Genomic DNA, 71369 nt, shown 5'->3' with positions numbered 1-71369 from the left:
TATAATACTTTAGCAACTATTGAATAAAAAGAAGCAAGGAAAAAGGTGAAGTGAATAGGTCAAATCCCCCAGATATTCATTGTAGTTGATAAACAAGTAAATAGAAAAAAACCACCCTGTGCTTCACTCCCAACAAGGAAGAATATATCGGATATAACGAAAATAATAAAATATGAGGTCATCATTACACTTGTGATGGGTTAGCACCAAAAATTTAGTCCTCTTTACCCATTATAAAGTCTCAGCGGAAAGGTGCATATGTGCCGTGTGGTGTGTTCTTATTGCGTATTAAACTACATAGAGGTCCTAAAGTTAAAACGGTTTTACAAGTATTTGGAATAAGTGGTCATCATACGTATAAAGAGAACTGAGAAAACTTTGTTGCGGAGCAGCTCTTTAAGCCATACCCTTCTCGCTACTATGCAACTTGTTAACAAATTTATAACCTAATTTGTAGTTAACGGCAATATGTAATGTTCTAGTAGGTTCTGCATATTAACTCTAAAATTATTTTTTAAATCATTTTCTTGTCTAATTTTGCCAAAATTTAAATTTTTCCGCATAACTTCTTGCCTCTTCATTCTTTGACTCTCCGAAGATAACATATGACGATCCTTCTGGCACATAACTAGAATTTTAAGCAAACCAGCACAAAAAATAAAGGTCTTTATAAATATAATTAATTTAGTAAAAACGAAAGCTAACAAGAGTAACTTAAAAATTATAAAACTGTAGAAAGAATAAACAAGCGTCCGTTTATACATATATATATAATATATTAAATAGAGACTAAACCTTTATCATAGTGTGTAAAGCACCAATAAATAAGTTCAAGTAGCCAGAATTAATAACTGAAATGGGGTACTCTAAGGTGTAGAATTGATTCCTCCTCGCCTTCTAATGATGGGCGTCTACTGTTTGGCACAGGGGAAATCTAACAGTGAGTATAAATAAACAAATAAAACACAGTTCAAACACAAATACGCAAAAACTCAAAAAGGAAAATATAAAAAGAAAAATATAAAAAAGAACCATAGAACATAAGCACAAAACATAGAATACAAAAATAAATAGTACACACATTAAGTGTATAATTCACAAATCATTAAAGAAATACACAAAACAAACTCCCTAAATTCCCACAGGAAAAATAGTAAGTGGTTTACCAATACCTGAGAAACAGCCAATAAAATACAAGAAAAGAGTAATTAATTTCCTACAGCATACAAATTAATTTGACGCATTTTATTAATTGGAAGAGAACTAGCAAAAATGGAAGCGCTTTTTTTGACCTTTTGTAAAGGTATGGATTATTCAACGGAAAACCCGTCAATAAAGTATACCTTGCTTTATATTACTATTTTCATATATTATTATATACACTACTACATCACCTTACTTAATATTACATACACTTTACATCTATATTTTAACTTGTATTTAAATACTTTTATAGTATACATTTTTTACTAATTAGCACCTTTAAAAATTAACACTTTAATAATTACTAAAAGAGTTTTTCAAAATTCGATGCATTAATGATTTCCTTATGCTTAAGGACGTTTGGGGGCAGTGGAAAGAGTGTGCGAAACGCGCGAGCGGTAATAATACCACTGTAAAAACAGATTTGCCAATCTATAACCAAACGCACGTTTCTAACTATGGATATTGTTGGTTTATTTATGCGTTATCTATGCGCGTATTTACTAAATTAATTCTGCGCGTCGTAGTAAATATTATATTTGAAGATTGCGTAAACATACCATGTTGAAACTAATAACATTTATGAACATGTTTCTATGTGCTTGCGCGCAACGAGCGTGTAAAACCATAAAATAACGTCTTATTTAAAAAAATCAAAATCCTCAAATGTAGAGCAAAGTAGTTCGACAAAAAGTTCTACTACTTTCTTTTTTAAAATATAAATAAGGCGCTATAGTTTAAATATAAGAACTACGCAAAGAGGAGGGTTAGAATAAAAGATGTAAAAGAATTTAAATAGTGCAATAGTCACTTTTAATGTGTAATTATAGCAAATACTAACTTTTAAAATATGAACACTCTTTTTCTTTCTTCTTAATTTTTTTTTGTTTTTTTGTGTTCTTTTGTTTATTTTATCTTTTAGACTCTATTTTTTTTAGATTCCGATGCATTAGTAGTATCCTCATTCTCAAGGTGAGTTCCCACTTTAGGGGGTAGTGGTAAAGGAAACAGTGGGTGAAACGCGTGCGATTTAATAATACTACTATTATTCTAAAGTATTTTAATTTTGGGTCCTATTTTTTAAAAACTGTTACTTACTAAACATAATATGAGCATCTTTCAATATTTCCTAGAATAGCATATAGTTGTAAAACTTCTTTATTATCGCAGGAGGCCTTATAATTGATTCGTTAAGCTACAAGACAAGAAAGCAGTAGTAAAAAACTGATGGAAAACTCTGAACACTAAATTAACTAGAGTTTAACCACTTAGTTTCACAAGTTGCCTTCACCTTACTCTAGTAATAAGAATTAAATCAATACGTTTATCTAACAAACAGAAGTTATAATATACTGTCTGTGATAAAACTTATATGGAAGAGTCATTATCGCTGAGGGTTCAAAGCAAACTCAACGTTTAAATTAAATGATTTTTTTCTCTAAGTAAAAACTGCTGTCACTTACAGTTTAAAGAAAAAATAAAATAAAAAAATAAGTAGGCCGGGACCTCGTAGAGTGGTCAAAAATATACAAAAATTATCATACATTAACGGCCAGTACCATTTTAAATCTCATTAGTCTTTCGTAACTTGCGCCATATGATACTTACCATATATAGAAGAAGCCTGAAGAACTGCTAAGAAATAGTAAAGTTGAACTATGCAAACTTATGATCTGCGTTAATCTCGAGAGTTATGGAGTCGGACAATGATTTTTACAAGATAAACCCGTTAGTAAGTTTTTAATTAGCGGAAATAACTTTTATAAGCCTCAGAAAACGCCTTTGTAATGTATAAAAAAAGTTATTTTTTCTGCTAAAAATAACTAATTAGGACTGTGAAACAGACCCCCATTGTATTCCATGGGTTAAAACTTTTAAAGAACCAGGTTAGATTTATTTTATAAGTACTTTATAATGTTAAAGTTTTTAATTTTATATATTAAATTAAACAAAAGGTTTATTGCTCCTGTATACCTATTTGGTCGTAGTCTTCCTTTTACTCTCCTTCTTCACGAGTAATAATATTATATATATTATTATATATTACTAATTATTATAATTAATAAGTGTGGAGAAAAACTAAAGAAATATTATCTAAACCTTACTATGTTGAATCTGGTGAAAAGGGATCTGAGTCCCAAACCACACATCCTTCATTTACATCTGGGGTCAAATTTGAAGAATTTTATGAAATTAATCTGGACGTTAATAGTGAAAACAACAATGTTAAGGTTTTATTCAAGCTATATAATATATTTTTTTGTTAAAAGTTTTATTTTTATATCTTTTATAAACTATGGAACTTCTCAAGAGAGCTTTCATTTTTTAAAGTTTTTACTTGAGAGTTATATATTTAAACCTTGAAAAAGATCTTAATTTATTACATTCTTTTGTTATTAATTATCATTACTATTTATTAGAACTTTAATAATTATTATATATATATAAATCCACTGCGCAGGGCGTATTACCTAAACGCTTTCAAAAGTGCTTCAAAGGCTATAAAAGTAATCTTTTTGGAGACTTTTGCTACAAACTAGCAGTCAGCATTTCGATATTGTGGATAGCTTTACTTATACTTATTCTTCTGGACTTTTATCATAACTGTAGTCTTACGAGCATCGACGACTTGTGTTTTTACGGCGACTTTTTTATCTTTGGAAGTTTTAAAAAAAATTCAGCCGTTTTCTTTGGAGTTTGGTTTTTTTCCACGGCATGGTTTGCCTTGTGGCTGACTTTTCAAAATGAGGTGTTCTACTCATTGATTTTACTCTCTTATTTGCAAGAAACTATTTCTACCGTCAGATTAGAAACTGGTTCAGGACGCCTTGTAGCCTTGACTGCGCTGAGTACGTGTGGGGTTTGGGTTCGCGAGGAGGAAGAACTGCTGAGTGTAAGCTCTCTCAAGGCTGTTAAGCTCTTCAGGATGCTCTCAAAGTTGCTAACCTCGAAAAGAACTCCGGGGCGGGCCACGACGGTGAAGGTATTACTTTCCTCCCTTTCCCTTGTGATCTGCATAGCGTTTGTTCAGGTTTCCCGCAGCGTGACGGTTGCTGGAGCGTCGGTGCAATCCTTTATTCACGAAGGTTCGAGATATATTCTTCGGGGCGACAAGTTCGAAGCGCCTCTCGTCCCCATTGGCACAACATACTCCGACTTCCACCGGCACAAGTTGGGGCTGTCTTCGGCGGCTGCTCTTGAAAGATACCAATACTACGGACCCAACGCCATTTATTATAGCCCGGATTCCGTGCCAGCTCTTATTAAAAACGAGTTTTTCACGTGGTTTTATCTCTACCAGTGGGTCATGTACACCGTGTGGTATGCGCCTGGCGGGCTTCTACCAGGAGCGCTTTACTGGTTATCCTTTTTGAAGGTTATGGTTTAGCTACCTCTTTGTAGCTGCGGCCGAGCTGTGCGTGGTTCTTTCGAGTGCAGTTGCTAGTATCGTGGTAACCCGGTCGAACCAGCAGAGCTTTTTAAAAGTTACGGACTTCCATTCCGAAGTGCAGGTACGCTGCTCTGTTCTTGAAAGACACGTGTGTGTGAACTTTGCCTGTTGTGAGGTTCTGCAAGATGGCAAGTGGGCCAGCGTCTCAAGCACCAAGCTCGTACCAGGCGACATAGTGTTGGTCAGCACAGGGCTAAAGTTGCCTTGCGACCTCGTGCTTCTGGCGGGGTCAGCCATCTGCAATGAAAGCTCTCTGACTGGTGAAAGTATGCCCCTTCAAAAAGTGCAGGTAGGGTCTCTGCAGCGCCCACCTGTTTTTTTTTTGGACTAAGAGAATTCTAGTGTCCTAATGAAGATGTCGTTTATGAAAGTGTGAAGTATGGAAATCGTTACTCTCTCTTTGCTGGGACTTCCGTTCTTCAGGTCTCTCCCTCTTCTCAAACTTATGTTTAATTTGCTGAAGCCGCCACGTTCCAGTCCTCTTCTGACACTGAGAAGCCGGCGTTGGGCCTTGTCGTTAGCACGGGAATCCACACTTCCCAAGGTAAGAATGCCAGCCCCATGCTCAACACGACCTGGTGACTCTGTCTGTCTGTCCTGCAGGTGGCCTTGTGTCCACTATCTTTCAGCCTCGGAGACTTTCCTTGAAATACGATGAGGAATTCGGCTTGGTTGCCTGCATTCTCTTCTGTTACGGCTGTTTTGTATTTGTATTGGCTGTTATATTTCAGAACTGGTCCGGACTGGGGGTACGTGCGTGCTACTATATATCCAAAAAAAGACGTCATCTTTATCTTTACGACCCTACAGGGAAATTGGGTGACGAAGTGGGCTTTCGGCCTCTTTACAATAAGCCAAGTGCTCACCCCTCTTCTCCCCGTCGCCCTGAAGGTCGGGCAGATTCGGTCGTCGCAGCGCCTCAAGAAGGCCGGGGTTCTTACTCTCGACCCCTCACGTATAGCCATATGGTGTGTTTCCTCCCCTCGAAAGTTGTAGTGTTTTGGGTGACTTTTATTTTAAGCGGAAAAATAAAATGCTTCTGCTTCGATAAAACGGGAACTCTCACAATGGAAAACTTGACTTTTCTGGGGGTCCAATCGAGAGAGTTTTATGAAGGCAAAACTAATGGTGGGTCCGAGCTTTTCCTCCCCGACTCGAATAGTATGGGGCTGTAATGTTAACTTTGATAATGTGCTTCTAGACTGTGCTATTATCAGAGCTCAATCGAAAAGTAATCGAGGCGCTTGCTTCATGCCACTCCGTAGCGCAGATGGGAACCGCCTATGTTGGGAACGAGCTTGAGCTGCAAATGTTCAAGTCCACTGGATGGGTCCTCACTCTTCAAGATAAAGTTTCCGTCGTCAGGGATCCTTCCGGGAAGGGCGCACTGCTCGTCCTAAGGAAGTTTGACTTTGATTACGGTAAACACCTTGTTTTCACATTGTTTCCCTGCTTATCCGATTCCAAAGAACTGCAACGCATGAGTGTGATTGTTAAAAATGAGAGTAATGAGCTGTTTGTCTTCTGCAAGGGCTCATTTGAGAAAATCGAAAAGCTCTGTAGACAAGAAACCCTTCCTATGGCATATAGAGAGACTTCAGAACGCTTTGCTATGAACGGCGCTTACGTATTGTCTCTGGCCTTTAAACGTTTGGCCAATGAGAAAGATGTCGTGGATTTAACTCGCGGGCAGGTCGAGCGTGATCTGGAGTTTTTAGGTAGATCCTCTGAACAGCAGCTCATTGAAGCCTTCTATATTCTTTGTTATTGCTAAGGGGTCATGGTTTTTCGAAACGAGTTGAAAACTGACACCATCAAAGCCATGCGCGATTTAGAGAAGGGAGGCATCACGCCCATAATGATTACAGGAGACCACCCAAATTGCGCACAGTACATAGCCAAAGCATGCAACATCGTTAAGATTGGGCAGCTCGTGATTCTGGGACAGCTAGAGGGGGCAGAAGTTGTCTGGCGTTGCTTTGGTACTGAGTTTGAGGCGCATAAGCACATGACCACCGGAGAGGTCCTGCAGAAGTGTTTGGGGACCCGCAAATCGTTTTCAAGCGAGACCGATTTTGTGCTTGCCTTGTCCGGTAGCGCTACGCTTAACGCTCTCTTAGAGGGCGGCTATTTGGAGTTGCTGGTCTTCCACATTAGGATCTACGCTCGCATGCCTCCCGGTTCTTCTTGCGTCTTAATTTTATCAATTAGTGCGAATAATATGCTTTGCATAGACTCTAAAGTGTGCATAGTGAAGGCCTACCGCGCTGCAGGCCTGGTAGTCGGGATGTGTGGAGACGGCGGTAACGACTGCGGGGCCTTGCGAGCAGCTCACGCGGGAATAGCCTTTGGTGACGCGGAGGCGTCGTTGGTTTCCCCTTTCACCTCTACGTAATTGTTTTCAGGCTCGCTTGTTACTTAACGAAAATAACGTTTTCAGGACCAAAACCATCTCTTCTGTGGTTGCACTAGTAAAAGAAGGCCGAGCTGCCCTGCACACGTCGTTTGGCGTGTATAAATTTCTGGTTTGCTACGGACAGTTATTTTCGATGACGAAGCTCTTCTGCTTCTTTTACGGAGTGCTCTTGAGCCTTATGGGCTGCATATTTGCCGACGCCGTGGCCGTTTTGACTTTGGGGTACACGATGACGTTGGGTAGACCCAAAAGTACACTGAAAGGCAGGAGACCCACCTCCAGTTTGCTAAGCCTGCAAACACTGGTTTCAGTGATTGGCGTCATAGCTATCAATTTCCTTATACTGTTGGCCGTACTTTGGTTTGTGACCCACTCGAAGAACTTTGTGCCTTGGCCTTCCTCTCTGGCTACATCTCAATACTGGTGGTTTTTAAGCGATAACTGTAAGTCCACTTTTATACTAGTTGTATACTTTATCAAAATCTATCTGGCAGGGGAAGCAACTGCGCTTTATCTCGCCTTTTACTTAAATCTCATCACTTCGGCTTTGATTTTTAGTTTTGGAGGACAGTTTAGAACTTTTGTGCTGAAAAACAAGGGTCTTGTAGCGAATTGGCTTGCTCTGTTTATCCTCACCGTGTTACTGGCGCTGCTTCCCCCCAATGCCTTTACCGATGTGTGGCACATGGCATCGCGCCCATACAACCGCCCCAACACCTCCCATCCCATTTGGCGTAGATTTCAAAGGGAGGGCGGCACCCCTCCCCCTCCTATGAGCTTCCTACTTCGATTGGGACTCTTACTTATTATCGGGATTGGATTGGCATGTCTTTGTCTCTGGCAGGCGCTCTTTGCGGGTTCTATTCCGTACTGTCTTTTTTATCACCCGCTTAATTTCATTATAATACTTTGCAGAAGGCCCAATTGCAAAACTTGTTTCCAAAAGCAGCAAAAAAAAGGACTGAACTAACCCCAAAAGATTGTAAAGTGTTTTGTTAAAATTAATATTAAAGCATTTTGGAAAGGTAGAAATCCTGAATTCCTTCTTTGCGAAACTCTTTTAACAATTGTCGTTATAAACTTAAAGTAAATAAAAATAAGAAAATTGATTTTTAGTTCACGCAGAGTTTTCTTTATTGTTTAAGCATCCATCACTTATCTAAAAGCAACCTTATTTATAAAAGATGTTGGTTAAGTTCTTACTTAGTTATCTGTACAACTCAATACGAAAAAGGAGTGCTCCTACAAGGGTTAACATAACGAACCATTCCGTCAGTATAGACGGTAGCCAGAAGTCAAGGCTATGAAGCAACGGTTTGAGTCGCAAAGACTGCGGGCGAGCCCAGCGTGTCTGTGGGTAATCCATGCTGGAACTGCTCATGCTATTATAAACCTGCTATTAACATAATACTCGCGTAGTTATTAGTTTTTAGTCTAGTAAGGCGGTGGCATTTTATTGCTTTACTTTTGCTTTTGTTTAAGAGCTAAAACCGCTTTTTTAAACAGTTCCTCGTTTTTTAAAAAATAAGGGCAGTTTCTTTTATGATGGTTTACTATACCACAAGCCTAAAAAAGTAATAAAGTGTAATAAAAAACTGTTGGGAGTGGGGATGTAGTCTAAAACAAATACCTGAAAAAAGTTTAGTACAATTGTCTCCCCGATAAATTTAAATCCTTTCTTCCTTAAAGCTTTAACTGCAAAAGTTATGCTTTTGGTAGGATGTACTCCATCTGCATACAATCTTTGTACTGTTTTAGTGGTAAAATCTCTTCTCATATGCGTTTTCGGATAAAGTCCTGTAATTATTCGCTCTTTAGTACTTAATTTCAAGCCGATATTCCATATAAAGTTGGCAAAGCCTTCTATATTCAAAAGAGGTCTAAATCTCTTTAATTATTGCATTTACGAGCAACAAGAGAAGTTATTAATATATATATAGTTATGGTATACAATTTAGTAACCCGTTTGCTCGATTAGAAGTGTACACTTAGCATTGTTAATAACGGCCCTTATCTTCCTCTCGTTTCTAATAATTGTTGTATCAACCATAAGTCTTTTTAAGTCTTCCTCTGTGTACTTTGAAATTTCGCAAAAATTCCAGCCACGAAAAGCTTTCTTAAATGAGTCTTTTTTATTTAAAATTGTACTCCAAGATAAACCTACACTTAAATCAAAGAGCCATAACTTCAAAAAAAAATAAAATTAATATAATTTGACCAGCTTGAAATATTTCAAGATGGAGCTGTGCAAACAGTGCGCGAGAATTAGTTTCAGGCTTACCCCAGGTATTGTCATGATACAATTTGGAGGCTTCAGTCTTGAAGTCCCAACAACTAGCAGTCTTCTCCGAAGAAAAAAGAGACATTGATTTTAAGCTACAACATATACTTTTTAATAGATATTATAATACATACATGACTTCTTAACATTAGTAGAATTGAAGGATGATACCATTACCAACCTAAACCACTAACACGCTTTAATTAGTGCAGTAGAGGCCAGGTGGAAGCCCTTACAAATTGTCGTATAATTGGAATTGGGGCTCAACACATGCTTATACCTTGTTTGTACGCCATCATCCTGTGGGAGAGCTTGACAATTCGGTTTTCTTTCTGATTTATATGAGCACCAAGAAATATCGTTTGTAAATCAAATTAAAGTGTAAAATAATTATCAACGCACGTTTAAATGGTCTAAATAACCCTTTCTTACATTTTTTATATTCTATTAAATTTTTACTCCTCACTCCCTAAACTTATTTTATTTCATAGTAGCCAACCCGGAGGCTAGTAATAACACCGTAGTGGGGTAACGCAAAACTTCTCCATCATACTGAACACTGCAGACGACTAAAATAGTTCAGCTGCAAAATTTAAACGCATTTACACAGTTTTTACCCCTGTTGACTTCCGAGCTAGATCGCCCTCTCCCAGCCCTAAACTTGACAGGTTGCACTTTGCAATCTTACGAGCCCAAACAACTAAACGTTGGGGCAAGCGATTTATTTTAGTTGAAGGCTGCTAAACAACTTCAATTAACTTTTCACACGGTTTTTTGAGGAGATTTAACAATGTACGTTTATTATTGTTATAAATCAGAATAAACATAATATTTCCGCCATTTGTTATTATTTATGTGAATTTGTATCTTTACATTGTAAAAAGGTTGACAACTAATTGTTGGAACAAAATTGTATAAAACTCATTTATTTTTTTTGAACGGAGTGGACTTTGCAACAAATGACAACAACTATAACCTAAACGATATATAATTTTGTTTCTAATAACCGTGAACTTTGGTCATAAAAAAAATGATCTGAGGTGCAGGTGTGCGTAAAATAATAGTCAGACAGCATTGCCAAAGCAATACCGTTCGTCAGGTTGCTGAATCTTTGAATATTGCAAAACCAATTGTTTTCTACGCTCCAAACTGTCTGAAAACGGAGATGTTGTTATGGGTAAAAAAGTCTAGGCCGCCCTAAGTTAGTTTCATCCAAAAGTCAACGATCTCACAAAATTGGGTGAAAAAGGGCGACGACATACAATACGAGATATCATGGCACAGCGGAACAAAGTCAATATTAAAACTATCTCGCGTATGTTGTAGACAATGGATAGGTATCTGGACTAAAATTTTAAAAGGTATGGCATAGATACCGTGTACATCTTTAATGGAGATGTATTTTTTATTACAGGAAGACTAAAAAAAACACTTTTAGCCATAAACAAGGAAAATATATATGAATGGGCGAAATCTAAACTATTATGGACTGTAGACGACTGGGCAAAAAATTATTTTCAATGGCAAAATAAAATTTGATGTTCGAGTGGGGAAATTCTGAGACGAGTTAACTTATCAAAAAAATGAAGCTTCTCATGCAGACTGCACATAGGCACATTTTTATCAGACTTTTTGTGGACAGCTTCAATGCTTGAATCTTTTAAAGGGGTCTTCAACCACTACTAACATATGGTAATTCTAGTCACTTGCCTTTTTTGATAATCTGTTTTAATTAGCTTCTCGCATTATCTCTAATAACTAGTTTCTTTTTTTTATCTATTATTTTTTGTTCCCCTTAAGCAATCAACATATTATTTTTCTGTTTGACTCAAAAATAATTGGTTCCAATATCAGTACGCTTCTAAAACCTGGTTTCTTTTATAAATGATATATTCTCCAGACATATTGTCTGTCTTTTGCTCACTGCTTACGAGTTGAGGCAATTAAATCTTTTCAAATGTTAGAAATTCCAAACAAATTTTTTTAACAAGTTAACAAAAGCTGGCAAGATTATTCTTCTGGAATCCTTATTATAATGCCTTTCCGCCCTTTTAACCTCGTCTACAAACGATAATCGACGACTTCTTTCTTCTCTAGTAACTTAACGATTGCACACAAGAATTTTTGGTAATTTTTCCTTCTCAGCAAAACATCCACGCCCCTCATCTGGGTCATAAAAAACTACATTTAATAGAAGCTAACCTATTTAATTTGAATAATCTTACCGGTACCCAGCTTGTAGCCCGGTGCAAGCCTACAAAACCCTGAAACTTTTTTTTGGTTCTAATTTTAAGTGCAACTAATTTAGGTAACAAGTTTACACTAATAAGGCACACGAAATCTAAATATTTTGCAACTCCGACCTCTTAATAGCCTTACAGCTTTTATTTTCTTCCATCTCTTTTCAACTAGGCAGACGCGCAGCATATTTTTAGGCTTGTAGGTATCTTTTTATAACCCGTTAATAAATTCATTGTCTTTCAATGCGCTTCTAAAAAATACAGTAAATCCCTCCCCCTCTTATAAAGCAACAAATCCCTATATCTACACGAGCTTGTCCCACACTAGTGGTTCTCAATTTTATAGGTTTCACCAGCCCTTCAGTGTGGGTCTTTTGCTTTCATGCCGGTTTTAGTGCGTTCAGATATATGATTTTCTTCAACGACTTCGCTAAGCTTCGAAAACAGGTCAAGATGTCTATCAGTAGTCATCGATCTAACACCAATCGTCCACTTTGTTTGTATCCTTCTGCTTGACACTCATTTCCGATTATGGCGCACAAATATCTTTCGTCAACTTTGCTTTAGTTCTTCCTTTTCCTTGCTCTCTTTTAATAGATGAGTTATGTCTGAACAAAATTTAGTCAATGTAAAAATTATAGGGAAGATAATTGCTACGCGTAGTATAATACTCTAGTGCCAATAAAAGGTTGCGAAAGTTAACGAAGAACGAGTTATTACCCTAATCATGTTGCTCGCCTTATGTACACAACTGAGAACGAAGCCACCCACTTAAAAAGATTTAAATAGAATGCTGAGCCTTTGAGGAGTTACAAATATTCAATAACTCGGGGACATATAATGAAACATTGTACAATCCAGAGTTTTCCGTGGACGTACAAATAAAGAAAGATCAAAAAAAATTAGTTGAAGCATGGTGGATAAGCCTCTAGTTACCTTTCGCCACTGACGTTGAAAAGTGGTTCCAATGTGATGTAGGAGTGTGGAGTACAAGCTTATTATAGCCATTAAAATAACGTCATAAACGAAGCAGTTTTATTAGAATATTATTGTTAGAGCAGATATTTTGCATGATGGTTGATGTGGTCCTCAATAAAAGTTGTAACAAAATACTGCCACGCACAAAATAAAATAAGTTAATCATTCGTGCATAACAAAGCATGAACTCACGTAGCTGTGATCGTAACCCTCTTGCAGTCTGAGGAGAACTTGACAACCCGCTGACTCGGCCGCTGAAATAATAGAAAGGCACGAAGTTATTGGCTTAAAAGGAAAAAAACTGTGAAGTTGGCACAGAGCTTTTTTTAATGTTTAAATCAAGGTTCCTACAAGACAAACTTTAAAACATCTAAGTGTGGGGAAATTCTCTCTAGTAACTACCACGATTATTTTAGTGTCCTAATAACCTCTTCTCTTAAACTTTAATAAATTCATAAATAACTTCCCTTATCACCAATTTTAGAGCTCAAAGAAAAACTAAAATTAAATCTTTTAAAAGCTGAAAAACCCTCAACAAATGCGTGCGGTTGGAGCTCGTTATTATCCTTGTAAAATTCATCTTCCGTCCCTTATTTATATCCTATGAATAGAAAAAAAAAGACTCACTTGCGTTTAGCGACAGGTTGCTACCTTGGTCTATTAAAACCGGAGAGGACAGAGGCTGCGACGACTTCTTAACTAGCTCACAAGCGTCCCAGTCCTGTAGAAGAAAAGTTTAGATTTACCTCAATTTTAGCTTTCCATTATAGAACCTTATAATAACATTTTAAAACATTTCTTCTATTAATAGTAATAAAAGTCTTCTTAAACTTTTAAGAAAAAGTTACTTTTCCGGCATCCAGAGAGCCCAAGTACCCCTTAAAAGCTTTTTTTCCAAAGGAGCTGTTGACCGGGTGACAGAGAGGGGCGAGAGCGGAAACCGTCTGCAATTATACCGTTTAAATAAAAGAACAGGAGGCATGGGAGAGGGTTTGCCATACCTTGAAAAGAGTAGGACATTTCAACCCACAGATAAGCGCTCCATGGCCGCCCATGCTATAATTATAAAATATAATACAACACGTAGATAGAAACAACTGTTCAATAATATACAGTAACGGTTAACAGAAAATTCCATTACAACTTAAACGTTCTCTTTTGTCACCTACTCATATATTAAGTAAACCTATGTCCAAAGATCCCCATCTTGTTGTCGTCGATATTAAAATTTTGTTTTATTATTTCTGGTAGTTCTGTGGTGATGTAGTCAAACATTTGATAGTTTTCTCTCCAGGGGTGCTCAGTAGCATTCAAATAAAAACTTGCCCCTGAATTGAGAAGGACTATAGAAAAACCAACAACAAACTACCTAAAAACTTACCAGTTCCAAAATCCCAGTGTTCATTTTCACCTTGAATGTTTAGTCCTCCTAAAAAAGTTTATTGAATAAATGATTTAAGAAACTAGAACGTGTAGATACTTACGAGGGCTTGTATCTGGGCAAACAAGGGCTATTCCTTTGTGCGAAGCATGCTTAAGAGCGCCAGCTTTGGTCATAAAGTTTTGATCGGAACAAGTGAGTCCTTAGAATAATGCATACCAGTATTTTTTAAATGAAATACTACACGATAATGAATTAAGGTGACAGGTTGCAACTGTAAAAAAATTATATTCTAACTTAATTAAGAGAAGGAGGAGCAAATATACTTACTAAACTTTTTACTTTCTAAAGTAAAACGTATAACATCTCTTCGCTACAGAAGTAACTTACCAGAAAGAAAATAAAGCACTGGCAAGGGTTTTGAATCATGGGGAAGGTAAACCATAAAAGTCATATTGCATTTTAAAGTTTCGCTGGAAGTATAAACGGAAAATTTGGAAAAAAGGAAAAATAATATTAATTTAATATAGAAAATAAACTGCAAGTTTTTAGAAAAAAAAGAAACCTATAATGAGAATAGCGCGCTACATAGCCTTCAAAGCATTTAGAAGAACTTTTTTTAACAATTTGGCGCATTTAAACTTAATTAATAATTAAAATAATATTTTTTATAAATAATCGATGAATTAACGATAGCTTACAGTAAATATAGTAAGAAAAGGGAAAAGGATAAAAGTAGATACACATCTTAAACTTACAAAGCGCGATCTAATATTTAAAGAAAATTTTCCTTTTACGGCTGTCACATACCTCTTACTAACTGTATTCTATCACACCTCACAAGTGAGTGTATATAATTAAAAAAAATTATAGACTTTAAAGCTCAACTAAAAATAATATATCCTTTGGGAAAGGATTTTACAAGTTTATACTATATCTAAAAGTTTAAATTTAACTATTAATTGCTGAATAAGTTAAAGTTTTAAAAGAATTATTACATAACATTTATGAATTATGGTATATATATTTATTTTTAGAGGCATTAACTTTTTTACCAAAATATACTGCTCTTGGGAAGAGTAAACTACAAGCACGTCCTTCTGTACATATAAAATTCATTGATATAGATGACTTTGGTGTTTAGATTATCAGATAATTGTGCATCTTACATTTAAAAAAAAAGTATAGGATTATTTGAGGCAAAGATACTTCGATATTCATAACTAATTTAAGAGTTTACTCGAAACCTCAAAAAAAAATCCAACAAATAATCGCATAGAGACTCTTAAAGGCGCATCAATGCTTTGCAAGTGTGTTGGATTAACTAGGTTGGATGTTATACTCACAATTATTGCCAAGGTTTGAGTGTACATGCCAAAAATCTTATATTTTTTTTTATACTTCCTCCCAGTGTCTAATTACACAAAGTTTTGCCCATAAGTCTAAAGCATTAACTTGCAAAATCAAGATCCTGTGAATTTATAATCTCACCAACATAGCTGGCCGATTTAACAAAAAAAAAATCTTAAAACAAAGTCTAAATAAATGTTCCCCCAAAGTTCCTTCCTTAAAACATATTTAGGGCGCTGGGCACTTATGACTGGTTATTAAGGGATCCACAGAATATTTCTCTAGATATATCATTTCCTCTGGGTCAGCGGGCCCCCGTCACCACATTCCGAAAAATAATAAATTTCTTTTCTACAATGAACTTTCGTATGTATATCGGCCGCCATATCTAAGTTCTACAACCCTGCCTTCCCGTAGTGCGTTTGACTAACAGCTTCTTAATGTAGAGAATTTTGAAATTATGTATAGAGATCTTTCTGCCATTCGAACCCACGGCTATGAAGCTTTACTGCTAATTATCCACATTTACGCTCACCTCCCAAAGGGCGAATTTAACACCCTTAAGAATCTTTGCGTTCATCTAACGTAACGTAAACCTCATACTAAGGTGGTATACTCGACTTTTGCAGGGGACACTGCTATAAACGCTCTACCACTACGGTTCCCAAACTATGGGGCAGTCATTTACGCAGACGAGCATCCCTGTACGATCTTTCAAGTCACACTCAGAAGCATAGCTCGCATCCGAGAAGGTAGTAATTTTTAGTCTTTTCTACCCTTTGGCTATTAACATTAAGGTTTTGTTAACGCTTAGGCACCTTAGGATTTGTTTAGCTTTAGTCGTTGCAAAAGAACAACATATGGGAAAGTGTCGGCATTACCAGCGGTTGAACGGAGCACACAGAACTGTAACGTCATTCAATGCTATGTCAAGTGCGAAGTAGATCATATGACTTTACAAGGTAAGATTTTCTGCGAAGCACCAGTGAAGTGAGCTAACTATGGCGAGGGCCATTCTGCAAATTACAGCGGAAACAGCCTCGTAAACTTTTTAAAACAACTTTAGTACATCAACGAACCACAGGCAGAAAAAATATTTCAAACACTCGCGTTCTCTTTTTCAGCCTTATTGATCCAGACTTTGCCTCGGCAACAACCCCTTAAACAGGAAAGATAGCTACAACGATATCTACAACTACAGTGTTTTTTTTTCTACTTTGCAAGAGATCAACGAAATTTGACGCCAGCGGCTGCTTATGAAGCCACACTTTAATAAGCGTTATTACAACCGAAATAGTTGTTAGGTTCAGCTCATAGGGCCACCTGCAACTTTTGAAGTGGAATGTTAGCGGTATATACACCTTGGATATTGGACTGCTAAAAAAGTGCAGCAGCACAATAATGTGGACACGCGCTGCTAAGGGAGACATTTGAAAAAGGGCACACCACTGATGCCCTAAACTACGTCATAACGTATCGTCTTGAAAGCCTTGACAAGTGAGACGGGGGCGTGGTAAGGTGAAACTTACCGCACCATACTATCGCTCTTCCTCACCTGAAGGGTGTAGAGACTGAATAAACACGTCACTACTCGGCTGAACGAAGTTGACGGATGTAATTTCTCTCTAAACCCCTTTACAACCTACAGATTACAATTGATTTGAATGCGTCCCCTGCTATTCGACCAGGCCTCTATTCTCTTCTATGACTTCATTTGCAAGCAGGCTACTTAGCATACTCGAGAACACGAATAGGAGGGTACTCGAACCAACCCAGCCTATGCGTCGACGCACATGGAAAAATAGCGCCCGATGTAGCCTTTCTAAGGGGCATCCTTCTGGTGACATCAAAGTGAGGCTCTAGGCGCACTTTCATCAGATAAATTGCCGGTCCTACTCGAATTGTGCGATACAAGAACCATAGGAAAGCCCTGGAGACGACCGTTCACGTTTTGGCTTAAGTTTACAGATCTCCTCTGCTCTCTTTCCTCCTACAACTTTCGCTTTACTAGTTGATGCCGTCAAACTATAATGTGCGCAACAACAGCTACTCATGCTCTCCGGCAATCAACCGCAAAGTTGTGTATCTCGAAACCAAAGAAACCTAATTTGTCACTGCTGCCGCTACGCAAAGTTCCACCAAACCGTCTTGCTATTCACAACAGTTTATTGTAGAGAATATTGCATGATGTATGCGACCTAACCCAGAGAGGGGACTAGCTTTCTGGCGTTTTGTCAAGCGAATTAAAAATCCGCTGCCACACGCCATCTCCCTTAATGAAAACGGTTGCATCGATAAGGAGAAACTTTTTGCCATTCATTGCGTTCCCCGGCTGGAATTACTGAAGGATGAGAGTTAGTGACCCTGCAAAACCTTTTAACTGACCATTATACTGCGCATTGCACGGTAAAGTAGAGTTTCCTCCCACAGATATTTTGGTGGACCAAAATCATACAGCATAATCTTCACCATGTTAAATACGATCTGATTGTTCCTTTCGGCGGAGTTTCATGCACTGTGGGATATGAGGCAGTCTGAAGAGTCGCAGTTCAGTTATGTGGCTTCTACACCTTTGAAAAAGCGGCCGCCAAAATTTTGACACCCCAAACATAAGTGAATATATTAAAGTCGGTAGAAATGCTTACTACATATGAGTGAATTTTCAAAAGAACCGAAAAAATCAGATTTTGACGTGTTCTATAAAAACTGCTTTATAGGCAAGACCCAAAACACTTTTAACCTAAGCTTGGCATTAACACCAAAAATTACTGTGCTTAAGGATTAATTAAAAAGAAGTACACTTTATTACCCATCCTATAAGTTGTACGGATCCAAACCCTGGAGTAGGCCTAACTGGAACAAGTCAAAAAAAGTAATATCTGAACGATTGCATAAATAACATTTTATTTAGGGCCGTAGTCGATAATCCTGTTGGATGAGCTACATTTTGAAAGTCACAGACTCGCAGTTCTTAGGAGACAGCGCGAACTAGACAAATGTTATAAAGAAATGTTGTGACCCAAAAGGAATTTATAGAGCGCAAAGTACATTCGTTGGCGGCTTAACATCCTTTTATAACAAGAGAAACAGTGAAAAGTAAGGAGACATGCTAAAGTAATTAATATACTAAGAAATGGACTCTATTATATAAGTTTTGATAAAAATTGAAAAGGCAAGCAAGTGACCACTCAAGATCTCTTGGAGTGGTAGACAATAAAGTACTTGTTAATGAGCTATTTAGCAATAATAGTACACAAAAAGCAAAATGAAGGATATCTTATGAAGAAGGAAGGATTTGGCCCAGTCGACCAGCTGCTCCGAAGTTTTGACCGAAGAGCGTTTTACAAAAAACAAAAATAAGCTTATACAGTATGCGTCTTAATATATATGCAAATATAAAAAAAGCTGCCATTTCTTTTTGTAATTGGGAAAAGAAGTAAAGGCAATGCTTCATAATGTCGCTTTAAAACTTCCTAACCCTTCAAGACATCTTTTGTAAATGATTATAGATTTTACTAAAAAAACAGAAAGAGCTCTTTTGTTAACCGTTGGAGACATGTACTTAGCTTAAATATCTTTTTTTTGTAATAAAAGAAAAATTGCTTTATATTTATTATAACTGTGCAGTTTACATAATAAACCCAAAAGACGCGTGGTTCCGAGGGCCACGCGACGCGCATATAATATATATATTTAAATAAATTGCTTAGAAGAAAACTTTGAATTATTGGTAAGTATAAGAAATCTGCATTCATTTCTACGAGCCTTTGCGCATCTTTAATAACTTTAAAAGTGATGCAAAAAATGGGCATGTGTGTGCACTAATTCTTAGCTAATTAAATAAGAAAGTTATCATACCCGACTCTGCTATTTTTTTTCGGCCTCTGACGGTTGCATAATTAACCTCGCCCCCCTTCTCCTTTACAATATTTTAATAGACCTTTTAACAGTGCTCCGGTTTTTTAAAATTACTCTATATGGAAGGGATTGAATTAAATATAGAGGAGGGTCCCCATAATATTTACTCATATTTAACCCAAAAAGCTTTTCATTTTTATTAGCTATAAACTTAGACTTATCCTTAATTTTAGTTATCTCCCGAATTGCTGCAGTAGTGGGATGTGGTCCTTATTACGGCGTTGAAAACTGCGTAGTTTATCAGAACCTTTATACCCTGAATAGTACTTATTTTTATCGTTAGAGTAAACGTCTCCTTTTGTGATATATTCTTACATTCTAAACTATAAAAATTATTAATTTTTATGAAGAAAAAGCTTACAACTTATTAAATTCGTTAGCAAATAAATTATAAATCCTATTATTCAAGTACTTGAGCTAATATTGTCTACTTTTTTCACACTTGCTTAAAGAGAAATTCTCCCCTAGTCTTGTCTACTAAATTAAATTTTAAGTAACTAATATTCATTAAGTAAAATTTATATAAATAATATGGTTAATTTGCTTTTAATATTTTAATGTTATTAAAATTTAAAAGTTTTGGACAAACTAAAACATGTCGAGGAAAGCATAAGCGAAGAAAGCACAGAGCGTTTGGCAGCCGGAATAATTAAATTTCTTGTTTTAATAAAAAGCTTAATCTCGTGGAGAAAAGATGATAATGTAGAATCCCAAGGACTTAACTTAAAGGTCTTTTTTTGGTTTTTAAATATAATTGCTCTCATAACCTAAGTTTAGGAGCTAAAAAATTTTTTAGCTTCCGTGGAGGATGCCGAGCAAAATGCAACTTTGACAACCGAAAAACTTAATTTATGGGATGTTATTATGCAATTAAACCACGAGGCTTGTTTACAAACTGAAAAATGTTTATGGGATCGCAGTGAGGTAACTGAAGCTAAACGTGAAAGCGCAATTCCCTTTAAAGAATTATACTTTTCTCAACTGACTAATGCTTTTGCTCAAAGCTTAGACGTCATAAGAACGGTAGTTAAATTTATATTAGTTTTGCGATCTTAGTTGTATAGTTTTTTCAGGAGAAGAGCTTTGACGACTCGAGGATCACCTCTTTAATAGATGCACTTGAGTCTGGCGCCGATATATGGTGCGACTCTGCCGAACACCAGTTGTTATGGTAAAACAGAAACCTTTAATGAGAAAACCGCTTCACTGATTTCAAGTAGTGTTAGCTTTGGTGGAGCCATCAAAGTCATTAATAAACTCCAATATTTCTTGTACTAACCCGACACACTCTTTGTCGTTCTCTTCCACATCTTTATCTAACTTTTCTGGTACTAAAAACAAAAGAATTTTTCTCCCCAATGCCTCACTAACATGTTTAAATTTTTTAATTTGACTTAAGATACCTAGATCGCTGGTAAGCAAATTAAAGCACAAACCGTGCCACAAAGTAATTGCTTCTTTAATAAACTGTTTTTTAACCGTATTATTATAAACATCATCGTTCCACAAAAATTGATATGTAATATAATCTTTCAGAGAATAAGTTATTAAAAAAAGAGTCTTACACTGACAACCGCACTGCCCGTTCTCACCCTCTTTGCTGTTTTTCGAGGTCATAAAACATTTTTTGGTAAGTGCTACAGACACAACCCGGATGGCGGCAAGATGTAAAAGAGTCGCAGCAAGGTTTAGCTTGGAATCTGCGTGCACTTTGACTGTAAGAAGGCTCAATATTTGTTCGAAGAAGCAACCCGATGCAAGCTGATGGCTAAAAACCTCTTGAACAAAACTCCGGCTGGCTGCCAGTTGTGTCAAAAATCTTAGGAAGGGCAGCTTCGAGTGAATGCCATGGTATAAAGCCGAATTTACGTCCTTCAACAAGCTACTGCCCCTTTCCAGAGTGGTAAGCTTTTTCAACCCTTTAACGGAAAGTATGCTAGGAAGTATATCCATTAAATACTTAGTAAAGTACACTTTTAGTGCGTAGTACTTATTTTCCCAGTTAAAAACCTCTGGACTCTCTAACGAGGGGCGCAGTTGATAGTGGGTGTGGGCGACTAGGGACTCAAAGATTTCAAAAATTTTCTTTTCTACAAGTTTAATACCTAAAAATACTTTTGGCACTTCTTCATATGACATTTCAATATTTTCTAAAACTTTAATAATATCGAATAGAATGATTAGCATAGGTTTATCCGGCACAGTGTCGTCACTGTTAAAGCCATTATTGCAGTTCTCGTAATATTTATAAAAAGCGCACCATTCTTCCAACACCTTTTCTCTAACTAGGGTAAGATTGTCAATTAAATCTTTAAATTTATATAATTCTCTCTCAAGAAAGCGTAAGTTATATAAAAGTTCTTCCCTCACCTTATCCTTTACAGCGTGTTTTTCTAACATATTTTGGTTAGGCGTAATAGTAGCATTGCGTGCAAAAAAATATTGTAAAAATTCTAGGCAGCTTTTTAAATTATGAGTAATTATAAGAAGTAAATAAAAATAACCTTCCAAGTCGTTATTAAGTAAAAATTCAATGCTTTTACATATAAGTTCAGAATAATTCAAGTTTGCGTTAAAAATTAAAAAATTTGAGGGTACATTCGTGTTGTTAGCGAGCATATTCAACTTCCAAGTTGCACACAAATCATCGGTAGCATAATCTTGGGGAAGGATATTTAGATGGTCAGCGTACAGTAATGGTTCCCGAAATAAAACTTCCATAAATAGATAAAGACTGCTGTTGCTAATATCCGAACAACACCTATAAATACTTTTTGATAAAAAATCTTTTTCTTGAGGTGTTCCGTAACTCCTTTTTTGCTTAAGACAATAGTCGTCTGTCACCCCCGAATTCTCAAAGCTGAATATACACTTTCCGTACTTACCGGGATCGTTATAAGCCGTACGCTCTTGCCTGTAAACGTTTATGTAAGGGTCTACTTCTTTCAAAAAGCCTAAATCCCATCCATTACCAGGTAAAACGCAGGGAAGAGGGTCGAAGAATAACTGTTGGCGAGTTTTTACTAGTTTATTTAATATTTTTGAACGGTTGGCTAGTTCCTCCATCTCCTTGGTTGTAAAAATAAGTTGAGTTTGTAGCTTTTCAATGTGTTCTTTGTGCTCTCTACAAGCCTTCTTTACAGCTACTAATTGCTCTTGATCTTTATCTTTTAACAAACTTGTCAAACGGGTATTCTCGGCCAACAGGTGCTCTATTTTATTGCGTAAAATTTTTGTTTCTCCAGCCTTAGTATAATTTTCCGTTTTCAACTTTTCTAAATCTGCTTGTAACTGATTTATAAGTTCATAATGGAATGATAGATCCTTTGAATTATCAATTTTTACTTTTTCACAGTTTAAAAAAAGCTGACTCGTTAAAGTCGATTGCTGTCCTTCAACACTCATGGATGAAAAGGTTTTATTGCAACTTGAAGTTAGTTGCTGCGAATTTAAAAATAATTTCCTCCATTCCTGCTGCCTGATCTTCTGTTTAAGCTTTTTATCCTTCAAACAATTATTTTTATTGTCTTGAGTAGCAGCGTTAACTGAAGTAGGAAACTGAGATGTAAGGTGATTCTGTGGGGTAGAATCGAGTATATCTCCACTTTTCATAAAAACGTTTATATACTAATTTTTTTCTAAGAGCATTAATTAGATTTAAGGTAGATGTGTAGCAATTTTAAATTCCTACGAAAGGTTTTTACTTTTTGCAGGCCGGGTGAAAGGCTAAAAATGAATTGTAAATTGTCCGCGCTATAATTAGATGTAATGCAAGATCGTGAAAGCATGTGCAACTGATTCAACAATTAAATACTGTTATAGAAAGTAATTATCAATCGCTAATGCTAATCAATGTAAAACTTATAATACAATATTTATGTTTAACTTATAAATAGTTAACAGAAGATATTTGAGTATGTGTAAACCTAGTTTCAAGGTTTATAATTTTATTTTTACTACTTTTTTGCAAAGTTTTAATTAGTGTAGCACCCTAATGTTACCTGGAGAACTATATTTTCCTACTATAATACTATTCTTCTACAGATTTTAAAAGAATATAAAAAGGCATTTATGAGGCTTGTTATAAAATTATTTAGAATTAAAAAAATATATACCTATTAAAGAAATTTTTACTATTGTTTTAATATGAGAAATTTAATTTTATTTAAAACGTCGTTGCCTCGTGCTCCATCGAGTTAGTAACTTCGAATACACGAGCCCTCAAACAGGTTTTAGGTCGTCCAGGAGCACAAGTGAAATTACTATCTTAACATGTGTCCTTCATGTTCAATACAAAGCCCCACAACCTTAGCTTTCAACGATCATGCTAAGAGTGCATCGGGAGGACAGTGGCATTGTGCGCCGTCCCACAACTTGTATGTTCTTCCTAATAAACGATTAACGTGTCATAGAGGGCGATGGCAACAATTTTAAAAATTGTGGTCCACAGCACAATCTGTAGTTCGGGATGAAGTGTATCATTGCACACAAAACACGGCGCGTTTGTTAACGGGCGCAGTAGTTTATTTTGTCGCACGTGAATCGAGAAGGTAAATTGCCGAGAGGCCGTAAGCCCAAACAGGAGATGCATATGTCATAATCGGCCGAATGCACAGCACATGAAGCCTTCGCTTATTGCGCAACGAAAGTTTACTTTTGCTGCACCATAGAGGATATGGCATCTGGGTTGCTGTCTTGACCTTCGCCGCCACGTAGTTTAAGTGTGGACGCCACGAAAGCTTAGGATATATAATAACCCCAGGTATTTTACCGAGATACCACGGAATTTTCATACCGTTAAAAGTTAACGGAGTCGGCAGCGCATGGCGTTTCTTCGTTATTAGAAGTGCCTTGCTCTCGGATGCGTTAATGAAGAGCTCCCACTGACGACTCCAGTTAGCAAGCGCTTTGAGACAAAATTGTAAGTCCTGACATAGTAAAACGGGTGACTTTTACAATGTATAAATCACCGTATCATCGGCGTAGATGGCTAACTTGTGAGGGTGGGCAGGCAGAGAAATGTCGCTCGTTTTGAGTACGAATAGCACTGGTGATAGAAGAGAGAACCTTGCGGGGCTCCCACTGTGAGATGGTCATGCGACGACAGTACAGCGCCTACTCGCACGTTAAAGACACTGCTGTTTAGGTACGACTTGAGAACTTCTCGAAGGCAGCGCGGTCTCCCAAAGCATGTAGCTTGCTTAACAGGCCACTATGCCATGGTCAAAAGCCTTCTCAACATCGAGAAAGAAGCGCCAGTGGCTCTTAAAATTAAAGGCTCTGGTCGTCCTCTCGGTGAGAGAATTTTTTGGGTTTTAGATTGTCCCTTGCGAAACTCAAAATGAAACTCTGGTAAAATTCCACGAGCGTCCACAACCGTCTCCATTCGATCAAGTATCACTGCTTCAGCTATCTTACCAATTGCCAACTAAAGGCTGATGGGTCAAATAGCTGCGAGACTCTGATGCCAGTTGCGATCTCTTCAGTAACCTAACGACTAGAAAGTCAACACCGAGTTGACGGGCTGCAGAGGTGATTCATAGCAGCCTCTGTCAGCTGTTTTAACTTCAGGTTAGTGATACCGTCAAGGCTGGGCGCCTTTCGCTTTGATAGTAATTTGACAACTGATTTGAATCTCATCTGTGGTAGACAGCTCCAAAAAACCAGTAATATTAAAGATATAAGATTAGGCGCAAGGGGAGAGTTGTGGACATTTGAGTGGGTAGACGACTAACTTGGAGAGCTAGTTGATCATCAAAAAGTTTCGCTTTATCTTCATCGCTTTCGCTACGATACCGCCGTTGCGAAGGGGTGGCCGAGTCGAATATCCGCGATTTCTAACTCACTTGGCCAATTCTCAAAAGGGAGCGCAATCAATGTCACCAGCTTTCAATACTTCGTTTAATTTTATATGCCATTAGCAGTTTTTAGGCACTCTCATCTTTTTCCTAATGCTCCGGTAAAGGCGGTTTAGCGCTAGTTTGTCTTCAGTGCGTTAGAAGGTCATAACTACTCGAATGAATCGCCGACGCTCGCGTATTAATGTTTTTAATTCCTTAGGATTGACATTTAGAGCGGTACAGAACTTCACGTGTCGTCGTTGCTTTACTGTGAGCCTCTGGCACCACAAAATTCGACATCAGCGCAGTTTAGTTTAGCGGAAGTCTTGAGTGGTGTCGTAAACGGTGAATTTGTTCCAATCGTGAAAGATTGGGGGTGTCTTTATCGCATTCTTTTAGTCGACCAGTTCGAGAAGGACGGGCAAAGGAGCTGACGACAAATCCTTCAGAGACTTAATGGCTGTTTGAAGGCATATATTTTATAACACGGCGATATTCAACACGTCCATTGTGCTCGTCTCTCTCGCCATGTGCGCTCATCCCTCAGCGTAAACTTCAAGGATGTATCCGTTCCAAGTTGCAACCCGGCTGTTCCACGTAGGATGTTTACAGTTAAAATCCGCATAGAATGGCCGAAGGGTCATGCACTAAAAGAGCGTTAAGATCGAAAATATGAGGAATTAAAGGCTGCAAAGGCTTATATAATCGGAAGTGTCTGAAAACAGCGTCGGAAATAGTTAAAAATAAATTACGATATACTTGTATAAGAATCTACTAGCAAATAACAAAAACTCTATTTCAGGGTGTTTAAACCTTTAGTTACTAGTATTTAAACCTCTATGCCTTTTAAAAAAATTAACTGAAATTGGCTCTATACATATAGTATGGATATTGGGCATGTGACCCGACGGAAGCACACATACAAAAGTGAACGCGACCGTTCGTGTACTTGTTCTAAAGCACTAGCATGAGCATGCTACAGTCAGTCTTTTAAAAACTTTAACCACTTAATCTTTATTTTCCTTCGCATAAATGCCCACTAGTCTACTCTGACGAAGGAGTACATAATGACTGCCCCGAAAGAGTGAGAAATAGAGGATAAATTATGGACCCGTGCTTTTGCCATTCTGCCAAAAAAAGGGGATTTCCCCGGCTTTAGCCTCTTACCCAGCTCGAAGACCCGAGCCCCTAATTTTTATTTTATAATTTATCATAAAAAAAAAATTACATAATATTATGAATGTTCCCCAATCTTAATTTTTTTTTTTAATGGTATTGCATGTGTAAACTTTTAAATATAAAATTCAAAAAGGCCTTATACTTTTTTAACTATTATAATTCATAAATATAACAAGATTGAACTTTATGTTATATATCATATTCTTTTTCAAGCACATTTAGTTCTAAAGTAATTTTGGTTTGTTAGGTGGTATATAAACGAACTCAGATTTCTGTAAATTATAATGTAAGAACGCCTATTAACTTTACTATATAATTGCCACTTTGAAGCTAATTGCATAGTGAGACAGCAAACCCAAGAAATTAGTGGAGAACTACCCTGTAAAAGGGTGACACAGGTAAACCCAGGCTAGTGCTTCGGTACGTGTAAAAGTAATTTAGGGCTTAGAATACAATTTGGGGTTAGTGAACTTTGGGCTCGATTAAAGACTAAAAAGAAACAAATGAAATTTAAGAAAAGAAGAACAGCGCTTGTTTTCTATAAAACCCTATTAAAACGGTGATTAGCGAAATCAATGTCGATTCATCAAAACTTCTAATTGAAGAAAACTAGAAAGCTCCATTTGTTTTATGTTAAAAATGCTAAGTGAATTGGGTTCACAACTAGGCAACTGAGAAGGGCTTCTATTCTTGTTAGTAAAATCTACCATTATTAAATTTGTATAGTACAAATGAACTTATAAATTCAAACCTCTGCCTTGAAATTATTAGAAGTGAGCCTTCAAGGTAAATTAAAGTGCATAACTATTGAAGTGATAATCAAGTTTATAATTTTCCAAAAGAGGATATTAAGGAACTGAGTTAAAGTTTAAGGCTCTTACTAAATACCGGTCTACCCTGACTGCTATTCTGCAGCGAAACTAATGGTGGTCTCATACCATCCTCAGTGTAATACCTGATCTATTTAGGTTCACCCTTAGCTCCTGTTACCCTCTACATTTGAGAGACTTACATTGATCTAGGCTAATGCAACCTTCGATAGTTCCTGGTGATCATTGTACCTTCTTGGGGTCAAGCTTTGAGTTCGACATGAGTGTGTACTAAGGATAGTGCCATGTGATAAAATTACACAACCATGGTAGCTTAAGTCCTCAGAACCTGTTTCGCTTAAGGCTGGCTCATAAGTTTATATGCCTTAGTCCTTGTGATCTCCAATGCACAACTTTAGTGATTGTGCTGAAACTGAAAATTACTTTACTGCTTACACTAATTGAACATTGGATGAACTAGCTAAGTCATGTTAGCCTTAAGTTTCCTAGCAAGTAAGTCCAGTTAGAAAGCTTTTAGTTCACTAATATAATAAATGACAATAACATTATTGCTCCGTTCCTGAACCATCATACTTAGACTAAATATTTTAAGTTGTAGAAAAGGTATATCTTCCTAGTATTGGTACTAGGAAACGATATCCTTTAAATGGTGTTATTACTAGTATATATATAAACAAGTCCGCCCGAGTCCCGGTAGTCGCACGCATATACTTATATATACTAATAAATTACACTATTCAAATAGCGCATACAGCCTGAGAGTCGCTAATTCCCTAGCAGAACCCACCATTTAACTCGAGCATGGTTTCACACTGGTCCCTTATTAGACAAGTATATTTTTAACTGAAGTTCGATGAAGTCACTAATTCGGTAGTGTTATTATCAGCGCCTTCATACAACCCTATATTCGGTCATAGCTACTTGCTAACAGGTATGGACTTGTACGACTTAGATAGTTTAAACAATGTTCAGTAAGTGTAACTAGCGCTGCTGGATCACTCAAATAGAAAGATAACTTTTATAGGCAATGCTAATATAGTACGCTTTAAGCTGGAGCGAGAGAAAGCAATCACAACTACAGAAGCCAGTTATAAGGACTCAGGATTAGAGAAAAGTAACTTAGCGAAACTAGTTCAAGAATTAAATCTATAAGAATGCTATAAAGCTATACGGGTAATATAGACCTACTAATTGATTAAAGCCGTCAGCAAGTTTTTACCACTTTAATAGCAGCTAATTCTAACCGTGGTTACTTAGCAAAACACACAAGAGTTTCCAATATAAAATAGCATTTGGCAAATAGTGCATGTTCGCCTTGTACAAGCTTTATTGGCTGGAATTGAAAAGAGAAATTTTAAACACTTTTTTTTTTCGTTCTACTTTGGTAGAATGATCTAATTATCATTTCTAGAGTGGTAGTTATTTTTGTTCTACCAAAGTAGAACCTTATTCCCTAGCATGGGAGATTATTATTTGTAACATTTTTTATATCTTTGTATTGTCTTATAGTCTCCTGTGCTAGGGTTTTTAAACCAAGGTGAAAGAACCTACTAAACAACTATTAAATCGAGTAGGTAGAAACTAGTAACCTTAAACTAGGAAGTAATCTTGGTTATGGAGCATGTCCTGTAATCTTTTATCTTCCCTTGGGACATGCTCTTACTTTAGATCTGGACAGTGATCTCTAGCTTGATTCAAGTTCATTGAGGTTTAAAATTATTTAGCTTTCTATTTGTATACATACACATAGGTAGTTACCTCTAACAGATCTATTTGATATTTTATATATAATTTTATATAAATTTTATATATTTATATATATAATTTAAAATATTTTTATATATTTTATAATAACTTAGTTTGTAGCTAAGGTTAGAAGACAATGGTTAGCTTAAGTTAATAATAAGCTTATACTAATCAAGTTAATACCATAATTAGCTGTTGATACAATCATTAGCTTAATGTCATCGATGCTCAAACAAATAAGTTTTCTTCAAGCTTAGGTTAATTCATCATCGTCCTATCGATCTCCTAGTGGTTCAAGTAACTAACTAGCTTACCTTAATGAATCTAAAATCTCAAAAAACACTTTAACTAATATTCAAACTAACAAATCTATAAAGATTCTTTAATAAGAAAGATCCAGAGCAAATAGCTTATAAATAATAATTTACTTATGAATTAAAGCTAACGTCTGTTGACCTTCTCAAAGGTTCGACTAACTCTGAAGATAGTTACATGTTAAAAAGTACTGTGCAGGAAAATGTGAAAGAGATCCCTATGGGAGTGAAATAGAGCATACAACCTAATGCTGAGGCGCACCGTCGATGGTAGTCCCTTTGATAGAGGCTTCCGAATCTTCTTGGTAATAATTTTACCATTAAGATTGTGAAATAACAACTTAAGAAGTAGTAGCTTGATCTTTGCTAACTACATCAAGGTAAATAGCGGCTTTAGTAAAAAAAAATAAAATTAAATTAAATAAATAATAATTTATAAAAAAAAATTTTTAAAAATAGTGTCATTTGTATCTATGTTTAATCACTCGATTGACACGTTATAAGAGATATGAGCTAATTAACTTGCATCTCGCTTCGCGCTTTCTAGCGTGCGTTTATCTAGCTTATCGGCGCACGTTCTTGTGTCGAAGCCTTTGCTTAACTGTGACTGCAGTTATAAGTCCTTTCGGTCGAAATTAGTTAGACTATTGGCTTCTGCATAGGTTGGCTCATTGATGGTGAGTCTCGCTGCTGGAGCAGGCTGCTCCGTGGTGCAACAGACTGTCGTGCAAGGTAGTGATCGGGACCTATCGGCCTTCGTTAAGTTGAGTCCATCCTTTGACTTGTATAGAGTATTTCCAAACCGTCTTACTGTTAAAGAGTCATCGAAAAAGCGCACGAAAAAGATCGTGCCATGTAGTACGCTGTCGTTGCGTATGTTATTCCTAACGTGCTTTGGTAAACGTTTGCCCTAGAATTAGCACAATAGGGTGCCATCCACAGATGGATTTTTGCACCGTTATTAGATGATAGGAAATGACATCGTGTTTAGTAATCCTCTACTTTGAATGGGTCTAGCAAATTAAAGCGAAAACAATAGTACCCGAACCTTGTTAGATTCCTTACAAAACATTCAACGTGAATATGGTTACCCGGTATAAATCTAATTGATTTGAGGAACGTGTTAAACTGTGGAGAGACGTAGGCTTATTATTACGTGCTGAAAAGTACGCTCTTAAAACTGGTAAAAGCTACGCAGCGTATAAGTTCACTAGGCTGGTTCTATATTACCAGTATCACCAGGGTTAATTACATTGTCTCAGACTGGCGCTCGCCCCAGTTACCTTCCGTCGACGGAATGAGCTTTGAATAGTCTATCTTGGTTGATGACTTATGATCTAAAAGTAAATTACAGATCCGCGATGTATACTACGTTGCCTTCCGGACGCCGATCCTTTGTGAAAGGCAATGGAAGTTACGTGTAAACCTTTGTGTGTTCACTTTTAGCATGCTTAGGCCCACGTATAAGATGCATAGGTGACTATTCCTACAGTCACTAACCGCGTGTGAAGGCTTTTGTGTCTACGAGCCTATGCATTGAGCAACTCGGAAGCGCTTTGCCCTCGTCTAGGGGACTGAGGTCTAGTCCAGATCATACCTTTTGATTATCGACTATTGATTCTCGCGTCTAACGGTGGTAATACTAGCACATTTCATAGTATAAGCCACTGTTGGTGAATCATGACCTTGCTTAGGCTAATTACACTATTTCTTGCAGTTGTCCTTGGCTGAGGCTCGGTTCGACCTCAGATTGTACAGTGCTTATTCCTATGTCGGCTCGCCCCTAAATGGGCTATAGGTACTGTATGAGAAGAGTGCTTCCTGGTAGTATATACACTATATTAGTAGCGGCGAGCCCAGCACCTAGCATAAACCTAATGCTAGTCATATCAAAAATAAGGTAGAATGGAAATTGGATTTTGTAAACCTGTTCAGACTCAGAACAAACAGATTAAAACAAAAGACCTTCCATTAAGAGAAAAGTTGAAAGTATCCGAAGTTGCATTAAAATATCTTCTAAGGTTAGGTTAAAAAATTTTTGTTACGGTAGGGAGAACTGCTGCTATCATATAATAAATGAAATTACGGCTTTGGCAAAAATTATAGAGGCATGTCTAGCGCACGCTTACATCTTAGTAATGAAAACTTGTTAGGACACGGTGCCTTAGTTGAGCTATGGTAAAATTCTAAAAAAATACCTGGTTTGCACGCTTAAATCTGTTAGAACATGGCGCGTTAGTAAGCTAAATCTTGCCCCTTTACTCATAAGATTCCTATTTGGCGTGCTGGGCAATCTACGACCAACCCTAAAGATGCATTAAAACATACTAAAATAACTCACGAGAGGTATCGGATCGATACCAAGCTCTTTTAGGATTTAAGCAAACACATTTTAAGTATTTTTAAGGGTAAATTAATTATGTTATAATAAGAAATAGTAGCATAAGCTAACCCTGAGTCTAGAGTTTTCCTGAGGACGGTACCCATAATTACTTGTCGATTGAGTCAAAAGTGAATTGAAGTATTTTTAAGATAAAACTAGCTATAGATAAAAATATCCAGAAAATTTACGGATCTAGCTCCAATGACGCCTAAGGACCATAGAGGGAGCCATGACCAGGAAAGTCAAGCCTCCGGTTAGCATATATACCATCCTTGAAACGAACTCTAAGGCAGTATAATTTATTTAATAAGTTATTATCATTTTTATATTAGCGCTAACTTTACCGTAATATATACTGGTGTTCTATCTTGAAAACTAACAAAGGCAGTATATTAGTTAGTGATACACAAAAAGTGACACGCATAGTTATTTTGCTTTTTTACTCTGCAATGGAATAAAGCTCTCCTAGTCATTATTTCCTTTCTAAATTCGTCACTATCAGCGATTATCAGGCAGTTACATATAATGCTCAATTCTTCCATTACGATAGCTCTTCAGCACTATGAAAGTTTTTTGTTGAAGGTGCTTGATCCTTACAGTTGTAAATAAAATACTTTTCAATTAGAAAATCATAGACTCGTTAAGCCATATATCTGCTTGGCATTATTATTCCTTTTAAGTAGACTTTTACCTAGGTAAAATAGTTTTTGTTTAACCTTCATTAAACAAGCAAATTTCTATAAGACAAGAAAGCAAAATAATGATTGAAGTTAATAGCCAAGAACAGGTAATTTTCCCTCTATCAAAACACAAAGTGTTTTCTAAAAACTGTTAAATAATGCTTTAATTCCATGAACACCATACTATAAGGAATAGTATGTATTAGTCCTGGTTAAAAAATTTATTTTAAAAAGTCATTTATATATAGGCAGGAGGCAAATGATGTACTAAGAATGTTCTACACCCTTTATAGGTTTCATTGTCAAAGTGAATACAGCTAATTGTCATTACAAAAGAGTTCGAGGTAACCTCGTACGTCTTTCTGTAGCATTAAAGGCTTAAGGATTTCACTGTCACTTAGTGACCTCACCGTGGCCTCCTTGTATTCACTCTTAAGGTGGTATAACTACCCAGTATGAGTAACAAGAAAGAAGAAATTACTCATCTAGAGACAATAAGAAATATTCGAAGTGAAGCTATTGAGGCAACAAAGAAATACTTAGAGAATTACGTAGGAAAAGCAGCCCTGAAAAATCCTGGCTTACATTCTATTTTTGAAAGCACCTTAAAACTTGGTGAAGGCGAGCCCCATGCTCGTATTATTCGGAAAAATACATGCATAATGTCCCGAAGTGCAATAATAATGGACATTGGCAACTTATACGCTAAAGTTGGTTTTGCTGAAGAAGCAACACCCCGTTTTGTGTGCACATCACCCTTTATAAACTTGCAGAAAGATTTAAATTATTTTCGGTTAAGTGACGACATTAGAGAGCACACCATAAGGGTATGCCTTATTAGATTCTTTAATGTAATCTATCAACAATATTTGCTCACGGACAGCAGGCAGAGACCTGTTGTCCTTCTCCAAAATATTTATAGCGGGATTGTTGGCTCAGTGCCCTATAAAAGTGTGTTAAGCGTTTTGTTTAAGCATTTTAAGGTGCCTTCTATTTCTTTAGTTTGTACTCAGTTAGCTTGTCTTTTTACAAAGAGCCCCCTTGTCTACTGTTTAAAAACCGTAAAAGGGGAGAAATTAAGAAATGAAAAGGAGTCCATTTTTAAAAAGGTAAATCAAATTTTTCTTGTTGTAGATCTAGGTTATCTTGAGTGTCGGATCCTCCCTGTAGCATATGCAACTCCTCTTACTTCAGCATTACAGATCTCAAGCTGCTTAGGCGGGAAGTTTATAGATGGCATGTATAAAAGCTACATTAAAAAAGATATGGGGCTGGCCGAGTTTGCTACGAATTGCTTACTAGAAGGCCACAACCTTCTAAACGATGAGGAATATTTAAACTTGCCGGAATTAATTTTAGAAAGTGTGCTAACCTCACCAATTGACCTACGCGCTCTGCTGTTGAGTAATATAGTACTTTGTGGAGGAAACTGTTCCTATCCCAACTTCTCCCAAAGTTTGTTGACTAAACTTCGAGAAACGATAAACTCTCAGGAAAATAAGTATTATCGGCTAAAAGCATTAGCAGGCGGTGTTTCCCTTTCAAAAAACGTTAAAGGGGCCATATTGCCCATCTTTATGCCCTGGACAGGAGCGAGTATATATGGTACTTTGAACGAACTATTAAAAAAAAAGGGATTGTCGAAAGAAGATTTCCTCAATGGAACTCTGGACAAAGAAGAGCTCGATGCAGTTGCTATATATTATTAAAAGAGACAACTTAAATTATAAACTATATTATACTCGCAGTTTCTGTGTTGGCTGCTGTATAACCATGTAAAGATTGTACCAATGAGGTTTATAGTTTATAAAGATCGATAAGGCTGCCTTCATAATCCACGTGTCCCAAAATAGGAAATCAGTCATCATTTTCGTGCATAACCGCTATTGCCTCTCTTTTGGCTTTTGGAGTTTTTAAAAGCACGAGTTTGCTATATTTCAACGAGCGCAACAGTAAGTCCACGTGAGTGCATAGCACTGAACAAATAGAATAATTACTTTATCATTTTCCTCGTCACTGTAGGCGCCGCCAAAAGTTTGTCTGTCCTCAGCAGCCGCCTTTCTTTCGAGTTCATCCCAGTCCTCTCCGCTCTCTTCTTCCTCAGCCCCTGCGCTGCCGTAGTACTCGCTTCCGCTTTCATCATCGCTGTATTCGCTGTCGTAATCATCGCTCTCGTCCTCTGCTTCGCTAGGTTGGTAGTCGTCTTCGTCAGTTTCCTCACTTTCTTCACTATCACTCCCTTCCAAGTTGTCCCAACCCCCTGATAACACATATTATACCGTGAGTTCCGCAAAGCAAAAGGCTCATTAAATTAAGAATAGACCGTCGTCCAAAAACTGTTTCGGATCTGCTGCGATGCACTTGAGAATGGTGTCCCAATTTATGCTGTTACGTAGTTCGTAATATTTAATCCCGTACTGGCTGTGAACAACCACATTTCATTAATGCATGATATATAAAAACTGTAAGAAGGCGAACGTGAGCCAGTCCTTAACAACGTCGAGATTGTTTAACTCGATGGCAGTAATTCTGTTCCAAGTTTTATAATCTTTGTAGATGAAAACAAGATCGAAATTTTTGTTTCCCATCTTTAGTTTCCATGCAAAAAAACTCATTTAGAAATCTAAATAAGTGAATTAATTTTTAAAAAGGTCACCCTCACGCGCTCAAAGTGGGCAACTTCTACGTCCTCTAAAGGAAAAACATGAACAGGCTGCTCTGTTAAGCTGACCAGGCAATCAGCAGTGGGCATCAGAAAAACGTTATTTTTTCCAGGAACCCCGTTAAAACCTAAAACGCGGCAGTACAAACAATGGAAGTTGTTGCGTCTTCGAGTCAAAACCTAAATTTCTTATTGGCTGCTCAAAGGTGACTTCTTTAACTTTTTCCGTGAAGCTTTTAAAGGCCTGACAGTATTCTTTTACCCGTCCATCCGACATACGTGCTAGGAAAAGCGTACCTGATCGATCCGTTGCTTTAGTCTTCTCTCTCTTTGTTCGGCCTCCAGCTCGTCACGGTCGCCGTGACTCGAGTAACTTTTTCCGCCGAGATCTTGGACGGACTCGATTGCTTCGGTAAAAAACTGAATATCGGATTGTTTCTTCGAATAGGGGGCAAGAATAGGTGTTTTCAAATGAAAATGCAACAGAACGATGAGTTCGTGGGCCGACGGTTGGAAGAAGGCATAGCGAATATTGCTGTATAATATGTCCAATCTGCAGCGTAACTTTAGTCAAGTCGCTGCTCTTTTTACAGGCGGCAACCGTACTTAACTCCCTTGCAAGCGTAACGAAATCCGTTTTCGTGGGCTTCTAAGACTCCTGTTACTCTACCTCGAGAAAACTGGGGCCTGACATACAAACCGCTCAACCTTGGATTGTTTTTGGACTATCCAGATAAGTAGCGTCATTACAGCAAAAAAAGGCTAAATTCAAAAGTAGTACTTTACTAAGAACCAATTCCTGTTGCTCTACTAAGCCGTCCAGTTCTCTCCTTCTAGCCTCTTCCTGCTTGTATCTGTTCTGCAACTCTTTGATCTACGAAGGCGAGAAGCTAAATAACGAAACAGAGAGAGTAATGAAGGAATTACTTGAATACTAATATCATTAAATCTCTTGGGTTGCGTGCTACGGTACACAAATTCTTTAATAAATGTATTTTCTGGGTGCGCGAGGCTTAAGATCGGATTGGGCTTTCCGAAGGAGGTCCCTAAAAGAGGATAATTACCCGCCCGCCCCACCACGGGCTCGCACGTTAACTAACCGGGCGCCTGCAAGTTGATCCGCAGCTCTCCAGTGGTGTTTCCCTGCACGAGTTAAGAATGAAGAAGAGCTGAGAGGAGTACCGGAGCAGGACCTCCCCGTGGATGTTCAAGCTGGTGTTTTTGATCATGCTGATGTGAAAAGGTACGGCCTGTCCAAAAACCGGAAGGATGACAGCCCAAGCGTGAGAATCCACGTGAATCTTAGCCCTGCAGGCGTAAGCGGCTGTAAGCTCGTTATGCTGATCAAATGGTTACTTCTTTATATTGGAGTCGTCCGGCAAAAGCTCCCGCCGCTTGTAAGCAGTAATGCGCTTTAAATCTTATATAAAAGCTCACCATTGGATTATGATCTGAAGTTTCACTAAAAGACCTATAGAGTGGTCCTCAACCTTATGGTTCATACGAATTAGCCTAATCTTAGCTTCTTCGTGAAGTCTCTTGGAGATTTCCTCCTGCTTCTTTTTTCGAATTTCGTCCTCGGTGAGTATGCCCACCTGCAAAACTACAGGTTCAAAAGCAATACTTTCTCCTGCAAGCAGCGAGCTGAACCCGATCTTCCTGCCGTGTACGGGAAGCCAGCACATTTGAGCGTCTTCTTGTTTCTTGCTTCAAGTATTGGGGGCTGGAATCCTCCTCGGGGCTTTTCCGGTCGTCCAGAGTATAAGAGATATTAGGCAAATCGCTCTCGCAATTTTCAGTAAAAGTCTGTGCTTCACCCTCTCGGACGACCACAGTATCCGCCAACACGAGAGAATATCTAGTAAATCCATTAACCGGAAGTTAGGGGCTACTAAACACATGCTCACCTGAGCCCGTCGGCCACAATATCCTTCAGGGCTACTGACAAGTTGAATACCATTCCAATCTGAGCAGTCTTCATATTTTTCGCGTTAAGTAATAAGGAGGACTCCCTAAATTCAATGCCCATCTATAAATTTAATCAATCTTAAAATGGATATTTATCCATATTAACTCGACTGCAGACCCCAAAGCCAACGCTTTTTCCGAGGTTGGAAACAAAATGTGGGTATTCACTGCCCTCTATAAGTTTTACAGCGGTGTCATGAAGCTTGTGAAGCTCCACGCCAGGAACCAAAATTCGAAGCAACTCTTCCCTGATGGAGTACAATAGTTGGTATTGGGCTTCTATTGTCTACCAAGAAATCGTGCTAAACGAGAGCTAAACGGCGTCTGAACCACAAGAAAGTACGGGTGAGGGGTCCACTAGGTACGTCCTAGAGATGTTGGAGCAGTAGTTTTTATAGCGAGCGCCAAGAGAGCAAGTGATGACACCAGACTTTAAAGTATCGTCATCTTCAGAACCTGAAAGAAAAATAATAATATATAAAATCAAATAAAAACCTCTTAACTTTACCTTTAGCATAGCTTTGCACAACGGGCGTGTAGCACGAGTCCACATATTCCTCCTGCACGTGCGTTTTCACACCAAACTTAGATGGAGAGGTTAGAAAATCTTCTATTTTTTCGGCCAGTTCACTTTGTAGAACTTTTTTCTCCTAGTAAAATAATATCTGAGTAGAAAAAAAGTATGGGGGAAGACAGGTTTTACCTCGCTAATTATCGTCTCCATATGGGTTCTAAAATGGTTCTGCATAACATCCGCGCTAAGAGTGGCGGCTCTCTTTATAATAATCTTAAAAGGTAAAGCAAAGCATCCTTAACCACAATTAAAAAGATTTAATAGTAGGTACTAGTTCGTCTTGTTCTTTAAGGCCTAACACCAGATGAAGCGCACTGGTGGCATCCACTTTTTCTATAGTGCTACTTTGACCGATGCGCTCAGTAAAATATTTCTTGTATTCCTCTATGAAAGGGCCAAAAAAGCACTCCTCATCCCTCAGTAAAAAGCCCCATTTTTTCTATTACGAAATGTCAAGAAAGGTTATTACACCAAGAATAAAGTCATACCCCCTCATAACTGGAGGTAAGTGCTTCCCACATATAATCAAAAGAACTTGAATTATCTGTATCGTTGCGAATTAAATACTGAAAATTAACAGAGTCTTCAGGTTTAGTTTCTTCTATTTGTCTGATTATGTCGACTAAAAAGGAAATATAAAAGAAATTCCGGTACCTCGAGATAACTTTTAACTTACTTTTTTTTTTTGTACTTAAAAATATAACTACTCCTTCGGTAAAAACAATAATCAGATCAGGAAATTCATAAGCAAAGAGATATAACTAAAAGTTCAAACCTTATTAGTATATTATAATTAATAAAAGAAAATGAAAACTTGTAAAGCGGTGGACGGAAAGTATACTTCATCCTGTGGAAGTTTTCCAACAGCTATGACAAAACAATCAAGCTCTCGGAATTGCTTTAACTTCTGTAATTTTTGGTAAATTATTAGAAAAATTTAAAGCGGCTTATCGGTGTATAATTTTATTAATGCAACCCTCCAAAAAGAATATATGCGGTTTAGTCTTTCATGAAACAACTTTGTGTCTAACTGCACCATCACCAGAAAGATTTGATTGTCAAGTCTAAAAGTGTTTTAAGTGTACAAATAATCTATTTGCCAATCAAGGTCGTTCCAAGGACGTAGACCTTTGAGTGGTTCAGCGTGGTGCTACAGGAAGTGTAGAAGTCCATTTATACTACTTCGTGACATATTCTTTCTCGTGAATGAAGAAAGAAAGGTTTCTACACCGTGTAAGATAACTATTTCTCTGTTGGTGGCTAAAAAGTTTGATAAATAGCACTTGGTTGGTATAAAAAAGCAGCTAATTATTGTGACGAGATCATTACTTCAAAGATAAGTTAACAACTTAGCAATTATGTTGAACCATCATGTATAAGAAAACCCGAGATCTCCTGTCAGTGTGATAGTAAAAAAAAACCCTACAAGTATATTACTAGCTAGTTTTCTAGATTAGCTCTTTTCTTTTCATGCGTATGAAAATTTACCAAGCTAACCATAGTAACAAAGTAAGCTACCTAAATTTTCTTTTAATTTAGTAAGCGTGGAAACCGGGAAAATATATGTAACCTTCTATTACTTTCTGTATGCTCTGGTCGTTGCAATACCGATCGTATATAACTATTACAAACATACAAACATTTGCATTCAGTCTTTAATTAGGCCTTTTAAATTCAAGTAGTAATATTTTCTTCTAATTCCACAAAGGTAGAGAAAGCAAAAATAAACTCATTTATACTTTAAATTTAAAATACATTTAAAATCGTCTCAGCTATATTTTAGTTTTAACTCGCAACATAAAGAGGTTATATTTTAAAATTTCTTCAAATTTTACTGCATGTTAAAATACCAAAAAAATAAGTTTTTGTATTTACTCTTAGTGCACTTTTTCTACTTTAGATTTCTTCTCTTTAAAATACAAAACCCTATAATTAAATTATTTCTTTAAGTTTACTAAGTTGGCGGTTAGTATTACAATAAATTTAAGCCATTTAGAAAATGGCAATTAAAAGTAAAGCCCTCTCGAAAGGTATTACGTATACAAAATACTGAAAGTTTATATTTTGGGGAAGCGGGTGCGTAGTAATTGTCCAGATTTAAGATAGCGTTAATCTTGGAGAGTTGGTGGATAAGTTTTTAAGACAGTTGCAAATCGTGCATACTTTGTAATGCTTGGCTGTTAGGTCCCCCGCCACACTAAAAACCGTCTTAAGAGGGGCGAGAAGTCAATATTACCTATCAAGTTGTATAAGATTCACTTTAAATGGCCAACTATCACGTGCCCTACTTTAAGTGCTGCAAGGGTGTAACCTAGGAAGGGAGCCGGGTCTAACAGGAGTGCCTACTCGCCATTTTATACTTATCTGTATATCATGGTTGTTTGTAGCTAAATGATTCATTTTATATATTTTTTAAGGTTATGTTGATTTAGAGTTTCTGTTTTAGACTGTTTCCACTACATGCGGTATATATTTACGTCAATTCGCAGTTGTTATCTGCTTGTAATATCATGTCATGCCCCGTCACTGCAGCTTAAAGTTTTTAAAGTTCGCCAATTCTAAACGTACAATGTAGAGCTTCGGATATACTCTTTAATTTCTGCATTGCTGTTTTTTACGTCGCTCGTTTCCTTTATATGCAAGACGTAATCTTTCAAGCTTTAAAGCTGTATAGTCTTTTAGATATTATATAGTAGGTCTTGGCGTATGTGTAACTATATAAATATTTTGCAACATTTTATAAGGACAACTATGAGATAAACAGTATATGTTATTTAGTTAACATAAAGTTAAAATTTCGAAAAGAGGAACAAAAAAAAGCAACAAGGTAAAATTATAGAAGTTAAAATTAAAAAAGAAGAGATGTTTAGAATTATATTGCTATAAAAAACGCAATCGGATATCGAGGATGAAGTTGTCCTTCTTCTATACCAGTTCTACCTCTAAAAACCACAAAAATTTTTAGTGGACTTTCGAAAGCTCGCCTGGCATGCACGCTTGTACCTTACGATGTATGTCTGTGAAGGTGAACGTCTAAAACTGTTTTGATGCTTAAACACCACTTATTGCTAAGAGTAAAATTACCCTGACAGTCGCAAGAAAAAAAAAGATAAATACAATAATCTCTCTGTTCTTTATTAAATAAATATGTAGATATATATTTTATTTGTAAGCTGGTTTACTTTTTGCCTTATATAATGCCTAATGCTTCACATTATCTCCAAAAAATTGGTTTTAAGAGGCAGTAAAGAAACAGTTTGGTCCTCTAAAAAAAATCTATTATACAATAGAGTCCCTTCATTCATACTCCGCCCGACCCTTCCATTTGAAGGGCATAAGAATTTCTACTTATAAGTTCGAGTTGAGGCGCAGTAATAGTTTGCCTGTTTGAAACCCCGTTCATGGGAAAGTTGCTTTAATAAACACATTAGTACAACCTCTTTCTATCATATTCTATAAACTAGTATCTGTATAAATTTTAATTAAAAATTTTCCCTTCCTTTCTGCCTTACTTTTCAGATATAAAATTCCCTTTAAATTACGAAATTTCGCAATCCTTCGCAAAACTCCTAAGTTGTTAACCACTTGCTGCTGGTATTATGGTATTTTTTTTATGCAAAATTAAATCTGCTTGCGTTTGAGAGATACTAAAGTAAACCAGTTAATTAATTATAGAATAAATGAAGGTGACATCATCTTAAGTTTGAGTTCATTAATAATAATGGGATAACAATTTTTCAGTTCAACATACTATTGTATTTTATAGAGCATAGAGAGTTGATCAAAAGGCAGTCATTAGTCTTAACAGTATTGAACCCAGGAAACGTTTACGTTTATTTAATCTCTTTATCTTCAAAACCTTCAGACTCACTAATGTCCTTCACGCTGAAATGCTGTTGGTCAAATTTCTTGGTCACCCACGCTTTGGAAGCGTTAAATGATTTATTGTTGTGCAACATTTTCAGGTTTAGTTTCAATGTAAAAATTGTATTAATTGTTTCTATTATACCGGTGAACTTTGCTTAGCAATCCCTGGTAGTGAATTTAATCTATAACTTTACAACATACGTAAAAACTTTGAATATTAACCATATTCTTTGTTTGTAAGCTTCAAACTCTCCAGCTTTCTCCGCAAGCATTTACAGTTGGTCCAAGCAATAAATTTTTAAACGCGTCATTAAAAAGTTTTCCTGGTTACTAAAAGCTTACTACATATAAATAGGTTTACTGGGTGTCGCTCAGCCATTTTAAACTTCTAATAAGCTTATGAGCAGCAGTTTTTGGTTTTATACTGTGGCGGAGAAAAAAAAGGCGTGCGAACATTTTATTACCCTTTAAAAAAGGGTCTATATCTTTAAGAAAGAAATACAAAATGTGGGACTAGTATAAACACGTGGTACCTAATGGACAGTCACGTAGTACGGGCATGTGGTATACTAGCACATGACAATATATACCACGAGTTATGAGCCGTGATTTATCAGATTAACACCATCACCCCCTTCTAACTGATAAATATGTGCCTGGATATATCCAAGTTTCCTAGTAAGTAGAAACATAGTGAGCACGTCTGCCGTGTTGTTCGCAGAAGAATATAATTTAGGGACAAAATTTTGCTTTTCATGCCTTCACGAATGCAAAAGTATCTGATTGTAATGTGTTTCGACCTTTTGTGATTCTTTGAAATGCGACATATTTTGATAGCAGTTTGATTGAGGTACAAAAGGATGCAAATTCTAAAGGACAGCATTTCCTTAATGAAGTAGCGTAACCATAAAGCTTCCGTCGTCGCTTCTGCTATTGCCATCAGCTCATGCTCGACAGGGCCCTCATGCTTATAAGTATGGACTTTCATAAGACAGGAGTGTTTTTCATTACAAAAAAGGGATCCTATAGTACTTCGTCGGTTTCTAAGACAACCGGCATAATCGCTATCGCAAAAAATCTCCAAAGAGACTGTCGCATTGTGTCCGTAGTAAACTTTGTAGTTCATCGTACCAGTCAAGTATCTAACGATTTGCTAGCCTGCTTTCTTGTCCGCTATAGTAGGGTTAGATACATTCCTGGCCACTCTATTCACAGCAAACGCTATATCTGGCCTAGAAAAATTGTAAGGTAGAGCAGGAACCGGCTGACTCTCTCTTTGGCTTAACAGTTAATTTTTGACTATTGCCAGTATCATTATTAGCGCCAGTATTTAAAATTGCTTGTCATTAGTCATCGCAACACTCTATTCTGAGTGTCAATAGTATATTTCCCTTGTTCGGATAAATTTCTGCCCCAGTCTGGGTTACATTCATCTTTGGTATACAGTTGCCTTTTCCAGTACGGACTAGGTAAGCATCTACGTATAAGAAAAAAAAGCTAGAATGAGAGAACCCTTGTTCTGGGGTGATACACTCAGGGTCGCTATGAAACTGGAGGAAGCCCGTAGGTAAGGAGGTGTTCATGTATGGTAGCCTACCATCTCATGCTAGATTGCTGCAGTCGTGGTATTAATTTAAGGCGACTCATACTGTTATATCCTTTTGTAGGTTTAACACTATCTGGCAGTTCCTTCTCTATTTCCTCACTTAGTGGTGGTATAGTAAAGGCACCATTACATTAAACTGGAACACTCCCATGTTTAACAATGCTGCCAGACGTGAAATTATTCGTAAGGTTTAATGTTGGCCACTGGACTAACCGAGATAGTGGACTCCGAATATTTGCGGATAGTCTTAGCACAGATGCGACTCGTGTTATCGGTTATTGGTGCCATCAGCATTACTTCCCATGAAGACCCACTTGCAGCTATCTTTCTACTTTCAGCTGGTAGAGAAACAGGTTTCCAAGTTCAGTTTTTCTTATGATAACCGTTCATGCTGAAATGACTTTATCCATTGATTTATCTTTACCACCAAGGATTTCACGATATCTTCTGGGTTCCGGTACCTCTCTGGTATGCATAGTAAGGCATAAGATAAGAGCGCAGTATTAGAGGTGCTTTGAATTTTATTCTCAAGTTTAGTTAGTTATTTTATCAAGACTCTCCTTACTCTAGATCGACGAGAGGCGATTCGTCTACTTCTGCATTTCGGACCTCAGCTGTACTTTGAGTTGAGCTTTCAAAAAAGATAGTAGTTTCGCCGAGAGTATCAAATGGTGCAGTAGCATTGGGTGTACTTCCAACTGAATCCGGATGGGTACTGGCCGAAGTAGGAACGCATGTCTAGTATACTGGAGAGGAGGACAACGGCCCATTGGTAGGTACATCCTCAGCGCTGAGTTTTGGTACTGTAACACAACTTTCAGAGCATAGGTCTAGAGAGGCATGGGCTTCCGGGGCGTGGAAACTCGAAGAGGAGCAGGGACCTGAGAAGAGGGTCTTCGACTTCGACTTGAAGACTTGCTTTTTTAATCTGACGGATTAAAGAGGAGGAGCAATCGTTTAATTGTCCCATAGAAGAAGGGTATTCAAATCTTCAGGGAAAAATTCAAATTTTTAAGATGTGGGATAGGCGTAGAAATATAGCATATGATATAAAGCACGTGGTTTGAATATGTGATAATTACACATGGTGTTTGTACCACGTGGTATAAGCAAGTGTTACATCAGAATTAACTCCCAACAGTTTAAAATTTGAAAAGGGGTTTTTAATAGTACACCTAACAAAAATAATGTAGGTATATTCCACCTTACAGATTATAGATTACCATTAACTTCCAATGCGTGGTGAACTCGATGATATTAATGATAATAGTAGTAGTATTCTCAAGACAAACAGTCTAACGAGATTTTACAATGTATAAAATAAAAGTATGTTAAATATAAAAGTTATAATATAAATATATATAGTAGTATGTGTAAAATTAAATGAGTTCTGGATGTTCTGGATGTCCGAGGTTAAAATCAGTTAATTTTGTTAAAAATTAACTCACAATCCTTTGGCAGTTTTAATATATTACGGATGCGTATTCCATTTTTGCTATTTTCCGTAGGGAAGAAAAGATTATGAATTTTATGTTACTATAAGTATATTATATTCAGTGTTGAAATTGGTCAAATTTTCTCAATCGTATTCCCTCTCCACGTTGTCTTTTCTTTACAGTCAAGATTTCCTAAGCTACCTCTCACGCTATAGCTATCACATACCGCCTTTTTCCCACATGAACGTTCAAGCAAGTTCCCAGGGGTTTTATTTAAAAGTTTGGGGGCAATCACGTTTATAGTGAATACCACTGCAAACGTAATATACTACTCTACGTTGTAGTAAAATTATAGTACACCCTAGGCCTCTCCTTAGTGCCATTCAGCTTTTGATGTCTCCTCTACCGTAGCAACTAGTAGAGGCCACATTCTCTTATTTCAACTCGGCAGTCTCCATAACTTCTCTTACTCCCTTGGCATGCTGAGTATTACCAAAGCGCAATATATATCGGTTGTTATTTTTAAGAGTTTTAATGGTCCTCCTATCAGCAATCGGACCCATCTGTAACTCTTTGATCTTGACCAAGAGTTTTTTCAACTTCTTAAATAATAGTTTCTGATCCATATGTACCTCTTCAAAGCTTATTCTTTTTGTGGAGTACTCATATAATGTATACCACCCATGTACAGTAGTATGCCTATTAAACATAAATGCTTTTTCTCGAGATCGACAAGTAACTTTTTTTATTATATTAATATTTAATTACCAATGACCTAGTATAGGTTTAAGATATAATAAGCTTATTTCAAATTAAGCAGCTAAGGTTGTGCCAACAGTAGATTAAGAAGGCGGCAGCATATCGGCAAGTGGTGAAACCTAGCGCATTTTGGATCATCGGATATGATAGCATAATTTTTGAGGAAATCACCCAGATTGTTATGAAAATGTGACTTAACCTTTAATAACCAAGGTTTTAAGGATAAAAGCTTGAGTTTACCATAAAAAAATTATACTTTTTTAAGTCAATAAGTTCAGTAGATCTAACCTAAGGTTTGATGAGTTAGGGACTAGGGCAGGTTAGCATTCAATTTTTTGTTTTAGTAAGTTATTTAGTTAGGTTTTTTTTATTTTTATTTTATCCGCCTTATTATATTTCCTCTTTTTTTTTAAGTACTGACAGTACTTTTTTAAATTTCCAGTTTATATCTAGTACTGCAAAAGTTGATCTCTTTTGTTAACGGTTTTGATAAAATATATAAGATGCCGTAGGATCTGTAGGCAGGTGGAATGCTTCTACCGAAACCCGAATGGGTAATAACAAATGTTTTTTTTTTCTGGACATTATTACAACCTCACTACTTTATTACAAAATATTATTACAAATCGACTCAATGATTAAAAAAAGAAAAATTTTTTATAACAATGTATAGACCAGAACTTTGAGAATATGATGTTAAGTAGTAGGACTAATCTCTATAATATAGACCTGAACTTACTAATGTGTAATGAATGGTATGAAAATCTGAATTTTCATTCTAAGCCTAGTTAATCTTTTATTAACAATGTAAGTAGGCAAATTTACGCTTCCGACCCGAATACTTTCTTTATAATAATGTGCTGTCCATCTTGTTTCTTTTACTTAGTTTCAATTTCGACTTTACTTCTGACTGTTCCATTTCCATTTTTCTGGGCCTTTGTTAATTAGTTAGGCACATTTTATCTCCATAGAAGTTTACGAACGTTGGATCGTAACATTACGCTTTAGCACTCGTTACTGTTCAAAGTAAACATTTATCCAGTCTCAACACTACTATTCAATTTCTTATAAATACTCATTATAACTTATATTAAAAAGATTTAAATAAAAGTGCATAATGTATAGAAAAAACATTTTCGTCAACAATAAAAAATAAAAATAAAATTCGCACAAGTTACATTTTTTAACACGCGCTTCGCCGATCCAGGGTTTTTAAGGCGGGTAAAGCGCGTGAACTACCACTTGAGCTTTGCCGTAAGGCATTTTCGGGTCGTCTACCCTCTTAGTCTATTAACGATGTGACCACCTGCTCTTAAAATTTTCGAGGGTTAAAAGCTGGGGTAGCGTAGTGCATCTTGAAGATGAGAACTGCTCTGCTTTTTTTCCGCATTTTGCCGCTGCCGGCACCAGTTGACAAGTGTTAACTCATATATTACATGTAAAAGTACTATTTAAAAAAAGCTAACCCATATTTATTTATTATTTCTAAATTTTTAAGTTAATATGCATTACTTCCGTAACGTATAATGAAATTTAAGGTGGAAAATGGTATATTTATTAATTAAATAGTATTATATATTTTTTAATTTAATTAATTTTTATATTATCTATCTTGATTTATTTTATTTTATTGGGCCATTTTTTTTGCCGATGGTGTCCTTGTGTACTGAGCATGCAGTGTGATAGCCACTTCCTTTGAGAGAGGTACTGCTATGCATGACTGTTGTACGTTAGTAATAAATATAAAATAAAAAAATAAATAATAAATTTTTAATTTTTAAGTTAATTTTTGCATTTGCTATTGTTAGATTTTTTCTTCACGCTAAAAAAAGTGGACGCCCAACTTAAGGATCCTGGAACCTTATCCTAATACTTGGTAAGAGTTCGATGTATTCGAACTCGTTCGTACAATCAATCCACAAAAATTATTTACAAATAGATACACCCAATAGACAGGTGAGGAAGCAGTTGAAAGGTTTGCACTTTTTGTAGGCAGTCTTTTGAAAGGGTAGATAAATAAACGAATTGAATCACATTGGTTGTTCTTGTCCAAAATTTTACTTAGTTATTTCTTTTAATTTATCTCTATGCTTGTTACTTTTAACATATTATATATAATGGATTTATATTTCCCTTCTCCCCTTCGGGTGCGCTCCCTTTTGGAGTTTAGTAAAACAAAAAAAAAATTATAAAATTTTATACAGAGATGTGTATATTAAATACTGAAGTAAATATTAAGAGCAAGTAATACACCGTTAACTAGAGCAATCAATATTTCACAAAATTCTGTGAAATAAATATAATATTTGAGAGTTAAATCATTATACTTATCTCAGTTGTGCATTGAAATCTCATAAATTATTTATATGAACTTGATAAAATTGCAATAACTTGCACCGTTAAAGTTATATTTTTATTAGTATTTAACTCCTTATTGCACACTCCGTTGTTTTTATACATTACATTATGTTTTCCGGCAGTTCTAGCTCAAACTTAAAATTTCTTTTTAAAAAAATATAGGATACGTAAATAACTTTTTCAGCTAGACCTGATAAAAGTGTTATACTTAAGGTTAAGTTTTAATTATCTTATAAACTTGGTTCGTCCCGTTTTTAGAAAACCGGTATAACTTAAAAAATGGCTTTTATAATCAGCTTGTGGGTTCACATAATACTTACTAGTTAATATTATTAAAATAAGATTTATTAGAACTATATTGGCAGACATTTTGTAAATGATACCATCCACAGCAGTATTAATTTCGAAAGGCTAGCATTATAGTACAAAAAATAACATATAAAAAGTACAGCCAGAATACTGCCAGCTTTGGAAACTAGCACTATTGATACTGTAAATGAAAGTAATTGTTTAGTTTCCAGATTCTTTGAATATTGTAATTGCTTTCGTCTTGTACGGTAACTCTGAAAATTTACATACAAGAATTCAATTTGCTAAGCTACTACCAACAATTATTTTTAGCGCAAAGAACTTACGTATTTCACTTTAACTTGGTGGAAAAAAACTGAAAGAAAGGAAACGTCAGCTGAACCCTACACCCTCTTTTTATTTTTACCTTTTTTAGAAAATATTTTTACTTCGCTGAAAGCAGAGTTTATCCAAACTAAATTATTCTTTTCATTTCTATAAATATCACTATTATTAACTTTAAAGAAATTTAAATAAACTTAAGTTGATAAAATTGACAACGCCGTGAAATCAGCCCTTAACAACGGATTCATAAAAAAATAAGTATTTTTTATTTTTAGATTCAACGCTCGAATGCCTGCAAAGAAAAAGAAATTACAAGACTGAAACGTTTTAACACTTGAGAGAATCCAATAGATTTGTAACTTCCAGCGGAATTAGATGTACTCAACTTATCGAAATCCACTTTTGACTGGGAACTGGTTGAAACTTTGAGGGTTCTCGTATTAAAAGGTCTTGTAGATTGATTTTTAGTAAAACTTGGAGGGAACGGCTTTTCTAAATCTTTTTCTCGAGATTTCAATCAAAATTTTAAAAGAATTCGTATCAGAGGGATGAGAGATAGAAATCTCTTTAGTAAGCTGATTACCAATTAACTGCGGGGATGGACGATCTTTTTTTTCAATCTGAATTTCAGGGCCGGGAGAAAAATCTGGCGATTCTAGCGTAATTGCGTGTGGGTTGCACTTTTTTTCATCAAAAGAAATAAAAATTTCACTAATTCCATCATGCGTGCAGTTTGGATTTGAATTTATAAGATAATTGTGAAGAACCCGGGAGCAACAAAGGAATTTTTCATTAAATTCAAAAATTCTTTTTAAGGAAATTGACTATTAGAATCCCCTCAGTTTTGTTTATTAACAAATACGTAAGACTCACAAGTTTTTTTCCGAATCATAGGATTTACCAAAAGCGAAAATTCCGATGTATGTCAGAGGATTCCCCCTGAAATCTCTTAATGCAGGAGAGTAATTATAAAAAACTTGAAAATTAAATCTAATAATTCTTCGAAAAATTATGTGTAACAAATAACCAACAGTAAAAAAAAACTTCTATTCTTTTTTTTTTTTTCAGAAAAAATTAAATGTTTTATATTTTTTTAAAAAAAAATTACTTACAAGGCTTTTAAGTTGTCAAGTTCTGCAAAGCAATTATTGAGTTTTTGGCAAGGTATCTCGTTTAAAATTATATATATAAGTATCTTTTATAATTATAAAATTCTTTTAATTTAATTGTAAAGCAAAAGCGCTTTTAATTTTATTTATATATACCTTAGCAAGTTAGCTCCCTGCAAACAATATCGAATTAAAAAAATTGTGACATTAAACAAACAGTTGCAACATTAATATTAAATATATTAACATATATTTAGCAAAAATCATTAATTATTTCAATGCGTTTCTATGTAGATTAATAAGGTTGTAATAATTTGCAATGCAATAAAAAAATAAAATTAGCGTATAGAATTTTTAAGAATAACAATAACTCTGCAACGTCTTCAACTACAAAGAACTTAGCTTTAGTAAACCGTTGAATACTCCTAGGCTAATTGAAGTGAGTCTCTTTCCTTCTAAATCTCTTTATGATAATTTTTTTAAGAAAAAGTTAATCTTTACATAAAATTTATAAAAGTATTTATAAATCAGTTCATCTTATTAATATTAATAATAATAAAATAATTTGCAAAACTTAAATTAGCATCCACTTCTAAGCTGACTAAAGCTTTTAACTCAGAAAAGGAATCATGCTCGATTGAAGTAATGCTGTTTTCAATAAGTCTTCTGTGATCCCAGAAAAAAAAGTGAAAGTGATTTTAACGGTGATAATTTGTAATTATAAATATAAATTAGAATCATTTAGAAAAAAATCGTATGATAGACTCACAATATTTGCAAGTTCTTAAGACCTTTAAATGTTCCGCGACTTATTAAGGAAAGTTGATTCTTACCTAGATACCTTGTAATGAAATTAAAATCAAAAACCAACCTATAATAAACTACGCGAGTAAAAGATCTTAGTTTCAGAATTGCTACATTTATAATATATTATATAAAAATGAGGACAAGTCATAATTAATTAGTAATAAAATTGATAACATTTAAATTACAAATGTTGTAAAGCAACGAAATTAGATAAAAGGCCGTCTTCAATTATCCTAATGTTATTTGAACTAAGACCAGACCTCTATATCACGTATAATTGTTATAAAGTTGGCAAGCATGCATAATAAAACGTAATCAATTTTTAAACAGTTTTAAGAAAGGTTTATTATAAAACTAAGTTAAAATAAAAATCAAATTTTAAATTTTCAGCGGTTCGCAGGGCATTCATTGGAGTTGTATCCTAAAAAGATCACATGACGCATTTCTTCAATTTTTAATAATATACTTACAAAAAATACTAATTAAAGTAGAAAACTTTTCTAATGCTGAGTACAACGTATAACTAATATTTTAATAACCCCTATCCCTCACCATGATGCTTTGTTAAGATATTAACTATGAAAGCTTTCCTTATAACATGAGAAGCGCATTAGGAGTGTAGAACCCCATGGTAAACCATTTATACGAAAAAGCTGCAAAACTCATATAAGAAATTAACTTTTAAAGCTTAAAATTTGTTTGTGTTACAGGATATATTATTCGGAAAATTTTTTGAGGTTTCGATTCGGTAAGAAGCTATCAAAAATTAGTTTAATAAGTTAATAGTAGAAAGTAGGCATTTGTTTAATGTATTACGGCGATAAAGAGTATGGATAACACAAGAAGAATTTTAAAGGAAAATAGTAATGTTATCCTTAACGTTTCACCTTTGGCTCACATTATAATACACCCAGCAATAAAAAAGTTTTAGTCTTCGCGCTTAAGTAAAGCTTTTAAACTTCAATAAAGTGCAATTAAAAAAGATAAATACAGCTTCAACAACTGAAAATTTGACTTCGAAAGCGTTAAAGAAGATTAAGATAATATCTAGCATACTTACACACCATCCCGGCTCCCCTCAGGATCGCACGGAGACAACGAGACCCTTTAACAAAAACGTTAAGCAAGAGAAAAACTAGAAAACTCGGCATCGGGCTTTGAGGAAAACTTACTAGTCACACAGGTGTGGTTCCTTCATATACCTAAAAACAAGATATATGCTTGAAAAGTCTTACCTAAAAAAAGTGGAATTTTCCCTTTTATTTTCTAGTGATATATTCTCTCAATAACCTGTTTATTAAATTAAATACGTCTTAGTTTTTAACATAAATATACATAAAACCCACGCTAAAAGTTTAGTGGTAGGGAGCTGCTTAGAAAATAAAAAAGTTATAACCTTTGAATACCTTAGACCAAAAAAAAAATACAAACACGCCTTACAAGGACTACCCCAAACCATTTTTTTTTAAAAACAAAACTTAAGAAAAACGCGTTCTTTAAGCAATTTTTATTGTTAAGACTTAATACCTAAACAAATGATTTCCTTTCCTCTAAATATGGGCCTCACCTTGTGGTGGGTTGGGAAATATAACAGGAGTTTTAATTGCTTTGCTTCGAGTCAGTTCCTTGAACGTAAGTTATTACTAAATTTGATGTATAGAAAAATGAATAATGAAAACGAAATTGAAGTTAATACAAATAAAATGAAATCATTTAATAAGGTAAGGACATGTGTTAGACTTAATACTATAACTGATTTCCTTCTCCTTGAAGCTAGACGTCCACTTTTTTGCGTTGAGATCGGCTGCATACATTTCACCACCAGTCGCATTATTACATATGAAGATAAGATATACCGATATACCTTTTAACAAACGCGCTTAGGATTGTGCTCAATGAAATAGTACAACGCGACCTGCGTAACCGCTGACCACAGTCTTCAAAAGCAATGCCGTCGCCTTTTACAAATGGATAGCTGGAGACCTTAACCGTCTTAAGAGTAATAACCCACTTAGGAATCATTTAACTGCGAGACAATACAATCCGTTACGCGTGACGCACTCTTAGGTGAAGGTTGGATGCTTACTTTCTTAAATAACTGAACTCATTAGATTCCTTCAAAATTCATTTATTTTAACACTTATTCATATATAGTATTAAGTTAAAAGCGAATCTCCTTCGCGTAGTTAACTAGGACTAAACTGTAGCGCTTGTTAGCAGAATAGGTCGAGGAGGATAAGTGATCTATTAACTATAAAAATTTTAAAGCTGAGTTGTCTATGCTTACAAATTAACAGTTTAACAGCTTATATCTGCACAGGGACCGATATGTACTAACTACCGTTTGAAACAAAATCAAAACCAAAGCTACTAAGCAACAGAGCCCGAAACTTCACCTTTATTAAATATTTTTATCCTATATATATGCAAATATTAAGATTAAATAGATTCTTATAATTATTATCCTACTGTAAGACCTCTAAGTTAAACCACCTAGTTTCTATATATGAGGTCATTGGTCTCTTATTCACGTGGTTTATTAATGTAGGCTAAAGGTAGTTTCATTTAGCTGAGCTCCACAAGACTTGGTTGTTATTTTAACATTAGCTTAGCCTTCGCTTTCAATCAGTGCTTGGAAACGCTTTGGCGGGCAGGACTTTCAAATAACATAAATATGATTAAAAGTGTGCCAACAAGTAGTTAAAATTTTCAAATTAGAAGGAAACCAAATTTCAAAAGTATGCATCTTGCTACAGTCTTTTAACAATTGGCTGCATTTTAGACAGAATCGTCAATTGGATATAGTTGCGTGCACCTCCAACGCTAAAAGAAGAGTTTAAGAAGTCCGTGGTTTCTCACACTTGCTCTCTAGTCTGAGCCCTCGTTGGGTGCTACTAAATCCTTTTCTCTTAATTTAGTTTCCTTTGACTATTCTCAAGGGGTTTTCTCTTAAGTTAATTGCCAATGTTTAAAATTTCCTTTTAAGCTTTTAGGCTCCTTTAATAATACACACGACCTCTAGACGTTAAGCTCCCAATAAACTAACCTGTAGACAGTTACCATCAAGACTTTGTTCGGCCCCATAGACCAAAACAATATATTGAACTTACTGTTTAGATGATAAAGCTCAAACTAATCTACAGCTCTATAGATCGAAAAGATACCACAAACGAAAGATTGAATTTTGCTTTTATTGAATTAAAATGAATATACATACACACTATTAAAATAATCTTGATAGATTAATCTACCAGTTAAAATTAATATAAATGCAATGAGCATACCCTCAGCTGTATGGATCTACCCTTTTTTTTTCCTTAACTGCGCACTGTAATTGGATCATATAACAAAGGACTAATTCCCCCTTTCAAACCCTATTTTGTAAATTATTGACAAATGTACATTTAACGACTATTGGTTCATAAACGTAAAAGGGTTGACGAAAAAACTAATTTTGTAAGCTTTTAGTGACATAATCGAAGCAGTGAAAAATAGGTAGTTAATAACGTACTTTTTAAATACCAACAAGCAGCCTAAAAGTGACAGTAATACTTAACGTAAATATATTGACTAATTTAGTAATTTGCTTTTAAGCATTATTATAATAGCTTTACTATTAATAATTATTACGTTTTTAAAGTAAAAACCTAAAATCGGTATCTGTCGGAGTGCCCTTATGTAGTGTCTGTTTTAACGAAGGACCATCTCCCTTCCAACTTAATAATCATGTAAGCTTGGAGGTGCATGAGGTTATAACCAAAGTAAAGATAATAACAATATATGAAGATAAAAAACGCGAAAATAACGGCAATTAGAGTAGTAGAAACCCAGAAACTTGACAAAAAGAATAAAGCAAACTAATAATAAAATAATTATAATCAGAAAACATGAAAAAAACAATTATGTTAAAAATAAAACTCTAAGAAAAAATAGGACACAACTAAGGATTAAGAAGAATGATTAAGAACAAAAGTAATAAAATTTTTTATTATTAATATAACAAAACCTAAAATCCTCCTACCAGGAAGAGGCTTGCATAAACCCCATCCGAGCAACAAAATTACTCGTGCCTGCCAAATTTGGTACAGGTGCAGGCCTTTTAGGTGTAACACATAACACCATTTCTATTTATGGTTGCGTTAGGAAGCATACTTTTAGAAGTAAGTTACTATTAAAGTAGTGACTCTTTCCTCTAACCGTAGATTTAAACATAACGAATTAGAGCTTTAAAACAAACAATTAAAGTTGCGGATGTTGTCGTTCAATGTTACTATATTTACCCCTATTAACTTGTGGCTGAATTTCCTTGGCGATGCCTATGATCTTCGTTCTAAGTGAGGGAATTGGGAATCGCCTTCTTAATGAAGTAAATGATATTATTCTATCGCTATAAGTTTCTGTTTTTTTATGACCTTCCGGGTTTGATTATTAGAGGGTCTACAGTTGATGGGGAAAAAAATTCAACAGTTGGTAGTAATAATTTTATTAGTTTTTATGAATATGTTCTAAAAGATCGACAAGCAACCTGTAAAAACTTTTAAAAGAGCGTATTGTTGTCGAACGGGCTTTGTTAAGCGGTGGCCTGCCTTCTTATTTCCGGCGTATTAGGCAACCTCAAGAACGAGAAAACCCTATTAGCATCTGGTCCTACCATATTAACATTTTTCACACTTTGAAAAGTTATATATGGTATACTATTAGGTAAAGAATACGACATTCATGCTAACTCACATAAAGTGTATATACTAACTTTAGATGTTTAGGGGACTGTGAAATTTGTAAGAGTAACATTTTATAATATGTTGAAGAAGGCAGGCGAGATCATAACATACCGTTTTTTAGGTTTTAAGCCGTAAACTGATGGCCAAAGAGGGGTATACAGATTATGTTAAAAATTTATATAGACTAGCGGTCGTACATAAGTAAAATACTAACACTTATAACAAGTAGTGAAGTATCAAGAAGAATTTCGGTGTGAAAAAAACGATTATAAACTTTACACGAATTTACTTCCTTCAAATAGTTTATATTATTTAAAATGAATTTCTCCTCGGTTTTAGTAGTAGACCTTTTATATTTTATTGAATCTCAATGAGAACTTTATTTTTTATATTTACTAAATTATAGTTTCCTTATTTTTTTGGCCCAGGAGTTTTTTCTGCGTAGTACACTTGCCTCTTTGTTCTTTTAAATTCTTTTAATTCTCGAATATTTTTTATCGTTAACTTCGAGTGTTTAAGATTTATTTGGTAAAGAACTATTATTTTGGGGATTTATGGCTTTTAGATCGTCCATTCTTATCAAAAATTTTAAAAATAGTCAAGGGACTTGAGTAACCACGGGTACCTCTCTTGCCAAAAACTTTTTCAATAATTATATTCCATCTGATATTCTATGCTGTAATTTTTTTATTTACTTAAATATAAATCTATATCCGTTGAATAGAGACTCGAGTAACAATAAGTTCACCTTCTTTGGAAAGAGAATATTTCCAGGCCTTCAGAAACTTACAACCTTCTCAATTAACAATTAGCTCTATAGAAATTTTTTTTAGTAAAATTTTTTTAATTTTCGTATTTTTAACATATATGGAATTACCAACATTTTGTGTGCCGCAGACTGCCGCGGAAGGAACTCTTATATTTACACAGAAGAGCTTCAAAAATTTAAGTTTAATGCTCAATCAGACTTATAATTAGGCCTTTGTCTTTTGAAACTTTTTCTTTATAAATTTTCTTTTCGACTCGTTTCCGTTTTTAAGACTGTTATCAAACAACAATCTTAGTGGCATTTAAGACGGGATGTTGAGGCGCGAAGACCCTGCATCCTCCCGTAGGAGCATCAGACTGTCCCCGAAGGGCTGAGGGGTTGCGGAGGTATATCTGGCGGGCTTTCGTAGTATGGTTTCGAGTGGCTGAAAACCACTGAAAAACCACCACCGAGAGAGGCAGCCTTAGGCAAAACGCCCGAGACCGCCTGGAGACACGTTCAGCGCTACTGACAGCCAGGCCTCCCTCCCGAAGGAGGGGCCCTTACCACACATCTTTATAAAAAAATAAATATATATACGGTGCATACATAGTATATCTCAATAATAGCTACCCAACAAATATTTATTTGCTAACCCTCACTTTGCTGTATGGTGTTAAATTTTAAAAACTCTACCTTAACCCTTTGACTGGTAAAACTCGAAGGTTTAAAATAATTTGTACTATGTTTACTGGTAACTAAATTTAGCACTTTTTTATGTTTTGTGGGTTGCTACCTAATCCGTTAGAACATGGCACTGAAACTTACTAGAGATTGTTTCAGAGACCGAGCTTGTCGTTTAGGGTTAATTTCCATAGACCTACTACTGCAAATTGAGCCCGGGTGACAAGTGGTAAACATAGTAACCAGTAACCTATGAGGGGTTAAGTCTGTACAGCACAATCTTTGTTATTCAGCCTAAAGTAGAACTTATCACAAAATTCAATAACTTGTTTTTCACATAAGATCTCAGTAAATAATCGATTATGGGTCCTGTGCGACAATACTCCAGCTTAATATTATTATATGATATCCCAAACATACATGTCGGGACAACTTAGTTCCATTATGCCCCATAGCAATGTGGATTGCCACTGGTTACCAAGCAGTGTATCCTGCAAAATACCAAAATTCATTTAGGAGACCATGAAACCATTTGACCTATTGAATGCACGATGCAAGGCATTATATTCTGCCTCAGCAGACGGTAAAGCCGTTATGCTTCAAAGCTTTGAGCCCAAAACAATTGCGCAACCAATTTCCAATATAATGATTCTGCTTCTATTCTTTAAATTCGGGGCATAAATTTCCTACATACACTTAAACCTTTAAATTCCCGCTTCTTTTAGTAGGGGGAGATCGTTCCACTTAAATATCTAAGAACTTGTTTGGCTGCTATCCAGTGTTGGTTTTCATAGATCTTAAGGTGTTGCTCCAGACTTAGTTAGGTAGCTATATCAAACTTAAAATAGTTTGCGAGATATTAAAGTATCCCATTGGTTCATTAAAGGACAAGTACAAAATAGCGGAGTTCATGTGTTTAAGGACTTATGGACGACGCGGTGGGCTTGGCCCTAGGTGTCCCGAATTCTTAGAGAATGTAGGTTATTATATAGGTTTTTGTATAATAAAAATTTAGTCCAACTTTTTTTAATGTGGAAGTCAATAAAATTTTCATTTGATACTTTCTTGAAATTAAAGCCTACTAAGTTTTAGCACTTTCTCGTACTATTTTTGTAGCGTTGATCATAAAAACTCTTAGACCACTCACACAGATTATCATGATGCTACAAATCCGCTTTTATCACTGTGTTTCAGTTTTAGGGTTAGAAAAAACTCGTCCCCTTAAGTTTGGGTTTAATAAGCTTATGCCACAAATAGTCCACTTGCTTCGTTCCATAAAAAGCTTTATCAAGGGACAGACACTTATTGTAGGTAATGCCCTTATATATAAGTTTGAAATCAATGGATTTTTCTACCAATATATCTACATTTAAGTCAGCGATTATGTAAGTACTTTTTTAAATCAAATTAAAGCTTTTCTAGCACACGGTTGCGAGGCACAAATTTCCTCTCTGCTTCTCCATGGTTGCACGTTTGTATATTAGTTAGTTTTTTGTTCCCACTGAAGCTAGTAGCAAACCCAAAGCTTTGTTCCTGTTAATTAATTTTAATTTAAATTTACTGGTCACTACACTAGTGTCAACTCCCGGAATAACTATTTATTAATCTCTCTAATTTTAATACTAAACACAGGGTATAATATCTTCAGGTGTACTCCGTCAAAAAGAAGCGGGAAAAAAGATATGGACAAGGATGGATACGGACTGTAAATATAACTTATTAAATTAACAACAAAAATAGAGGGATAACAGAAGGGCCGTCACTAGAAAGAACAAAAATTAGAACTTTTAAAGATTATTTTGGTTATACTTCAAGTTTTTATTAAGCCACGGTCTTTATAGGGTGTAGAAGGGAAGGAGGCTTCAAATGCAACGAAACATCCTCAAAGAAGAGCTTAAAACTTTATTAATTCAAAGTAAAGCACGGAAAGTTTTTTATAATAATTGTAGAGACAAAATCATTACAGGCACAGATGCCCTAAACTCTTCAATTATAAAAAAACTTTCCTAAACTTTTCATTTTGGGAAAGAACAGTTGTGGAGTATGAAAGAAAGTAATGTTATGGGTACCTTAAGAAATTAGTTGCTGAATAAAATTAAACACGGGATCGCGCAGTATCTATATATATACTAGCAAATAGCACTATTATCTAACAGTACTAATACTATATCTACTATAGTACTAATACTATTTTCATTGGTCAGTTCTTTTAAATTATACTTATCATATAGTACCAACGCCAAGCCTCAAGGATAAAGATAGTGCTAAATGATTCACTCATTATACAAGCCTTATTCATGAGAAAGTTCTTGCACGGAGTTATCGGCTAGAGGCAGAAATACTTGTATAACTTAGCCGGTTACATAAACTCTATACCAATGTCAAGTTTACTATGCCAGCTCATACCAGAACCGTTCCGAATGGCAAAATTAGTATACCTCGCGCCAGATAGTTAAGTTTCTTTCGTCGAATAAGTCATCAGTATAGGTATGTTGCGATTGCTCAAAGTTTTCGATATTTGCGGCTTAAATAAGTTTGAGTCAATGAACGGTATATGCTGACACAGGTAAGATAGAACCTGCCTCAAGACCTAATCTGCTACGATGTTTTTACCAATTTTAAGAGAATGTCTTCCGTCACGGAAATAGACTGCGTCTCTCCAAAGTAACGTTCATATCTCCACATTCTTTAATCAAGCAGTGTAACCATATTCAAAGTATAATGTTAATCTTTCAATGAATGGGCTATGAATCCAGAGCAAATCGCTTGAGTTTACTTAAGAAAATTTCAAAACAAGTCACGAAAGTATTGCACACTAGAGGGTTACGTAACACCACATGATTTTATTTAGTGTACACGTGCACGCTAATCCATCTTTGGATGGGTAACCCAAAGTTTACCACGGCGATCTCTAGTTACTGGTAGGCCGGAGGGCTAACAACCGTAGAAACCGCGTATAGATAGGCCCAAACTTTTTCGGACGCTTGTACGATAACGCACCGTGAGACGACACATTAATCTCAAACTACTTTAAAGAGTGTACAAAACTTGATGAAAATCTCTAGATATGATTCACGATCCGAATCCCATGATATTTCATGTTACTAATGCTACCACTCATAGCACCGACCTATGCAGTTTGCCATAGTTGTAGTTGGCCAGCAACATAGGGCTTAGCTCCTGCAGTTTCAGTCAAGTCGAGAAGCTACACAAGTTCGTGATGGGGTTTAGCACACAGTTGAGGGTGTTACTCGAGAAGATGTTAACCAGCTTGTTCTCTATATACGTAAATTTGAAGACCTTAAATAATCTATATAAACACACTAAAAAAGCTTGTTTCACAAATCCATGTCTCTTACTATAGATAAATTAGAGTAGTAAGACACTAAGTAGTTTACCAAAAACCAGTGTGTTACGTACTAGAACTTCTAGTAAGAACCACTAAATTATGAGATTTCTGCAAGAGTACGGTGCTATCTTATATTAAGTCAATTAACAAATGTATAATAACATGTTTATTATTAGTGTAATTTAAGGTTTATTGTATTGAATTAGATTAATTAAATTTGATTGTATTATTGTATATTATTGTATTGAATTTATTATTTTGTTAAATTTTAGTATTGTGGATAAATTTTATTTAATTTTTAGTGTATGGTATAACTTTATTTAATTCGTGATATATTGGATTTATTGTATTGTATAATTTTATTTATTGTATAAAAGTATTAAATTTTATTGTAGAATATATTTCATTTGATTTTATTTGATTTGATATGATTATTGTATTAAATTTAAGTTTTATTGGATAATTGTATTCAATTTTCTTATATATTTCATTATTTTATATTTATCTATAAAGTGATTATGATACCTTCCAAGACGTACCTCGGAATAGTTAAAAATTGAGATTACACTAAGCTTACGTCCAAGTGAGTTTAGCTTAAAGCACACTTAGATTAGTTTAATGATTTTAAAGCTAGCTAGTGAATGAATAAATTCATTTAATTTTTATTGTTTACTTTAAAATAGGAGGAATTCCTTCGTTTAGCAAGTTACCTTGGTTTGCTTAATTAGTACTTTGAGGATGTTAAAGTTAGTTGAGGTTTATACTTAATACTAATGGCTTCAAATAACGCTTTGCTAGCCAATAATCACTTGATTACGATAACTTGATTATGCCTACTAAACCGGTAAGTAAAAAGGATTTTTATTTAACTAGTTTTATAAACCAAGTTAATTATATTAATTAGACTCGTTATTAATTCTAACCTTAGTTTTCAATGATTAAGGGCGAGTAAGGAACTAGAATTTAACTTTTACTTATTTTAACTTTAGCTAATATAAAGAAAACCCTTACATATAGGATAATTAAGGAGTTGGGTTAAATGAACCTAGAATATCACTAAAGCATTTATAACAATGCTATAATCGATTTAGATAAATAGAATTTTTAAGCTTCTAAAGTTTTATTTTATCAAGTTACCTTTGGTAGGCTCGGGAAGATAACCTTAGTAATTTATTTATTTCTTTATTTTACTAATAAAGTCTAAGGTAACGAGATTTATTCCTACTTCTAACTTTATTCAACTTTAGCTAAAATTAAGATTTATTTTACCAAGTAAAATGGCTAGCCTTTTTAGATTGTTAGATTGTTATTTAGTAAGTAGAGTGTTACATAGCATAGTAGCCGTAGTTTGTTAACTTTTTCAATTGAATAACTGCTATTTATAACTTTTAGACAGCGAAGTTTATTTACCGGTTTATCACGACAATTCAATAATTTAGGTCACTAAAGGATAGTACAGAGCCGTTACTTGGTTTGTTCCTTATTTATGTTTCATTGTTCAGTCGAACTCAGAACTCCAAGGAGAGAAATTTGTTCAAGCTAAATGACTGTTAACTTAAGTACACAAGATTTAGAATTTTAGATCTTATCATGAAAAGAGGATCAACTCCTCGAAGGATTATAAAAGTCCCCCTTTGAACAAATAGCTAACTAACGGCCTGGACATGTTAGCTAATTAAATGTTCTACCAAAGTAGAACGAAAACAAGTAAGAATTATGATTAACGTCTTCCTACTACGCTTGGATTCAGGAAAGGCAGGCATTTCGCCTCTGGAACGACTTATAGTCGCCCGTAGGGCTACGCAAATCTAGTGTGGATATACAAAAGAGATTTTACTAATTTAGTATAAGTCCGTTATTACTTTTGGAGGCGGAATTTTTGTGTGTTAGGTGAAAAAAATGTGAAAAGTACAACTAAATCGTAGGATAAAGGGATGTGCATATTAGTTGTGGGCCACGGATTCTTTAAAAGGGCAGATTCCTAAGAATTTTAATTTAAATTCATAAGTGAAGAAGGAAAGGGCTTCAGTTACAGAGTATTTAGTTGGTGTAGTCAGGAAGTAAATAATAAATCTCCAAAAATATAAAAAACTTTTTTAAGTGGTTGGTAAAAAAGTTAGTCAAATTTTAGCCAAAAAAGAATTATTTAAGATAGCAGTCAAATAAAAAGAGTGTCGCTTCGGAGCCTCTTCCGTGTGGCGTAACAATAATTTTCTCTAAAACTTAGAGTGTTTATGAGAATGTTGGAAAAGCTGTTAAAGATTGGCAAGTTAGAACTTTTCATTGATCATAAATGGAATTATACCCAAGCTCTAGTCGAAAAGCTGTAATATAAACTTGTCGGTGTAAAAAAAAAATTATGATTAAAGAACTTTGTTATACTTTATAGTCACTTCTAAAGTGAGCTTCTCTAGTAAATATTTAAAACGCTCTCCTAAGTTGCTCTTAGTCTTCACTACTTCATATCCTTTCAGTGTTGTAGCCTAATAAGTAGTAATATATAACCCTGATATTTTTTAAAAGTTCTTATATTTGTTTTCTCCACTGACGATCTCTTATAGTGGCCTATGAAGTTTCTTAAAATACGGAAAGAGTTTTACCAGCTAGTTTAAACCCGTCAGCGGGCGTTTATAAAGTCAAACAATGTTAAATTAACTGAAATTTTTTTTAAGTATATATTTAAGCTTGATAATAGTTTAAGATTATATGTCTTTGACTATTTCCTCGTGTCACAGTAAACGTTCAAAAGCAAGTTGCCCTCTTTTGTAGCTAAACAATAAGGCACCCATTCTTTTAATATCATACCAGCGCGACTCTTTTTCCTCTTTTCTAACTAACTTTAAGCTTAAAATTTATAGTTTTTATTAAAAACGCAAAATTTTCTTCGTAGAATTCTATTGTTAACCAAGCCGTTAGCTGTCGAGTCAGTTATTCATTGAGAGTGTCATGTGGAACTGCATCCGTTTTAAAAATATTGCAGTGAGCCGCTTAAAGAATTGTAAAACAATAAAAGAAACTTTTAATTTTTTTTTTAATTATAGGTAATCACTATGTAATGAAATTCTTAAACCTAGAATTTTTATAGTTCTCTAATATACCATCAACTATGGGGAGTTTAAAAAATTGCTATATTTATGAAACCTTCACTTCCTTGCCTTTAAAAGGTTGTCGGTAAGAAACCTTAGTTATTCGTTGATCGGGTTGCATTTAACTAATTGTTTTAGAATAAGCAGAGTTTAACGTGTGGTATTACTAAATCAGTTTTTACAATTTTATGTCATAAGTTTAAACCATTGATAGCTCGCTTGTTTGTTATAATCCAAAACTAAATAGAGTTTTAAGCAACATTACAAGATATTTTATCGTTATGTATGCAGAAACTTAATCCCAAACGGGTTTTTAACAGTGAAAACCTTAGTTGAACTTTTTTAAAAAATAAATATAAATAGTAAGCTTCACTATACATATATACTCCCCTCAAAAAATTAAAAATAAAAAATAAAATAGGATATATATCTGCTTTTCAAACGGATAATATGATTAGAAAATGGTATAACTTTAGTGTCCCAATCTAAGTCCTACTACATTTAATACTCACACCTATTGCAGATGTATTGGCAAGAGCTTTTCTCGCGTCAAATAAATATGATTTTACAATTCGAATAATATGTTTGGTCTTAACGTAAACAGTAAATTATTAGACACTAATAAAAGTATTATAAATATGGTTACCACTAATAAAAAACAAATAATTTTTATTAAACTATTCTGGCTACTACTACTCACAGGAAAGTCCCATTCTGCACACAAAAGGTAACGACCTAACCAAAGAAAAGAGAGAAAAATAAATTCTGCGTCCTGTATGTAACACTCATATAACTCCGCTATTCCTCGCCCTCAACTCTCTGGTAGTTACAATATAATAATGTGTTTGAGTTTATAGGAAGTCGTCGAGTAAAAAAGAAAGCATTAACGATTTGTAGCGTTAGGGGGCACCTTTAACTTGCGTATCATATAGTTTATACTTATCCTTGCGTGTCGCCAAAGCAGACAACAGCAACTAAAAAAGAAGGGGAGCCCTCCGTAGTGTAGGGCATCGTAGCAGGGTTGCCCCCGGAAGCCCAATGAATAAAAACACTCTTTATAATAAATATTAATAAATATTATTTCTTAGAAGAGTGGAATATTTTGTATATTATAATACTACAGTAGTAGATTTCGCGCTTTTTGGTGAATTCCTGTACTTGTTTCTGTCTCGAAATTAAGCAGTCAAAATGTTTTGAAGAGCGAACAAATAAATCGGTTCTTGTAAACATCTAGTTTAACCGAAACTATTAAGCCAGCCTTAAAGAAAGTACTAAAATTGCGAAAGTAAAATGTGACTTTATAATAAAAAATATGATTTGCTGGTAACAAAAATTTAACTTTTATCTCGTATTTACCCCTGAAGCTTTGTTACTTGTGCTAAGAAGGTGCGCGCTTCAAGTTGCTTTGATGAAGAGGCAAGTAAAAGCCATTAGCATTATCCAATGGGTTAAATATTACATTATTATGTTTTTTATATAAATATATATTTTTTCTACTAGAAGTTTGTATTGCTTAAGACCTAATAGTAGATTTCTTATTTTTAGGTTTGAGTATTTTATTACATGTTTACTATCTTCACAAACCTTTACACAATTTTATGTATACACATAAACTATTTATATAATAGTCACATTTACTCATATGTTATAAAGTTTGTGGTTCTACTTAATTGGTTTCATCAAACTTTAGCGTTAAGAGTATACAAGGGAAACTAAAAGCCTCTTGGCTATTTTTTTGCAGAGTTCGCAAAGACATGATGTAAAATTTTACTGACGAAACACCGATTGCAAAGAGAATATTATTATTGAAACTAAGAAAATTAAGACAATATTACTAATTAAGAAATCTGTGGAACAATTAGAATTTACTTGAAAAATAAAAAGGGTTTTATTTAAAATTGTCAACTTTGTAAATTTATAGACTTTGGAGTAGAAACTTTAAGTCTAGGTTCAACAGTTTTATCACACGTTTACTAACTTTTATAAATAAAAGTATACTTTAAGGGCCACAAATCTGCCAGGTTCATAAGAACTGCGCACCCTGAATACATTGAAAGATGATTTACATTTTGTAGGAAAAATCGATTGCAGGACAGTAAACGTCTAACCGATGTTGGGATAACAGATAGCTTTTAAGACTTTGATGGAAAACACAAAGTTATTGAGAAGAAAAGTGTATTAAATGCAGTGCCGTATATTTAAATATATATTATAACAGATTAAGCTCTGTTACCAAACTCTCTAACCTCTTGTCCGGATGAGCTAAAGATATCACCCAAACGACAAAGGTGTTTCTAGTAGACTCTTTTTTAATTATTACTATACTTAGTCCAAGGCTTAATATAAACGAAGAATAATATAAAATGTATATGTAATTTTTATATATATATATATTTTCACATTTTTTTTACATACAGAGTCCTTAGAGAATGTTCGTTACATACACTATTTTTGCGTACGGCTAAGCGTTACTTCTGTACTCTTAATTCTTAGTAGATACATACGCAGCCACCATTTTTTCTTTGGGGATTCTTCGTCGCTCGGTTGGTCTTCTTTTATTGACGTTGTGTTCGATGCGTCTGTCTTTGTTTTGTGTAAAACGGCAGTTGCTTAGTATTGTTCAAAATGTGGAGATACCAGACTTTCGGCTATTCTTTATAAAAAATTCTTTTTTATGTTTTTTACATATTCATCTGGATTGTAATTTCTCTAAACTACATAAGCAGCTACACCGAAGCAGTCCAGAATTTTTAAAAAAGGCAAAAGGCCAAAAATTTGCTCTTCTCTTGGACAAATAAAAATCATGCACTAACTGGTTTAGGAGTTACATTTTAATGAAGTATAATTTCTGTTTTTTGTTTATACTGAAGCTATAATCGAAAGAATTATTATGGCTTTCCTCTTTAAAAGCACGTAGGAAAATTAACATGTCTTCAAAGCAAAAATAGAAGATTGTTACTGACTACTACTATAGAGAAGAAATCTAGCAGTGACGAATCAATTTTTTTTTCTTATAGTACCAACGAGTGTTAGTCCTTTTGATAATAACGACGAAGCTAATTTAAAATTAAATAATTATCACAGTTACATTGCGAGTTGTATGATAATATGGTACTTTAAGTTTTAAAACTACACTAGAAGCTTATCCATATTCCCTTCGTTCACTTTCCTACCTACTAGTGAAAAAACCAATTAACGGGAAAAAAACTCGTAAACACATAGCCACCATATATCATGCCATACATGTCTGGCTAAACGGGCAAATACCACTAAAAGGTAATAACTGCTCACCAACAACTAAGTTACTACTAGAAATATAACTTTTTTCTTGATATCGCATACAAATTGATAAAAATTAATGGACTTTTAAAATGACTAAACCCCATAGTAGTTTTAAAAATCGGAAGACAGCAGACAGGTTCCACAATTTTTCGTAACTTGTACTAAGTTTTAGATTTCCTGCAGTCATAAGTAGTTAATAAAATATGTTTGGGTTCTACAATATCGCAAAATTTACACTGCCGTTTGTATTATTTTAACAATATTTTTTCTAGGTGGAAGAACATTTTATTTTACACATCCTTTAAAATATAACGTGACGGGAGTTTTATAGTAGAGGGGGATTCCAAGACCATGTAGATCAATCTTTAATTTTTGTACCTAGATTTAAATCATCCTCTACAGACTTAAAAGTGATTACTTCATCTAATATATTTAAAGCCTCTGGCTCACGATCATATGGTTTAGAATTAGCTTCTTGGATACTATCATTAACTGGTAGGCTTGTTATCCCTTAATTTATCTAAATTTTGCCCAAACCTTTTCTGACAAATAATGACATGAAGACATTCTAATATCTGAATATGATATCGCAAACCAATTATGTTTAAAATTAATACTCAGCTAACTAATTTAATGACAACTGTAAGCAAACTTAGAAAACTTAGTTTACTCATATTGAAAAGGTAACACTGAAGTTGTAGAATAAATATCAGCTGTTTACCGCGTTAGTTGTAGGAAGTTTTAACAAGTAAAATGTGCATATGGCATTGTGTATCCACTGAGCTCACGTCATCCATTAAAGCTATAAAAACTTAATCTTTTAAAAACATTTTTAGGCCGTGTAAACGGAACACTACACGACTGCCGAATAAGGATCTATTATAATATCAGTTAACGGATGCATAAGGCATTAAGCTGTAGTCCAACAGACTCACCTTCATCAGATAAGACAACCAAAATGTAATTAATAAATATACTGATTTTAAGACCACAAATTAAACTAACTCAGATTGGCTGAAGAGTACAAGATTATCCTAATTATTGTGAGATTCTCACTACCAATTCTATAAAAAATTGCTGTAAAACTTCTGAACAAGAAGCGTTTCTATAATTCCTATATCGAACAGTTGTTACTCCATCGTTTACAAAATCAGCTTGGAGAAAAGGTAAAGAGTCATATACTTCATAAGCAAATTTACGGAACCAGTGACCCTTTACAGTGCCTCAAAAAAACTGCCTAACCAATATAGGTTTCCTTTGAAAAAGGTAATGGATTAGGATGCAATAGTTTTTCATTGAAAAAAAAAGTTTGCGTGAATAGACTACACAATTACTACTTCTTCCGAGATCTTTTTGTACAAAAAAGCAGTCTACTGAAAAAAAAGGTGGGCGCGGAGCGGGAGCCAAACGTTGCTCAAGGAAAGCACAAACTTTCCCGTTAAAGTTTTTTTAAACGCAAACTCAAAATGAAGAGGAAGGGGTTAAAAAGTAAACAAATCTTTTATATTGATAATTATAGTGAAGAAGTTTTTGATACTTATAATCGTCACAAACACCTCCTCCTGGAAAAAATTTAAAAATTCTACAGAATAAAATACTGTTCAAGAGGTATTTAGATACGACCAAAGGGTTCCCTGGATTAACTTTAGGAGTTATGAGCTATTCAAGGTAATAGATTAAAATCTTGCTTTGGGGTCCACATTCTTACTATTTCTTTGGTGTCAAAACCAGCTAAATAGTGAATGTTATTTCCCAGTAAACTGATTTAACCAAGAGGTCTACTTAGTTTTCGTAAAAGTAAGGCCCATGAACTTATAATAATGTAAGAAGGCAAATGCAAAAGAAATACCAAGTCCATAATATTGAACCATTAGTTGCGTGTGTTAATTGTCACTGATAAAGGATACCAACATTTCTTGCATTAAAATTTTCGATGTATCCGAACGAAATAATTTAAAATTTTCACAGTCCCATGAGATTTTTTTCGTCGATAACATCCAAAGTTGTAAAAGAAATAAAAGTCATTATAACTTCTCTGATCCAACTCATTATTGTCCAAAGCATGTTAGCTAAATTAATTTTTTGAAACCTAGAATAGTAAAGGAAACACAAGAAAAATTTATATTTGCCAGGTTTAAAAAATTAATAACTTTTTTCCCTACATACATGTAAACAGGCGCATAATACCCTTTTTAATAGTTAATAATATTTACACTGGATATTCATCCCTTATCATCCACGGAATCTCAATATCTTTTAACGTACTTTTAAAAGGAACGCGCACCTAACTTCAGCAGTAAGGACTTAATATATTTGGTTTATATACCTTCCGGGGATAGAGTTATAAAAATCAAAAGTATAAAAGTGAATTGGACAGCACTAACAAAAAAGCGTAAGTGCGGCCAGAACGAACGGTTCATTGCCTTCATACTCTTTCTTAGAGAATAACTTTTAAAACGACAAAGAAAAGTTTTTTTAAGGTCGAAGTGTGCATAAGGTACAACATAACTAATAAACAGTCGGACAAAAGAAATTTACTTGAGCTGTGTTTTGATGTTGTTCACGTCGCGCCTTACAGCTGCTCTCTACAGGCAAAAAAAAAACATATATCCAACAAAAAATGAGATATGCTCTGGCAGAGCTAATTAATTAACCGCCTCGAGTAGTAGAGGTCTGAAGAACCAGCGAGCGTTACATAAGAAAAAGCTCAGGCAAAGCGGATTTTAAGTGGGACTATATATCGCTTTCGCTCGTATGAGTCAAAAATGATATTAAATTTCAAAGCCCAACCAAAAAGAAGCCACTAAACTAACAAGCGCAGACTTTTTTTTACAGTAATTTAGATTTTCTCGAGCTACCAGCGTTTCGGTGATTTTAAATATTTACAAATCATCTTATATCCTTTTTTGTATTAAGAAAAGTTTCTTGGCAACTCACACTCAATTTACTAATAGAATACCAATGAAAACCTACTTTTAAACTCCATATTGCCTTTTCCATTAATGGACTACTTTTATATCAGCAGTATTGGCTACAATGGCAATTATAGGCCTGCTCCTTGGTTTCCTAGCGACCTGGTGGATCAAGATCTGGGCCTTAACTTGACTTTAACATATTCACTGCGTTCTTAAGACTTATTACAGCAGAAGAAAATCTTTAATTATTTAACCAGTTTTCTTTGTTTATTTTTTTTAAATATAGTTTTTTTAATGAAGGAAGTCAACGGCTAGGAGAAATTTTATAATAGTTTTAAAAGTAAAAACTCTAATAATAGATAGAATTAAACTGTCAAATAAATTTATTTATTTTAGTTACTTTAATATTAAAACGCAAAAGATAAGTTTATAAGTACACAAAAATTATATATAGGTAAGTAAAAACATTTTTACCAGTCATTATGTTATCGCAACATATTATTTTGTTAAATAAAATGTCTAATAACCTTCTTGTCGCAGTAAAGATTTGCCTAACTAATTACTAGAGCCGAATAGAACATCTAAATTTGTACGGCTTTTAAAAAGAGTACATAAATATAATTTTTAAATAACTCACTGGTCTATTACTTCGTAAAGAATGTTTATAGGTAAAAAACCAACCAGAATTTTTTTAGGAGGTCTTTTCATAACAACAGCAGAAAAGAGAAGCTCATTGCTACAATCGAGGGAAGGTTTCTCGCACCTCAACTCTTATATAATTTCATTTAAGACCTTAATGGGTGTAAAATATATAGTAAAAAAGAACTCCTTTCAATATATTAAAAAAAAAAAAAGTATCTAAAACTTAAAAGATCTCCCATAGTGACAAACTAAATTTATCTGTAATAGATTAACAGCTTTAAATTTAATTATGCAAAATCCACTTTGAAAATACACGTTTTTCCTAGGCTTAATAATATGTTGTTATAATTTTGTAGTTAGACTGAAATAAAGGTCACTAACTTTATTTCACAGTAGCTAGGAGGGAGCTAAATTCGATCGTAAAAACATCTTGCAAAATGGTCCTTTTGGCTTTTTGTAGTCTTAAAAGAGGCTCTATACCCAAAAGCGACAACTATGCTCTGCGGAAGACTTAAGCCCATACTTTACTCTTACTGTTCTTCTTCCGCGTAATGTTTTTTAAAATAGTTGAAAGTAATCTCAGTACACCTTTTTAAGTAACGCTACTGCCATATTTAGAAGCTCTATGAAGATTTATGTTTATACAAACTTCATTTTAAAATTACTGTTTTTATAACTTTCCTGTCCAGTGTTATATTTCATAAAAATTAAAATACACTACTGTTTTTTACTTTTGATGAACATAAGACCAGTATTATTTTTTACCTTTAACAAGTGTGCACAAAAAATAGAAGTAAAGGGCTTTTTCTGATGTTTTAAGAAAACACCAAAATATAGACGCCTAATTTAGTAGCACAAAGATTATTTACCAAACTCTGAACCTTTGCTATCAGTCTCTAAGATACCAAATTAGAAACGAATATTTAATATTTTTGTAGTATAGGTTTTTTTTCATTTTCCTTCTCTTTATTCGCTATCAAGGAAGCTTTTTTAATAAATTGTGTAGCCGTAAGTTCTAGTTAAAATTGAGTTAAAGGTTATTACCCATAACTTTTGTTTCAGGCTTATAATTCTATTGCAGAGACTGTTTAACCCTGCTCTCCATGGTTATGTTAATTAAATCATTTAGTTAAATACTGCATTTTCGGATTAATTTTCCAAATTTAGTTCCTTTTAAAAAAAATCATTTTACAGTATACTCATTTTGTGAAAATGCTAAGTTGTATTATTTATTAATAATTAAGTGAGGAATGTTTTTACAAGTGAAAGAAATAATTTGGTTCATAAAACATTGTTGTAATAACTTAAAAAAATAAGTAGGACATAAAAAACCTACTAAACATCTTTTATGAAAAACCTAATTTATTTAAACCACTAATTAAAAAGATAAACGATGCCAGTCGTTAGAGATAACCTGTAGTAGGTTTAGAAATCAACTAAAAAAGTACGCTTTCCTGATGGTTTATATAGATGCCAAAGATAAAAGTTTAGTAGGTCAAGGTTGACACAAAAACCAAGTAGACCAATAACTAACCCAAGTAAAAGTATGACTACCAGCATAGCTGCTTTCCTAAACAAAGTCCGTCAATGTTAAAACCGACATCACAATTTATGAAATACAGAATAAGATGCAATGGCACAACTAACTACATTCGGTTACATTAATCTATTTCACTCCCTTACGGTCCTCTTTCACATGTACCTCACAGTACTTTTCCATATTGTAGTTCTCCCTCGAGTTAGCTAAACCTCGATAAAGGTCTAAGGCGGTGCATCCACCGATGTTAGTAAACCTTTAATCTAAAACTAATAACCGCTGGCCTAAATTAACCACTTAATTACTACAAGGCGGTAGCATAGCCTACAATCTAATAATGATAAAACTGAGAAAACCAGGGTTACATCCTAGTAAAAAAAAAAATTTACTAATTTCTACAGTTTGGATTCTGTTGTTTCACCTTGGAAGAGAGTAA

The 71369-nt window shown here is 35.0% G+C and overlaps 4 protein-coding genes and 1 long non-coding RNA gene across 20 annotated transcripts; 3 read left to right on the top strand and 2 right to left on the bottom strand.

Annotated features, from left to right (window-relative positions):
* The first annotated feature begins 2869 nt into the window (after nt 1–2869).
* LOC135144354 (polyamine-transporting ATPase 13A3-like) lies at nt 2870–8095 on the top strand. 4 transcript variants are annotated; one of them, XM_064076402.1, is made up of 21 exons: nt 2870–2935; nt 3035–3089; nt 3159–3218; nt 3271–3434; nt 3665–3710; nt 3814–3952; nt 4009–4524; nt 4580–4715; nt 4770–4943; nt 4997–5077; nt 5132–5198; nt 5258–5403; nt 5465–5622; nt 5676–5815; nt 5872–6075; nt 6124–6372; nt 6430–6834; nt 6889–7045; nt 7095–7513; nt 7565–7927; nt 7986–8095. In XM_064076402.1, the coding sequence occupies exons 6-21, from the start codon at nt 3948–3950 to the stop codon at nt 8033–8035; spliced, it is 3270 nt and encodes a 1089-aa protein (XP_063932472.1). In that variant the 5' UTR covers nt 2870–2935; nt 3035–3089; nt 3159–3218; nt 3271–3434; nt 3665–3710; nt 3814–3947; the 3' UTR covers nt 8036–8095. The 4 variants fall into 4 exon arrangements, with proteins under 4 accessions (XP_063932472.1, XP_063932473.1, XP_063932470.1 ...); XM_064076403.1 differs by having other exon boundaries at nt 3665–3952; nt 4009–4186; nt 4235–4524; XM_064076400.1 differs by having other exon boundaries at nt 3665–3952.
* An 11159-nt stretch (nt 8096–19254) lies between these two features.
* Nucleotides 19255–20512, top strand: LOC135144359 (uncharacterized). Its single transcript, XM_064076407.1, has 5 exons — nt 19255–19308; nt 19392–19481; nt 19796–19947; nt 19996–20241; nt 20292–20512. Exons 1-5 carry the CDS (start codon nt 19278–19280, stop codon nt 20391–20393), a joined length of 621 nt encoding a protein of 206 aa, XP_063932477.1. The 5' UTR covers nt 19255–19277; the 3' UTR covers nt 20394–20512.
* Nucleotides 20513–32645: 12133 nt separating this feature from the next.
* LOC135144357 (uncharacterized) lies at nt 32646–33899 on the top strand. Its single transcript, XM_064076405.1, has one exon. It carries the CDS (start codon nt 32646–32648, stop codon nt 33897–33899), a length of 1254 nt encoding a protein of 417 aa, XP_063932475.1.
* An 86-nt stretch (nt 33900–33985) lies between these two features.
* LOC135144353 (FACT complex subunit SPT16-like) lies at nt 33986–38486 on the bottom strand. The gene is made up of 25 exons (XM_064076399.1): nt 38371–38486; nt 38209–38301; nt 38071–38155; nt 37883–38016; nt 37666–37833; nt 37524–37607; nt 37329–37470; nt 37164–37276; nt 36939–37106; nt 36760–36881; nt 36503–36710; nt 36324–36447; nt 36209–36272; nt 36046–36160; nt 35953–35995; nt 35780–35898; nt 35634–35726; nt 35459–35577; nt 35150–35405; nt 35033–35096; nt 34847–34980; nt 34669–34778; nt 34514–34611; nt 34188–34450; nt 33986–34120 (listed from the first exon to the last, which is right to left on the bottom strand). The coding sequence occupies exons 1-25, from the start codon at nt 38431–38433 to the stop codon at nt 34055–34057; spliced, it is 3048 nt and encodes a 1015-aa protein (XP_063932469.1). The 5' UTR covers nt 38434–38486; the 3' UTR covers nt 33986–34054.
* Nucleotides 38487–48300: 9814 nt separating this feature from the next.
* LOC135144356 (uncharacterized) lies at nt 48301–52332 on the bottom strand. Of its 13 annotated transcripts, none has more exons than XR_010283111.1 (13): nt 51834–52332; nt 51699–51773; nt 51497–51612; nt 51030–51259; nt 50649–50725; nt 50155–50231; nt 49932–50003; nt 49737–49828; nt 49319–49625; nt 49166–49221; nt 48927–49001; nt 48637–48860; nt 48301–48557 (listed from the first exon to the last, which is right to left on the bottom strand). It is a non-coding gene; the product is annotated as an uncharacterized LOC135144356 (long non-coding RNA). The 13 variants fall into 13 exon arrangements; XR_010283105.1 differs by having other exon boundaries at nt 48301–48708; nt 48766–48860; XR_010283100.1 differs by having other exon boundaries at nt 48301–48860; nt 51030–51074; nt 51142–51259.
* Nucleotides 52333–71369: the final 19037 nt, after the last annotated feature.

Source organism: Zophobas morio, unplaced genomic scaffold (assembly GCF_036711695.1).
Source record: "Zophobas morio isolate AGI-343-1 ecotype UQ-CSIRO unplaced genomic scaffold, CSIRO_AGI_Zmor_V1 ptg000097l, whole genome shotgun sequence".
NCBI lineage: Eukaryota > Metazoa > Arthropoda > Insecta > Coleoptera > Tenebrionidae > Zophobas > Zophobas morio.
Note: the sequence above shows the minus strand (reverse complement) of the source record. Positions and strands in the feature narration are given on the sequence as shown.

Excerpts from the sequence above, each read along its gene's own strand:
- LOC135144353 (XM_064076399.1), bottom strand. The coding sequence starts at position 38,433 with ATGGTGCAGTTAGACACAAAGTTGTTTCATGAAAGACTAAACCGCATA. Across the intron at positions 36,448-36,502 it reads GTACACGGCAGGAAGATCGG|GTGGGCATACTCACCGAGGA; the intron begins GTTCAGCTCGCT and ends GTAGTTTTGCAG. Across the intron at positions 35,097-35,149 it reads TAAAGCAACGGATCGATCAG|GCCTTTAAAAGCTTCACGGA; the intron begins GTACGCTTTTCC and ends GAATACTGTCAG.
- LOC135144359 (XM_064076407.1), top strand. The coding sequence starts at position 19,278 with ATGGAAGGGATTGAATTAAATATAGAGGAGG. Across the intron at positions 19,309-19,391 it reads TGAATTAAATATAGAGGAGG|TTATCTCCCGAATTGCTGCA; the intron begins GTCCCCATAATA and ends CCTTAATTTTAG. Across the intron at positions 19,482-19,795 it reads GAACCTTTATACCCTGAATA|TTTTGGACAAACTAAAACAT; the intron begins GTACTTATTTTT and ends AAAATTTAAAAG.
- LOC135144357 (XM_064076405.1), top strand. The coding sequence starts at position 32,646 with ATGAGTAACAAGAAAGAAGAAATTACTCATCTAGAGACAATAAGAAAT.
- LOC135144354 (XM_064076402.1), top strand. Across the intron at positions 5,623-5,675 it reads CCCTCACGTATAGCCATATG|CGGAAAAATAAAATGCTTCT; the intron begins GTGTGTTTCCTC and ends TTTTATTTTAAG. Across the intron at positions 7,928-7,985 it reads CTGGCAGGCGCTCTTTGCGG|AAGGCCCAATTGCAAAACTT; the intron begins GTTCTATTCCGT and ends AATACTTTGCAG.